Raw genomic sequence first — 72,089 nt, forward strand, 5'->3', positions numbered from 1 at the left:
GCCTACTCCAATCAGAAACCGGAGTGCCTCCATGAAATGCCCATGCAATAATGGCTATCCAGTGGCAGGTACCTTTGCTATTAATTTTGGTGTATGTCTATGTCCACTTCTAGGTTTAAGAGATAGTTTCATCATTATTTTAGTTCTCTTTCCACAGCCACAGTGAAAAGGGGAAATAAAGTATGATGAGTAGAAGCAAGTGATGCAGTTTAGAGATTATAAGTCACATACGGGAGTTCTGGTGGTTTAGTGGGTTATGCTTTGGGCAGTTAATCTCAGGGTCAGCAGTTCAAAACCACCAGCTGCGCCTCAGGTGAAAGATAAAGCTTTCTAATCCTGTAAAACCCACAGAGGCAGTCCCACCCTGTCCTAGTAGTTGGCAATGAGCCAAAATGGACCTGATGGCCGTGAATGAGTTCAAATAAAAGTCTTATTAGAGCTCGACGGATGGAGCTTGGTAAATTGGTATTCTAATTAGATATATTAATATATCATGTTTTCACTTAAAGTTTATCTAGGTAACACAGTATTGAGATAATGTTCCAAAGATATTAGATGGTCTATATTTGAAAACTATGGACCAAATAATGCATTTCCAGATGTCCCCTCAAAGACAGAAATGTCCCTTGATTTCGAGGCTGTATGAACACCATTGATTATATTGGGAAATCTGATGGCTTCTCTTTGTGTCTTCAGGGTTATATCTCGTCTGGAGGAAACCTAAACAAAACATGTTAATCATTAGTTGCATAAAATATAAAACAAAAGTTTTTATGTATGGAGAGACACAATCCACTTTGTAGTGCTGCATTCTTGTCCAACCAGCTGCTGAAAAATAAATTGCGACCGTGACTTAGTCACAGATTCAAATTCTGATTCTAGCCCCATGCTTGAAACATGCGAGTAGGGCTGGCTTTCTAGTCGGCCGTCCTTCTTGTTCTAGATTACTTTTCTGTTTTTGAATATTTCCTATAAACCAGTCCATTAATGTAATCAAAATTGCATTACATATAATAATCTTAGGATGGACAATTATGGGAATAAAATTTTTTTAAAAAACTAGGGAAAATGTGGCTTTCCAGAGAGAAGCTCTATACAAAATAATTTGGGTGATCTATTTAACAGAATCAAAGTGTTTTTCCTCTTACTGAAAGCCTCTCTTTTTTTGGACTCTTATAAATGCTTTTAAGACTTTCTTTGGAAAACCCGTCATTTTCAAAGTACCCTTAAGAGCACATAATCCCTATATAATTTGAAAAAATTGCACTTTTTGAAATAATGGCAATTTCCTAGATAACTAGTTTATACAATAAGGAAATGCCTCAGACTTGCTTTGAAAATGGGAGTGCATTACAGATGGACACCTTGTGCCATGCTTTGGATGGAGTATATCACCTATAAATACAGAAATACATTGATTAATGTGCATTAGGTTGTAATCAATACTTTTCTTAAGAGGAATATATGTAGCTCAGAACATCCCTGGACAATTTTGGGAGAAGAGGGTGGTGATATACAGCAGTAGTTCTTGAACCCTTGTGAGAAGAAAATGAGAGCTATTTGAAAGTTACATATGCATATTAGTACTTTTAAAGGTTACTTTACAGGGCATATGTGAGAAAGAGGGAAAGCAAGAGTGAAGATTGAACTTGACCTACCTCTGAAAATTACAGCTATCACATTTGTACTGTAATTTTGAGGTTATTTAGATGCTACAGGAAGTCGAAAAGAAAAAAGAGAGAAAGCAAGAGAAAAAAGAGGAAGAAGTTTTCTCACAAATTGGATTATGATCCACCTACCTAAAAGACAGAGGTTGTACACTGTTTTTCATTTTTCCAAGTCAGAATTCCTATATCATATGCATTGTTGTGGTATGACTACATCTAAATTGTTTACGATTATATTAGTCATCAAGCAATGACAACTCATCAGAGCTTACCTCTTCAGTCATTCTGAGAATATCTAGCCCCTAGGAGACTAAGAAAGCATTCTAGAGCAGAGACCTTATAAGAGTTCAAATCTTTAGTTTTATTATTGTTAACATTTTACTTACCTATGTGATTAAACATTTTTATATGTGTTGCCCTCAATTCCCTTGGAAACCAATCAATTCCTTAGGAATGAACAGTCAAATAACAGTTTACATAAAAAGCAGCCAGTGATATTAGTTAAACCTTGAAAATGTGCCATTGTCATTCACAGTCACACTCAGGTAAATATGGCAGGAGCCCTGAGAATAAACTCCCTTCCCTTGGGTTATAGATCACAATATGCTTTCGATTGTGAACATTTTCATTATACTGGGAAAAGGCTTTAAAATACCAACTCAATCACAATTCCTTGATGAAAATATGAGGCCCAACCTTGTATTTGGAAAAGTAAAATATAGCAGTCAGTTTGCAAGTAGTTCATATATTAATATAGATGAAAGAGCATATATAAGAGCTATTCAAAATGTCCAAGAGGTATTAGGATGCTAAAATAATCTACTATTCTCAATTCAATAACCAAATAATTGTTTTATAAAAAGAGCATCCTGTATACATTATAGAGATATAAGCAAAATTCAAAGTATCGCTGCTGAGTGTAATCTGCATTTAAAAAAGCCAGAAATTATTTACTCCAGGTAAATAATATTTTAGTAAGATAACCATCTAGATAGTAAGGCTATCTTAGACAATGCCTACAAAAAATAAAATGCTCATACAGTTTCTAGGCAGCCCTGGTGTGGTTAAAGGTTGGGCAGCTTAACTGCAAGATCTGCAGTTTGAAGGCACCGGTAGATCCTCAGGAGAAAGCTACGGTTTCCTCCAACGAGGTACAGTAGGGGAAACCCGACAGGGGCAGTTCTCCCCTAACCTACAGAGTCACTGTGAGCTGGAATCGACTGACGGCAGTGGGTTTGCGTTCTACTTTGGCAATGGGCTTAAAGCAGACACGAACAAAAATGTCGCAGGTTATACAACTGTAATAGAGGCAGTAATGGTTCAGTAGTCAGATCCTCCCCTTCCATGTAGCCACCCTTTATCAGTGCAGACTTCCGTGCTGCTGTTATTCTTGGCTAAGAGGTTTTATTTGTGCTTCCGAATTAAGATGTAGCAGGAAGACTGTCTTGGAAACATACATAACAAAAATACTTAATGAAAATAATCCAGTGAGGATTCTATGGGTCGCGATCGTCCCGCTGATCAGGGGATCATGGAAGACTGGGCAGTGTTTGTTGCCATTGCGTACAGGTTTGCCATGAGTTAGGTACAATCTCAGGGCAGCTAACAATGATGCAAGTGTAATGAAACTATGAGACTCGAGAATTGTTAAGAGGAAGGAAACATGAGGGCTTTTCAAGTTTATCACATTTTCCTACAAATAACAAGGTATACTTAATTTAGAAGCAGCTTATATTATTTTAGCACGAGGTGTAGTTTGTACACTTCTGACATCTTTGGCACTATGCCAAGTACCATAAATGCATCTCCATTCAAGTCTAATCATCACTCTATTAAATTGGTATAGTGAACACTGCGAAATTACATATTCTACTGGGATTAAGTGGGTGTCAAAGTGAAATTTTTGAAAAGTGATCATTTTTCTGCAAAATGCCTTACAGGAAGGTGCATCCCAAGGGATTCATGCAAATGCTCTCTACAAGTCGTACACAACTGACATTAGACACATTGAGCTCATTGGTGTTCTTGATATGAAGAAAGCTCACTGTTAACACAGGTAAAGCAATCCGAGAGATGTTACCATTTCATTATCATTCTGGCAAAAACCACCATTGAGAGGAAGAGAAAGGGGTGCAATATATTTAAGCTTTTCCTCCCACTTTCTCTCTCCGAAATCTGCTGGATGAATAATTTTGAGTAACCCATACCAGACCAAACTCACTACCATCAAGTCGAAGATGATTCAGAGTGACCCTATAAGACAGGGTAGGCCTGCCTCTAGGAGTTTCAGAGACTGTAACTCTTTTGGGGGGAGTCGAAAGACCTATGTTTGCAGCTGTACTTTAAGACTTCTTTGTTTTTGATAATACAAGCCATTAATAATGAATCTTGTAGACCGCACGTCCAGTGGGGTTTGACTGGTGTTTTTCTCACATTCAGACTGGAGCTCCATGTTCTTGAGAGGAAAACCACAGAGACAGAATGCCATTCCCATCACAGCCTGTAAGGGCACATAGTATCTATGTGGTTTACCAATGTTGATGTTAACCTAGATCACATGCCCAAGGTTAGTGCTTCTCAGATTTCTCTACTGAAAGAAATTCTCCATAGTAGAAAACTATGACTGGATAATCAAGGGTTGGCAAATTATGACCTGCACAACCTGTTGTCTTTTCCTGTAAATAACGATTTAAAGAAATACAGCCATATCATTTTGTTTACTTATTTTCATTACTACCTCATGACCTATGTGAGCAATTGTGAAAAAGAGCCTATAGCTAACAAAGCTTCAATTATTTGCTATTTTACCCTTTGAAAAAAATCACTGCTATTAAGAACATTCTGACTCAGGACAGGACATTCCAGGAGAGAGAAGGAGTGGCCTATGTGGTGTCCAAGGGTGGACATTTTCACATGTACACCATGTTTACAGACAGCCTCCTTGTTCTCCTGGAATGAGGCTAGTGAGTATGAACCACCAACCTTGGGTTTGGCAGCCCATCCCTTAGCAATCTTTTCCACCAGGTTTCCATATTTGACACTTTATAGAGGAAACAAAAGGTTGTCGCTTCTTGGATTAAAAAAAAATAAGATGAAGACTTCAACAGCACTGGTATATTGCTGTGTTATTTACAGTGGAAACTTTTCTCAGGGAAATGTTATGCATATCATAGTCAGCTTAGTGTAGAAAAGATGACTTTAAATCTATGCTTCAGGTTGTTGCAAAAAAGCATTTGAAAAGTTATACATCGAAATGAGACCAATTTCTTTTGGCACATTCATTTATATCCTCCGAATGGTATGCCCGTTATTGCAGGATTTAAATTTTGGAGGCTTTTTCAGGGCTAAGGTGACTGAGTAATGTGTTTGACAGCTGGTGGGACTGTTTTAGTTTAAAACATGTGGTCTTGGTTTGAAAATATGAAGCAATGGTACTTACTTTCTTCTTTGTGTAACCTGTAATCGGTCCTTGAAGGAAACAAAAAATAAAAGAAAGGTATTTTGAACAAAAGCAGTAGCATAAGTACATCATTTGTTCAAGTTAGAAGGCTGAAAGCTGTGACAAAGAATATTGAGTCACATCTGGTATAAATAAGACACACAAACATATAGTGTGGCGTGTCAGCTGTGACAGCAGCTCAAATCCTTTTTGCACCCCAAACTTCCTTCTGATTCTCTTTTTCTCTGAAGAACAGACTATTTGGATGAGACAGAACACAGTAACCTTAAGAAGAGAAACACACTGAGTCATCAAATAAATGAGTTAAATATTGAATGAGGTCCAAAGCGAATTGCAAAGTGAATTTGTCTATTTTGAGCCCGTTGCATCACTCGCAGTCCCCGTGCTCAGGAAAACAGATAACTGATTATCATTCTGTTTGGGCAGAGTGACATTACACATTTTAACGGCATCGGTTGTGAAAACATGTGTCAGCTTGAACATAATTCCTTTGGAATGTGAGGGTATTAAATATTCCCTTGCAGATGCTCACTAAATATGTACCCATTTTTGCCATATGGGAGAGACAAATGAAAGTCTTCAAGGATCAACAAGAGAAAAACAAACCACCCCATATGCAGATTGCACTGAGTGCCAACTTGGGATTGTCGTCTCTTCTGAGTGTCAGCAATGACAAGAGAGCTGTGAAAAGTAACCCATGGATACACAGTGGTACAAGCAACAGAAAACCAGCATCCTCTTTTTTCCTTTTGCAATGAACAGATCATCTATTTTTAGCTTTTAAAAGTGTTGAGCCATGATGCAAGGACTATCATGGTGATTACCTTTGACTCAGTTTTAAAAAGAACACAGAAAAAAATGTCCAAAAGTTCATGATAATATTTCAGTGTTTTCATTTTATTAAATATAAGAAACTGTTAACCATCTCCTGTTACAGGTGAATAAGTTTTGACCCAACGGGGCCCTATTTTGATCTTGTGTGATGCAGCAGAACTCTCTCATCAGGATTTCAGGACTGTAATTTCCATCAAAGTAGACTGCTGCTTCCTTCTCCCACGAAGCAGATGGTGGGTTTGAACTGCCCATCTCTATGTTAGCAGCCTAACACTTAGTGAGTGTGACACTGGGTTTTTATTAAGCACCTGGTCCTCTGCAAATGACTGTGGAGTACATAATAATATTTGATTTGTGATTGATGCCTGCCTATTTTATTCACATCAACATTACGTTTTCCCCTCGCTAGCTTGGCTTCTTTTTCTATATTTTCTATCTGAGTAATTGGCCTCACCATAAACTGATGAAGCCCTGGGACGATAGTGGCTTATTGTATGTTGCCAACCATTAGTTCAAAAGTTTGTATCCACTAGTTCTTCCATCATAGGAAGATGAAGCTGTCTGCTCCTATAAAGATTTACCATAAAAAATAAGGGTCTTGCTTCATTTTTCTGCAAATATGTATCCATTTTTCCAGCACCACTGAATACATTAGGCAAATAAACAATCCTAATGCTCCATTCTTCTTCATACAATCCCGTTTCTCTGAAAATTTGCTCAGCATGCAGATTGAATAACTATGGAGAGAAGATACAACTCTCTTTGACACCTTTCCTGTTTTAAACCATAAAATATTCCCTTGTATTGTTCACACAATACCCTCTTGATCCATGGACTAGTTCTTCATGAGCACAAGTAAGTGTTCTAGAATTCTTATTAGTCTTCTCAAGACTATCCATAGTTTGTTATGATACACACAGTCAAATGCTTTGGCATAGTGGATAAAATACAAATAAACATCTTTCTGGGGTTTGGGGTCTCCAGCCAAGATCCATCTGACATCAGCAATTGTTCCACATACTCTTCTGAAACTGGTGTGAACCTCTGGCAGCTCCCTGTCTCTATGTACTGCTGCAACCTTTGTTGACTGATCTTCTGCAAATCTTACTTGCATATATCAATGATATTTTTCTGTCATTTGAGCATTCTTTTGAGTCACCTTCCTTTGGAAGGGGCACAAATCTCTATCTCTTCTAGTCAGTTGGCCAAATAGCTGTCTTACAAAATTCCCAACATAGTTGAGTGAGTACTTCTACTGCTTCATCTAATAAAATATTTCAATTGGTATTCCACCAATTCCTGAAGCTTTGTTTTTGCATAATGCTTTCAGGGCAGCTTTTATTTTGTTCTTTCACTCTCATTGTTCTTGTTCGTATGCCACCTCTTAGAATATTTGAATGCTCGTTTTGGCACAGTGACCCTGTGTGTCCATTCCATCTTCATCATTCAGTATTTGTTCCATAAAATCTTCCAATAATGCAACTTGAGGCTTGATTTCTTTTTCTTTAATTCTTTCAGTTTCAGATAGAATTTTTTTTCAGTAGCAATACTTTTTGACTCACCCCCCTTGTTTTACTTGTATATTTGGATCTGTCTTATTACCTAATAAAAGAGATTATATAACCATGTGAAATTGTTCACCATGGACTTGTGTGCAAGCAAAATAAGTCTGTGTTTACTTCATTTATTAAATAATTGAATCTCAAGTGAAGTTCATCCTTTCTAACAAGATGATGTTCAGTACTGTAGGTTTGTGATCTATGTTTCGAACCGAAAATTTATGACACAAACTGCAAGATTCTAATGAAACAATGTTAGTTTTGTGTGCCACAGAATTTATTTCAATTTAGAGAGATACTATATGCCTGAGTATAATTGCCCCTTGAGGTTCCAATAAGGCATCGGTTTATTTAGAAAGCAAAGAGCTCAAGGCCTTTGTTTACTTAGTAGCAACTGGTGGGTTTGAACAGTCACCCTTTTGTTTCACAATCTAGGATTTCTTTCTTGTATTTCCAAGAACAGAGATCATGGGAAAGTGTTGCTGCCTCAGTGTTAAGGTTTAAGGCTTAGTAAAGTAACGAAAGGTTCAGAGCGGATGGCTCTCCCTTTTCCTTTTGGTCACCACACATCACTGCAGCTAATTGCTCATAGTGAGAACAAACATTCTTAGCAATGGGAATGCAAATTTCAAGAATCATGAGAAATGTCCAATAATGTGTGGCTAGAGCAGGACCTTTAAAAAATGCATGTGCTAAAATGACAGCTATTTTGACTGACCCAGAACACAAAATATTTAGAATTTCTGAGACTACCATATAGAAATGTACCTCAAAAATGAATTTCACCTCCTTCTGTTCCTTCACCCTCCAAGTTCAACAGCACTTGATTTGGATGCTGTTAATTGATAAGGACATACTCTTTTGAGGATATCCTTGAACATGGGGCTAAATGACGAAAAAAATCTCTGTCCCTAGTCCAGGAATTTGAGTTTTATTGTTTGGAAATGGTACTCAAAGATATTTTACTCTCCATTCCTATCAAAAAACTATTGCATCCCCCCATGTTTGTAACATTATTTTTAATATATTTAAGTATGATCATGGGTAGGTGTAAACTGTCAAACTATGTAGTATCCAGCTAACAGGTTGATGTTTGGAATTCACACAGCTGTACCTGCAGAAAACCTTGGGGACCTCCTTCTGGAAAACTGGCTAGTGACAATCCTGTGGAGCAAAATTCTCTCTGCTATTCATGGGGTTTCCGAGAGGCAGCACTGACTGCACAGCAACTGTATGTTCATTTGCCATGTGCATGTAGTAGTTTGTTTTAAATAACATTAAGAGGAAAAAATTTGGAAAGAATTAAGTAAAGATAAAATAAATTATACAGTCTCTGAAATATAATTTTAATTATGATAGTCATTCTATGATTAGCTAATATCGTAAGACATAATACATGATTAGGGTAAAGATTATTGTTAATCACAGTGACTATAAATGGATTTTTAAAATCATCTTTCTAATAAGGTTGATTTGAAAGCTTATTTATTATTAAAAATTATATCAATGTTTTCCTTGAACTAAAAGAGCACTTAAAATAAAATGGTCAGAATACTAAAGCTTATATGATTGATATCCATATTTTTTTTAATCTGTGATGGTTGTTTTGTATTGTGATTTAAGTCATTTCTTACTTAGTTGAGCTTTAGATGAGTTTAACCTAGGAAATTCAAGTTTTAAATCCCTATGACTGGGGATGTTGACGGTTCAAAACCATCTACAGTTGTCTTGGGAGACAGGCCTGATGTTTTGCTTCCAAAAGGTCATAAATGTAAAGACCCAATGAAAATCTGTTCTACTCTGCAATCCATTGGGATCAACATGAGTTAGAATCTTCTCAGCATTGGTTAATTTTTTTATTTGCAGCATTGGTTAATTTTTTTATTTGGTATGAAAGTAAGTTATAAAAAAATCTAGTGCATTCAAACCATCAGCATTTGGATTAATAGTTCATTGCTCACCTGTATGCACTGTCCAAAGACATATCTTCATTTCTAACCGCATAGAATGCAGAGAGTACATGAATTAGACAAACATCAACTTGCAGATAGCCCAGCAGAGACTCATTTGTAGTCTCTGGTTTTTTACTAATCTAAAAATACCTTCAATATTTTATGAATAAAGCATACATTTGATCATAAATCCTAATTATTGTGGAATTTAAATCAACATAAACCAAAATCCATAAAAGTCACCTTAAACAAGAATCAGTGTGTTCAGTAACTTGACCCCCCTCTCTTCTCCCATCTCAAGAACATTGCTGAAGTAAGAAAGAAGACAGAGAGCAGAGTTAAGCTTCTGGATTTAGCAAGACTCTCTGCTCATCCTCCTCAACTTGTTATTCGAGTGGGAAATGTTTATATCCCATTGGCTTATACAGTAGAATTATTGAGAGCTGCCACTGGTTGTCAGTTTTATGGTAATTTTAATGAAATGTTCTCCAGTCCCTACTAATATAAAGGATGCTTAAAGTGTAAGATAATGCTCAACAATTGAGGGGATATAATCAACAGGGGAGACGTGATGCAGTAATAACCAAGCTGAATTGTTGTAATGCGACTATTCTCTTCCAAAAGTCTTATTTGCTCCTTTTTATGCTCTGGAAAACTATCTTCCATAGTAGTGAATAAGTAATAATGGACCATATCCCAGCTGTGAGCAGTTTGGTGGTTAGTAAAATAAAGAGAAATGAGGGATTTTCAATATCAAATAACACTGTATGACAAGCAAAACTTTTGTAATTTGCAGTGATAAATCTGTACCAGAGGCACATAAGACTATGTCTGTGTGATTCAATTCTTTACATATAATCAGAGATGTGTTTAAAATTTAAGCCTTGGAAATTGAATAAAGTGGAAGATTCATCTTCACTACCACTCATGATATTCATCAAATTGTTTAACTCCCCCAAAGCATGACAACTTCTCCTTGTAAAATAGGGAATTGAATATGATTTTCACATGTAAATTATATAGAATATAGCACATAATAACATTTGACTTCAGCTTCCTTCACAAATACTCATTCCTTTTCTCCTTCTACTGGTCTTAACTTTGAAAAACCCCAGACCTCGGCTTCCAGCTCTCTTGTGTTTCTGCAGCCTGTCTTGGATGTAGCACCTGTAATTTCCGATCCAGCCCCATGGGTTTGACTCCGTTTTCTCCAGAGAGGACTGGGAATGTGTTTAACTGTCTTATTCGTAGGAAAAATAACCTAGACTATGAAGGCACAATAGTATCTCCGGTGAAGATGTCATTTGAACACACGGAAAGAGGCGAGAGAAAGGAAGAGAGCCACAGAAGAACTGAATGCAGAGTCAAACCATAATATTGTTTGTGTAAGGATGTTATTAGTTGATAGAATCAATTGCTTAATGCTTTTACCTATTTATTGCCACTAATATTTTCTGGATTCAGATTGAAGTTTTATTCTTTCCCATACAAAAATAGGTAAATTATATTAATGCAAAATCATCTTTATTCAATCATTCCCAAAAGAAAATTGACTCCATCACACATTTGTAATGAAGGGTTGAGTTCAACATAAATGATTTGGGGTTTATTAAAATTAAAAGAAGACACTCTACTCCTTGGGTAGAATGCTAAGAGATTAATATTTCATAAAGCAAACAATGTAAGATGTCTTGAGCTCCTGTCTCAAGTCTCAAAAATTGTGATGTTTCTCTCATTTCTTGTTTCAGGTAAGACAAAGTGCAGTGCTCTTAACTATCAAAGCAAAGGATGAAAAGTTAACTAGCTACCAAAATCACAGGGCCAACGGAAAAAATTAAGTCTCTATGCAATACTCAAAACTTTGTCATTGAAACATAAAATGGGTAGAAATTTAATAAATATGGTAGCAACTTTACACCTGATAAAAGGTGAAGAAATAGAGCAGCCCTATAATTAATATGGAACTTTGTCTTGAAAAAAAAATAGCTTGCTGTAAACTTGGGTGATGAACAAATTACAGATTATAAATTTTTGTGAAGTTCAAGAAGAAGGATCAAACACAATCAGAAGAATAGCAATGCCATGTGTACTTGGGGATGCCTGATTTCAGATGCAGTGTGTTCAATTCCTGGTAGATGTTTGAGATGTGTGGGAGTGTATAGTTTCTGTATACCTAGGAGATTGTTACATTGATACCTTTTTCCTCCTTAACCTAGTTTATGCTGTGGACAGAATCAACAGGAGAAAACACAGAATTTGTATTTCACTCAATGTATTCTATAATATAATAATTACACTTGAACTTGAACTGATCGTATTACAGCAGTAATCTCATCAGTAATTCTTAGATATTTCTCTTTATAACTAGCATGTCCTGCTAGGTAGCACAGAATTCTGTATAAACCTTCACTCTGAAGGAATTATTATTATTAGTTTTGGTTGATGAGTTTAAGACTAGTCTAGAATTTAAGCTTAAATATCTGAAATTAAAACTCAAAGAAAGAAAAATGAATACTGCCTGCCTTCTAAAAATAATCCACACATGTGAGACAACTTTATTTTATAACTTGGAAATCAGAGGACCCACTTTCATTATTTAATCATTAACAATAGGAGGTGGGGAGCTTTTATTGATAGTGATGACCAACAATGAAAAAGAACCTACAGCTCCAGGTGTCTTCCACATCCCAGCGTCCATGAAACTGACACGTGTTGAACATGAAGTCTTCAAACTGAGGTTGTATTCTGTACTAGATGGAATGGATCTGATTACCATCGTATTGTCCCTGTCTTTCATAGAAATAGGACATTTGGTATTGTACATTTGCCAAGCTTCTTTGTGGTAACTTAGTGGTAGTGATTTGACTAGTCTGATTATTTAAAGTCGAAATGTCACCTCGAAGATGCTGTTAACCTCCCTTAGGAAATAGGCTACGTGGGTCTTTTGCTTCATCTTCTTTGGACAATGAAATGTGATTCTTGATATATGAATGTAATGGTTACCACTTCACCTTTGATCTTGGGCACACTTCTCATGCCTTAGCAATCATGAAGTGGGAAGCTATTTGGAATTTGATTTTGTAATACTTTCAGGGAGCAGAAATACTATACCACCTCTTACAGGCTCTTATAATTTAAATTATTTACTTAAAATAAAGAAAAAATGAACAGTGATAATAGCATTCATACATCCTTGGGGATCAGCCAATATGCATTTTAAAAGAACATGTCCTAGTAAGCGCCAGCTACAAGGACTTTAGTTTCCTTATCTGCATAGCCTTCAACAGATAGCCTAATGCATTTTAAAAATGCATCGTGATTGGTGAATTAATAGCAACTTAGTCACCTAACTATGTGTTGGTAAGAGGCTTTTTGTGGTTAAAGATTTTCTAGATAATGTGCTCGCCGCAGGTGTTTTGGAGACATTCCACTATGACATGAATTGGTAGTAAGGCTCTAGTTTGGGCTGAGTTTCATACTAAAACGATGGGCCTAAGGCTTGGTTCTTAAAACATCCCACAGTCAGCCATTCATCTGGAGGTTTTCAATTGCCTGACATTGTTTATGAATGACTCGTCTCTAGACTATCCCATACAATCTTCATGTGTGGTAGGTAGTCAGTTCCTCTCAATGAAAAAACCTAGAATTAGTGGTTTACAGAACGAGTGGTATGAATTTCCCTCTGGTTATTAATAGTGGTTATTTAATTAATTTTTGCCTTTAGTTAGCTTGAGAATTATTAAAACCAAGTTGGGAGAGTAAACATGGAGTTAACCCTCACTACCTCTAACTGAAGAAAAACAAACAAAACCCAAACCTATATTCTGAATCTGATTGCAGAGTAACTAAAATGGCTCCTCTAATTGCATACCTCCAGTTGAAACCTCCAATTGCCTCTGGAGGCATTTGAAACCCTCCAGATTAACGGCTAACTGCGGGATGTTTTAAGAATTAAGCCTTAGGTCCTTCATTTGAGTGTGAAACTCAAAGCCCACACTGAAGCCTTACTCTCAATTCACGTCAACGTAGATTGTCTCGAAAACACCTGCGTTAAGCGCATTATCTAGAAAATCATTCATCATAAAAAGTCTCTTACCAACACATAGTTAGATGGCTAAATTGCTATTACCCTTAGAATATAATCTAGAAAGAAATACAGTTCTGTTGTTTGTTTGTGTGTGTCTGTGTTGTTAATGTTTCCATCAAGTCCATGGAGGCCCTAGGCGCAAAATAGAATTGTGCTTCCTAGGCCAGACCCTTCAAAGAGAATCACCAAGCCTGTCTTCCGAATCACATGGGTTTGGGCAACCAAGCTTTCATTGACTATTTGAGCTCTTAACCACTGCACCACCTAGGGAATCTTTGTCCTTCCTTAAAACATTTTATTATTGTGGGTTTAAGATTATTGAATGAAGAATCAGGGAAGAAAGGATAAGATTAGCAATTTTCAATGAATACTCAGTTCTGTTATCTTTCAAATGAAGCATCCTTTTTTATTGTGTTTTGGTTAGCCTAGCAATTTACTCCTGAAACACCATAGCCATTGACACACTTATAGAGCGCAGTTCTATTCTGAAACAAAAGAAGTTGTCATAAATTGGCTTAAACTTCACAGTAGCTTTTGCAACTTAACTGCAGTTTTTCTTGTTATCTTCCTTTTGCTTTGAAGCATTTATATTCACAATGTGATTATCACTATCATAAACTACTTCATGAACCTTAATGTGCACTTATGGTATCACCATGCATGAATTCGTTCTCATAACTCTTAAAAACACAGTGACTTTCTAGCAGAATCCCACAAAACATACACACAGATGTGCGTGTGTGTGTGTGTGTGTGTGTGTGTGTGTACACATGTACACATTTGGTATTTCACAATGCTGTTCTTGTTAGGTGCCTTTGAGTCCATTACAATTAACAGGGACTGGTCTCTCTTGATAACATGTCGAATATACATGGGACAAAATCTCACCATGGTTACTTGTAAGCATTATTCTGATTGTACTTCTCCAAGACAAATTTGTTTGTTCCTTTGTTAGTCCATGGTGCTTTCAATAGCATTTGTCAGCACCGTAATTCCAATGGATCCATGCTTCTTCTGTCTTCATTATTCAATGTCCAACTTTTACATGCCTATGATGCCTATGAAGTGGAAAATACCCCGAGGTCGAGTCAGGTGAACCCTAGTCCTCTAAGAAACATTCTTGCATTACAATACTTTAACGAGGTCTCAGGCAGCAGATTTACCCAATGCAAGACATTCTTTGACCTCCCGGCTGCAGCATCAATGAGCATTGCTTGTGGCTCTAAGTGAGATAAGATCCTGACAACTTCTACCTTGTCTTCATTTATTACGATGTCCCCTCTTGGTCCCGTGGTGGGAAGTTTTGCTCTCTTGCATTATATGATATGCTTTCTCTTTATATTAAGTTGTACTCCCTAGTGAAGGCTGCAGTCCTTGACCTTCATTAGCAAATGCCTCAAGTCCTTCTCACTGTCAGTAAGCAAGGTTGTGTCATCTCCAATCCTGATACCACATACTCTTCATAAAACCCAGTTTCTGTGATTGTTTGCTCAGCAGACAGATGAAACATGTATGGTGAGAGGATACAACCCTGACACGCCCCTTTCGTGATTTTAAACATGTGTTCTTCCTTGTTATGGCCGCACAGCTGCCTCTTGATCCATATGCAAGTTCAACATGAACCCGAGTGTGCTGGAATTCCCACCCTTCTCAAGGCTACCTATAGTTAGTTAGGGTCCACACACTCAAATGCCTTTGATAGTGAATCAAAGGCAAGTAAATCACTTCTAGTATTCTTTGCGTCAAGCAAGACCAATCTGACATGAGCAATAATATCTCGTATGCCTCTACTGACAGCTCCCTGTGAATGTAGTGCTTCAACTCTTGTTGGATGATCTTCAGATATTCAGTGGCTAATTCCTCAGAATAGGGCAGTCCACTCCTTCTTTGTAGCCGGTTCTTAGTCTGGAAGTGCTGCTAAAATCTGTTCATTTGAGTGACCCTTCTGGTATTTGATATACCAGTGACATAGCTTCCAGCATCACAGCAACATGCAAGTCACCACATTATGATAAACTGACAGACAAGTGGTGGTTTCATGATAAACATCCCATTTTTCTTAAAAAAATTATCAACAGTTTCTGCCTCACTAACAGTGTAATGCATGACAAACATTTCCCTCCTAAATCAGCAACACTTTTTTGTTTTAATAAGAATATTCTATATAATGGGAGTAGTGATACCAGGAGGGTGGGGGGAAGTGAAGGAAAGAGGGGAGAAGGGGATAACTGATTGCAATGATCGACATATAACACCCCCCTTTCCAGAGGAATGAGCAACAGGAACATAGGTAAAGGGAGAAAGTGGATGGGGTAACATGGGAAAATAATAATGATTTATAATTTATCAAGGATTCACGGGGGAGGGGGGGTAGGAGCTGAAACCCAGGTCTGGAGTAGAAAGAAAATGTTTTGAAAATAATGATGTCAAGATATGTACAAATGTGCTTCATACAATTGATGTATGGATTGTGATAAAACTGTAAGAGCCCCCAATAAAATATATTTTAAAATAACAGGATATACTATATAAAGAATATTATAAATGCTAGAAATGTAAAATTATGATTATTAAATCAAATCAATATCTAGGAAGCAATTTGTCAATATTTGATAAGAACCTGAAAAATATTAAGGCCTTTTGGTCCAACTATTTCTCTTGTGGAGTCTACAACTAACAATATAATTCAAAATAATTAAGCAGAATAAATAGCACAGAAAAGAGGTTATGTTTAAGAATAAAAGAAAACAAACCAAATTCACTGCAAGTTGATGCCTTCATGTTGTGACCCTACAAGACAGGGTAGAACTCCCCCGATGAGTTCCTGAGACTAACTCTGCACAGGAGTGGAAAGCCCCATCCTTCTCCCATGGAATGGCCGTGGTCCGGCAGTGTCTAACTGCTGAATTTGCAGTAAGAGCTAAAGTCTTAACCACTACACCACCTAGGCTCTTCCATTTATGAGAATGTATGCAAAATTATGTAAGGTAGAAATTTGAAAATAATCTATAAAATGGGATTGTTTAAAATGTTATTCATCAGGCTAAAGTTGATATGAATAGCAGTGAAAATAAATCTTCCGATAGAGTGCCCACCCAAAATAAGCCATTCTGGTTGTCAGACACTTAAAATGTGATTGGGAAAACTGTCTACTTACAGTAGAGTCAACCACTACTTGTGATGAGTAAAGCTTTTGGAAACTATTTTCTAATGGAGTACAATTGAAAATGAGAAGAAATAGCTACAAACATCTGCTCATATTGGACATAGAATGTACAAAGTGTAAATGTAGGAAATTTTAAAGTTGTCAAAGATTCAATTGAAAGTATAATGATAGCTTGCTTAGGCAGTGGTGGGGTAAAAAATGTATTGCCCATTTTGTTGAGAATTATTGTGTCTATATTCATAAGGGATGTTGGTCTCTGGTTTTCTATCATTGTGGTGTCTTGGCTTCGATTTTGTATTAGGCTTATGCTCATTTCATAAAATGAGTTTAGGAGTTTGCTGACTTCTTTCTATATTCTTTTATTGTACTTGTAGAATTGGTATCAGCTTCTCTAAATACTTGGTAGGATTCTCTAATGAAGCCATCGAATCCTGATTTTTTTAGGAAACTTTTTAATGACATAATCTATTTCTTCTTCTGTGATGGATCTGTGGAGGATTTTCTACACGAATCACCATTAATTTGAGTAGATGGTGTGTTTCTAGACAATTTTCTCTTTCACTAGATTTTCAGTTTTGTGGAATTGGACAACCATTTTGACTCAGACAACCATATGATTCATTAAGTTGGGGTGGACAAATTGAAGAGGAGTAGCATCACATTCATTATCAAAAGAAACATCCAAGATGCGTTTTGAAGCACACTGCTGTTTGTGATGTGATAATATTTAGTCACCTGAAAGGAAGGACAATTAATATGGCTATCGCATTTATGCACCCCCACTAAAGTCAATGGTGAAGAAATTGAATGGATCAACCAACTTTGTCAGTCTGAAATTGATTGAAGCATGCAGTGAAGATGTACAGTATAGATAATAATTGGCTATTAGACTGTGAAAATTTGGAACAAAGAGGAAGGGTAAGTGATATAAAAATACTGCTGGAGATCATATGATAGAATTTTGCAAGACCAACTACTACTATTTCATTACAATCATGTTTTCAGCAAAATAATTGTGCATCTGCATATGAACTTCACCTGATGGAATACAAAGAAATAATGCTGACTCATCTGTGGGAAGAATTGATGGAGAGGCACAAGATCATAAGTGAAAACAAGACCAGGGCCGAATTGTGGAATAGATCATCAACTTCTCTCAGACTAGTGAAGATTAAAGGTAAATAAAAATTAGAACAAGTCCACAAGAGTAGAAATGCAGCATTGAGTATATTCCATATGGTCTTAGAGATCACCTCAGCCTACTGGACATTAACGACCAAATGAATTGTGTGAAAGCATCAAGAACATAATAATGAAGCCAGCAAAAGATCATTAACAGGAAAAACAAACACCAAAAAAGACGACCCTGAAGCTTGCTAAAGGGACTGGAAGAAAAACTGAAGTAGAAGAATGAAATATGGTATATTCCACTGCAAGCTGGAGAATGAACACAACGTGAAGTATGAAAGGAATTGTGCAAACCACTGATTTGAAAGCCAAAAAGATCACACTTAGTATTTCTCAAGCTAAAAGAAGTGAGGAAAAATTTTAAATCTCAACATGCAATATTGAAGGATTCTGTGGACACATTCTTGAACAATTCAGGCAATATCAAAAGAAGATGGAAAGCATATGTTGTGCCAAAAATCGTTGGTCGATGTCCAACCATTTCCAATACTAGTGCATAAGCAAGAACCAATGATATTGAAGGCAAAACCCAAGTTGAACTGAACATTTTTGGCAATAAACAAGGCTCCAGAAATTGATGAAATGTCAACAAAAGTACTTCAGCTAATTGATACAGCACTAGAAGCAACCATTAGTTTATTCCAAGAAATTTGGAAGATAGCTACTTGGTCGACTGACTGGAAAATATCATATTATACCCATTCCTAAGAATATAGTTATAGCGACAGGGAATCCAGGACAGATGACCCCCTCAGGACCAGTGGTGAGAGTGGCGATACCGGGAGGGTGGAGGGAAGGTGGGGTAGAAAGGGGGAACCGATTACAAGGATTTACATATAACCTCTTCCCTGGGGGATGGACATCAGAAAAGTGGATGAAGGGAGACATCGGTCAGTGTAAGACATGAAAAAAACTTATACATTATCAAGAGTTCCTGAGGAAGGGAGGGTGAGGGAGGGAAGGGGGGAAATGAGGAGCTGATAACAAGGGTTCAAGTAGAAAGAAAATGTTTTGAGAATGATGATGGCAACAAATGAACAAATGTGCTTGACACAATGGATGGATGTATGGATTGCGATAATAGTTGTACAAGACCCCAATAAAATTTTTTTTTTAAAGAAATAAATAGCCTCATTTTTTTCCTTTAGAGGGGCTGGTAGGCTTGAACTACCTACCTTGTGGTTAACTGTCCATTTATTAACACACTGAGCCATCAAGACTCCTTATTTAGAAGAGATATTTATAATAAAAAGTGTATAGGTAATAATTGGAAGTGTAAATGGAGAGCATCAAATCCATTTGCACATAATAATATTACTTAAAATACATTTTACAAGGGTGTTGAAAATAAAAGTTCAGTATGTACTATGATGTTTTATTTTAAAAATTGAATGTTCAGAGTCAAAATATAATTTAATCTATTGACCTTATATTTGCTACAAAGTTGCAATGGCTCAGAGAGTAATATTGGATATAACAGGAGTGTTGCTTTGGGAGCAACAAATTGAGCAAAAAATAAAAATAAAAAAAAAATCTATCAGTTCGTACAGTTATTTCCCCAGTTGATAATACAGAAGGTAAATGAACTTTCCAACTTCAGAGTGGTTGACTACTGAATATCATGGAGCCTCAAGGCTGGAAAGGGCACTCAGCACATCACCCATTCATCTCCTGCTGGCTTCAAATGCCTCCAGAAAAGATCACAATTTATCTTAATTTTCATTGGCATTCCCAAGAGAAAGAATTGCTATGCGTCTCATTTCTTTTCAATATTCCAAAATTCTTTCAAGGGGAACTTTCCCCTTAACATCTAAGGCAAAAACATAAACCACTTTCTTCTAACAGATTTACATTTTTTAATCTTTTTCTGGAAAACTTACATTTATGACGATGAATATTAAGTGATTTTTCTAGTTTTTTAATTGCGGGAAAAACATGCATCCTTAAAAAAAGAAACCATGCTTATTGCTATGAACTCAGTGAGACTCATAATGACCCTAGAGGGCAGGGTAGAACCCCCTGTATGAGGTTCCAAGACCGAAACTCCACATGGGAGCAGAAAGAATCACCTTCCTCCAAAGGAGAGGCTGGTGGATGTGAACTGCTGAACTTGCAGCCCAAAGAGTACACACTATGCCAGCAGGGCTTCTTAGGATCTTTCTAATAGTGGCTTCTTTTTAGTTTATTCATTGCCCTGAAGTTCTTTTCTAATGTCAGTTAATTGATGAAACAAACTTTTGTGGTAAAAACGTGGTCAGTGTTGTCTATGTTTATTCACACAACTGTAGCTACTTTAATTTTAGTGCATTGCTTAAACTACCTTTTTTGAGGAGTTCATAACCATATCTAATCTTTTATTATTAAAAAATACAATTAAAGCAAGCAATAAGCATCATGATATATCTGCAAACAAAAAATTATTGATTTCTATATCTTAAAGAAGATCATAATTTCAGATTTTTTCTATTAGGTCTTCATATTTGATAGATTGCTTCAATAGCCTATTAATACTTTATGTTATAAAAAATTACTTATTTTGAATATTCCATTAAAAATAAAATTTATGAAGGTATATCTTCTCTTATAACTACCTCATTACCTGACATTTTGTACTTATGACAATAATAAAATTCTGCTGATTATTTTGTGTATTAATGATGTATATCTTGTAATAACAATCACTGAGGTGTGAATGAAAGTAGCACTGCTTAGGATTTAATAAGATTCTGTATCAGCTTGTCTGCGTCATGATTGTCAATGGTTTGGCAGTTATTTAATGATACAGCTCAGAAATTATGTAATGGTCTGATTTGGAAGTTACATCATGCTATAGAAATCCTCAATGTTAAGACTTGATGCAGTCATTCTCTATTTCACATAACACGAATTTTTGCATAACTATTTAGTATTTGGAATCTTATCATATCTGAGTCTTGGGTATAATATCCTTTAAAATTGAATGTAATTTTATCATATATTCACTAAAAGCTTTCAATGATGACCAACTGTTCATTAGTTTAATTCTTTGAACTTTTTTGCATGTCTCCTAGAGGATCAGCAAAATCAAGAGAAACCCTGAATGGAATGAATCTACAGAGTGGGCACAATAATCAACTCAAACATACCAATGATCAAGGTATGGCAGGGGGATGCACAATATCTTCTTCTGTTAAATGTAAAGTACAGGAGCCTGGAGGTACAGTGCTTAAAGTGCATGGCCACTAACTGAAAGGCCTGCATGAAACCCACAACCACCCCTTGGGAGAAAGAGATAGCAATCTGCTTATGTAAATATTACCGCCCTGGGGTCCCTAACAGGAAGTTCTACTCTGTCTTACAGGGTTTCGATGAATCCAAATAAACTAAGGAGCAATGGGCTGTGCATAGGGCTACCCTGAGTCAGAGCTGACAGATGGCAACTAGCCACAGTACAGTAGAATTTCTTCTGCACAGAAGATACGTGGTGAATCTTTGATACTCTCAAAACCTGAGGGAAAACAGACAAATAATTAAATTAGAAAGTGAGTAACACACATGAGCAGACATTTACTGAATAAAAAATGCATATAGATGGGAAATAAACATGTAAGAAAAGTCATCACTGGCCATTAAATAAATAAAAATTTAAACGAGAATACGAAACTAATAAAATAAAAAGCAAAATGCATGATGAGGTCCTAATAGGTAAGAATATGAATAAATTAGATGAATCATGCATTGTAGTAGAATTCAAATGAGTTTTTCTGTACAACAGTTGGTAGTTTCTTCAAAATTCAACATGCAGCCACCACACAGGGCACTGTTTCACTCCCAAGAACTTCACACAGAAAAAGGAGGACATTTGTACACTTGAAAACTTATATATGATTATTTATAGCAGCTTTATTTGTTTATAATTACCAAATACTGGAAATATTAATGGATGGATGTTTAAACAAACTATGTTCCATTTTATTAAATACTGAATACTATTTAACAATGTAAAGGTACTAAATACAGACCCACATGACAACTTAGATGAAACTTTAGGAAATGATACTTATTTACAAAGCCATTTCCACAAGCTACCTTCTGGATAGTTTCATTACATCATAGAAAATTTCCCATAACAGAGGTGAGATTAGTTCATTTATGTGTGGAGGTGAGAAGTAGGCAGAAAAGAGATGGGTGTAGCTATAAAAAGACGAGTGTCATCTATGTCATGAGACTCTAATGATGGATGTATGAACCCTCAGATATTTTCGATTTATGTGCATACAAACATGTGCATTGGGCTAATCTACTAAAGACCTTTAAAACTGTTTAAGATCAAATATGTCCCGTTGAGAATGAAGTGCATCTGACCCCTGTTATGGTAGTTTCTGTCTCCTCCCATTCATGCAAAAGCTGGACTGTGAATCAGGAAGACGAGAAAAATGGAAACTTTGAAACATGGTGTTGGCAAAGAATACCAACCACACAATGGGCTGTCAGGAAGACAAACAGATCTATACTGGACTGAATGCTCTTTAGAAAAGAAAGAGAGAGGGTGAGAGACATGTCTCATGTGCTCTGGACATGGTATCAGGAGGGTAAATTCTGGTAAGTGTAAGCTTAGTGCAAAAGAAAGATCCCGAATTGTGAGCTATGGCTGCCGTGGCTGACGTAATCCGCCCACAGACAGTGATTGTGGGCATGGCATAGGACCAAGGAATGCTTCATTCTTGTTGTAGCTGGGGGCTCTAGGAGTTGTCACTGACGCCTTGGCACCTAGAGACCATGGCAAGAAGGACGTGCTAACTGACTTAGCAAGGTGAAGTTTCCAGCATGGAATAGTATCAAGTTTAACTCAGTTAAAATCAAGCCTTTCTGTAGTTTACTGTGCATTGAAATGTGTTCGAAGTACATACCCCATGTGTCTGTTCCTCTTTACATTCCCATGACCCCTTCCTTGGTGAAGAATTTACTGATGCACGCTTTGCAACTAAATGATTTTAGCTGCTTGCAAATGGCGTTCCTTCCTTACATTCTGTACCTCCTCTTTAATCACTTCTGCTTTCAAAACCTATTTCCTACAGGCCATTATCTATTGGTCCTGACATTTGTAACTGCTCTCATTCCCCTAATTGTTGACTGATATCTTGCAAAGACATCAATCAAATTGTTATTCTCTTTGCCTTTATACTATTATACCCCCTTCTCACAGTTGCCCTTGTCAATTCTGATTTGGGGTTTATGCCTCTTCATACCTCTAGCTCCATCTTGAAGGCTGTACGATTTTAAAAGAGCAACTCAAGTGTCAACTTCTCGATGCAGCCTCTTAAAATGATTTCTTTAATCTCTGAACTCTTGCAAATATTCCATTTTGCTATGGACATCCTTCACTTAAACATCTATTTTCTGTTATTTGTAATATGTCTTTCCTCAAGTGCTATAAATTTCTTCATGGTAAACAATCTTAAGGTCCTTGAGGAATTTAAAGTTTTGCAAAAGGATACAAACCAAGTTTTTCAAACCGATATTGATGTCTTGAATACAGTGACTACATGCTTATGTGCTCAATGTTGTTGCGTGCATGATGTCCAGCCAACATTGACTCATAGCAATATTAAGGATTCATTCAAACTACTGACATTTTGTTTAGCAGCCAAGCATTTAACCACTGTATCACCAAGGGTTCTGTTGCTGCTGAATAATAATTAAATCCAACACTCATGTTTAAAAATTTATTATTAATTGGGAGTTAATCCGTATATCATATAATTCCATAGTTCAATCACATTAAGCAGTATTGTACAATTGCTACCATAATCAGTTTCCAAGCATTCTTTTTCTTTCTGGAATCATTGACAACATCTCCCTTTGAGCCCCTCCCCCAAAACACTTGCTGTCCCTATAGGTTCATCAGTCTTGAGTTGCATATACCAAAACACAGAACAACATATAACACAGCATCCAGAGTGTGACCTTCAATGACATAACATATATAAAATACACCCTAATATGGACGAACAAAGTCAAAACAAAAGTACAGAAAATATTGAAGAACAGATCTGGTCCAGCATGGTTCGGAGGGAGGATCAACTGACAAAGTTGGAACCTTTCAAGTCAGGTTTATGCCTTTGATCTTCTATCTTCATCTCTCCAATACCCTCTGTGTTGTAACTCCTTAACCCCGTCCCTCAAATGTGGATAAGAGTTCACCTGATACTTATTTCCCATGTAGTTCCCACAAATGAATCTTGGACTCTCACTGTCATCCACAGCCTTCTGCCAATCAGCAATGCTATCAGCTCCGTAAGCCCCCTTCCCACTCTCTCTCTTCCCAAACCCTCAGGGAAACATTACTCCTGTAAGTGTTTCTGAAGGGTTATCTTGATTTTCATGTACCGCACAATCTTAAATATACAAATGAACATACACAAATCTAACAGAATTAATGAGGTAAAACAAATGGAAACCATAATAATAAGGGGAAGAAATATTTAGGAACTAGTGGATAGTTATGTAGTTCATCAGTGCCATACTGCACCCTCAATTTGTCATCCATTCATGTGACCCTTCTGAGAGGGGCTGCCCAATTATCTTACAGGTGTGTTTGGGGTTTTCACTACATCCACGCCCATTCACAACAATTTGGCTGTGTGTTTTTGAACTTCTGATGCCTCATAATAGCACAGGGTGGTATGCTTCTTCCATGTGAGCTACATTACTTCTCAACTAGATGGTCACTTATTTAACTACAAGCTTTTAAGACCACAGATGCTATCTCTTTCAATAGCCAGGCACCATGAACTTTCTTCACCACATTTGCTTATGCACCCATTTTGTCTTCATGTCAAAAAGGTGAGTATTATGGAATGCCACACTATTAGTACAGACCATTTTTGTACTGAAGCAAGATTTAAGTAGAAGCCCAAAGTCCGTCTGCTTCCTTGTTGCATATGAATATACATACATATATTTATATATAAATATATGTTTTTTCCTCCTACCCAATTACTATGTTTACCTACACTTCACCTCTCAGATACAAATCGATTGAGCAAACGTGACCTCTCCATCAATTTTACAACACTTACTATTGCCCTGAACCTGTCATTGTTGGCTCCTTGCTCACCTCACCTTCCCTCCTCTCCTTTCACACCTCCCAAGACCCATCAGTCCATTCACTGTCTCCGTAAGATTGCCTACCCTTCATATCTTGTATAGGTAAACACCAAAGAAAAATTAAACAAAAAAATACTGATAATCATAGGGATTTTGACATAGAATAGATTAATTTCTCTGGGACATGTTGTAAACTATCTGTCCTAACCCTGATTCTCCAGGTTTAACTATCCCAGGTCTCACTTATCTATCAAAACATACACCCTTTCAGTCTTTGTGCACCGTGTTCAAAAGGTGAGCATCATATAAGACCACTTTGCTATTCCTGCAGTCAGCGTTCTAGTGCCTTCTTACCCCAGTTATACCTTTACACTTTCACTGTAGCCCCCTGGTGAGTAATTTTCAACCAGTTCTGATAGGGTGTGTGTTATTCCGGGTAGATGAGAGCAACAATTCCAGGGAAACACTCATATGTATTTAAGAGAGAGCTTTATATAAAAGAGCAATTGTGTGTTGAGAAAACATTCCAGCTCGATCCAGATCAAGTTCATAACTCTGATATTAGCCCATATGTCTGATACCAGTGTATACATTCCTCTTCAGACTCACAGAACACATGCAATGATATCGAATGCAGGAAGATCATAGGTTAGTGGGTTGAAAGTCTTATGGATCTAGTGGCAATGGAAGCATCTCAGTGCTGGTGTGGGTCTCCACATGACTCCCCAAAGCTCTAGGGCTCTGGATCCATCAGCTTAACTCCATGCGTCTTGTCAGCAGAAAAACGAAGCAGAGAGTATGAGTCTGGCCCCCAGTGAGCTATTTATCTCTGTAGCTCCTCCAAATGAAGTCATCAAGCTGCGACCTGGTTGACTGGCTAAACTCCACCCCTTCACTCTTAATAGTATCAAATCTACACCAGAGTATGTAACTACCACAGGGTGCCATTGCTGCCTCCCTGTCTATGATCAGGATTCTTCAGGGATTTCTTAACTCCACTCCCATCACTTGTCTATTGCACAGCTATTTGCTTTGCTCCCAGCTGGGCGGATCACGCTGGCGCCTTTTCTCTAACTGTATCTTCAGGGATGTCCTCTGCAGCACTGTCATCTAGAGAGTGGAAGTTATGTCTGGAGCTGAGGCCAGCCCTGCAGTCATCTCTTGGAGCAGGCTGCTCTAAGCAGGCACATCATGCTCAGGAATTGGCACACTTGAATAAGTCTACTCTAACTCTCCCTTCCCTGTGGAAATATAAACTAGACCCTCCCCTTGGGGTTGGTTAGTACCCCCCCACACACACACTCGCCCCATTGCCAATGTTATTCTTTCCCCATCACTCTGAGGACTTTAAAGGCATGTGAGGAAGGGAAAAGATGCCTTTCAGCACAAGTGATCGCTGTACACAGTGTAGATGACACATGAATCATTTGGTCTGGTTTGGCTCATGCCAGAGTATCTGGTCCTCAACCCGGGAATTGTGTATGGGATGCTTTTTCCCTTATCCCATTCTACTGTTTGAACTTACCTCAGTGTACTTATGTTGTACTTGACACTTTGTGTTGGGAAACTTCACTTTGCCTAGTACCCTTCAACTTTTCACACCAAATGGGGTATTTCATGACCATTTTTTAGGGGAGCATAGCATTGTATTGTATGTATCAGAGTTTTTTTTATCCATCTGTCTATTGATGGAAATTTAGGCTGTTTCCAATTTTTTGCAATTATGAATTGCTCAGGGATGAACATTGGAAAGCAGATGTCTACTTGCGGTCTGTTTCTTATTTCTTCTAGGTATATTCCCAGTACTAGAATTGCTGAGTGTTATGGTAGCTTTATTTCCACCTGTTTTAGGTATCACCAAATTGCTTTCCACAGTGGCTGTACATATCTACAAGACCACCAGCGATGAAAAAGAGTTCCTATCTTACCACACCCCTCCAACATTTGTTGCTTTCTGTTTTGTTTTTGTTTTTTAATTGGACTATATTCGTGGGTGTTAGGTGGTATCTCATAGTTGTTTTGATTCACATTTCCTGTATGGCTAATAATCCAGAACATTTTTCATATGTGTATCAGTCATTTGGATTTCCTCCTTCGTGAATCTTCTATTCAAGTCTTTTGCCCACCTCTTCAGTGGAGTCTTCATTGATTTCTTGTAAGCTTGCAAGATTCTGTAGATTTTAGTAATAAACCCCTTGTTTGTTATGTCTTTACTAAAAAACATTTTTTCCAGTCTGTGGGCTCTTTTATTACTTTCTTGATGAATTCTCTCAATGTGCACAAGTGTTTTATCTTAATAGGTCCCACTCATCTATTTTATCATCTTCTGGGTGTATATCCTTTCTTATTTCTGATAACCCATGTATTTCCTGTGCTGAGGTTCTTATCTTTGTCCCAATTTTCTAATCGATGATCCCAATAGTTTGGGGGTTTACCTCAAGGTCTTTGATTTATCTTGAATGTGTTCTTGTGCATGGAGTGAGGTAAGGGTCTTGTTTCATTCTTCTACAGAATGATATCCAGTTTTTCGAACACCATTTGTTGAAAAGGACATCTGCTTTTCATCTGATATTTTGGCGGCCTTGTCAAAGATCAATTGTCTATATGCCACTGTTTATATTTCTGGATTTTCGGTTCTTATCCATTGGTCCGAGTATCTATCATTATATTGGTGCCATGTTCTTTTCACAACTGTGGCTGTATAATAAGTTTTAAAGTCGAGTAATGAAAGCCTACCCACTCTGTTCTTCTTCTTGAGGATTTCTTTTCCAATCCTGGACTTCCGTTTCCATATGGAGTTGGTAGTCAGTTTCTCCATTTCTTTGAAAAACGATGTTGGAATTTTTATCCGGATTGCATTGAATTTATATAGTGCCTTGGGAAGGGTTGACATCTTTACAATATATTGAGTCTTCCAATCCATGAGCATGGGATATTCCTCCATTTGTGAAGGTCCCTTTTGTTTCTTATAATAATGGTCTATAGTTTTCCTCAAACAGATCTTTTGGTGTTTTGCTTAGCTATATCCCTAGAAATATCAATTTATACTTGGCTATTGTGAAGGTTACTACCTTCTTGATCTATTTTTCTGTAATCCCATCAGTAGTATATAGCAATCCAATTGACTTCTGTTTGCTGATCATATATATTACCACTCTACCATATTCCTCTATTGTTTCCAGCTATCCTATTGTGGAGCTTTTATATATTTTCTCAATGTATAAAAGCATATCTTCTGAAAATAATAATTTCACTTCTCCTTTCTCCCAACATATACCTTTGATATCCTTCCATTGCCTATATTAGCTAGTACCTCCAGAACCTTCAGGATGAAATTGAATAGAAGTGGGGACAAAAGATATCCTTGACAGGTCCCTCTTTTCAGGTATGTTTTCTTCTTTTCTCCATTAATTATAACACTGGCTGTTGGTTTTTTCATGTATAGATTATATTATATTGAGGTAATTGTGTGTCTTAATTTGGAAAATGTCTTGAATGTTGTCAAATTCTTTTTCTGTGTCTATTATCAAATGGTTCTTGTTACTTTGGTGGCTAATGTTGATGGCATTTTGTAGAACCATCCCTACAACCCTGATATGAGTCCCACTTGGTCATGATGAATTACTTTTTGACATACTTTTGTATTCTATTGGCAAAATTTATTTTTGAGGATTTTTGCATTTATGTTCATTAGAGATATCGGCCTGTAGTTTGATATTCTTGTGGAATCCTTTCCCAGCTTTGGGATCAATGTTACACTAGCTTTTGAGAATATGTTTGGGAGTTTACTGTCCTTGTCTATATTCTGGAAGAGTTTGTATAGAATTGGTGTCCCCTTCCTGAATGATTGGTTGAATTCTTGTGTAAAGCCATCTGGGCTGGGCCTTTTTTAACTTGGGAGTTCATTAATAACCTTATTTATTTCTTCTTTTGCTATGGATCTGTTCAAGTTCTTGATGTCCATAAGAGATAATATGGGGAGGGTTTGTTTTCCCTGGTATTTGTCCATGTCCTCCTAATTGTTGAATTTGTTGGAGTGCAATCTTTCATAGTACTGTGTAATTAGTCGTTTAATTTCATTGGGGCCCCTCATAATTTCCCTTGTTTCATCCCTCATCCTGGATGTTGACATCTATTCCTCCTTATCTTTTGTTAGGTTTTCTAGCGGTTTGTCAGAAAGATTCTGTTGATCCTTTAGGTACAGTGGTTCTCAACCTGAACTCGCCCAATTCATAACCATAGCAAATTTACAGTTATGAAGTAGCAATGAAAATAATTATGGTTTGGTGGGTCACCACACATGAAGAACTGTATTAAAGGATCATAGCATTAGGAAGGTTGAGAACCACTGCTTTAGAAGAACCAGCTTATTACTGAGTTGATTTTTTTTCCTTTTTTTGTGCTTTCCCACTCATTTATCTCTGCCCTAATTTTATAATTTCTTTTCTTTTGCTGTTAGATGGGTTATTCTGTTGACTCTGTTCCAATTGCTGAAGATTTTGTGATAGGGTATTGACCATAAGTCTCTCTTCCCTCTTCATATGTGCATTTATCAATACCAAACAAAATCTGATGACTGCCTTTGCTACATTTCATGTTTTGGTATGACATATTCTCATTCTTAGTAGATTCTAGAAACTTCATAGTTTTGTCTCTAATTTTTGCTAAACCCCAATCTTTTTTAAAAACTAAATTATTGGAGTCATGTGATGGCTGCTTGCAAAGAAGTCTGTCTAAGGCTGCCTCTGAAGTGACAGCAGAGTGAACCAGGTATCTCCAGGAGTGGAGATTGATCTGCATGAGAAAGGGGTTCATCATGGCGGATGACCTAAAGAGATTCCTATATAAAAAAATTTCCAAGTGTTGAAGGACTCCATGCTATTATTGTGTCCGATAGAGATGGGGGACCTGATATTAAAGTGGCCAATGACAATACTCCAGATCATGTTTTAAGACCTGGCTTCTTGTCTATGTTTGCTATCAAAACTGACCAAGGATAAAAACATGGTCTCTCAAAACACAAAAGTACCATCTGTTACTATAACTACCAGGTGGTTCAATTTAATCGTTTGCCTTTGATGGTGAGTTTCATAGCCAGCAGCAATGCCAATACAGGACTTGTAATTGTCAGCCTGGAACAGGAACTTGCCCCTTTATTTCAAGAACTGAGACATGAGTGGAAGTGTCTTAAGCAGGCAGCGGTCTGGACGCCTACCTTGTCTTCATTATACAGACACAGTATGAATTCAGCAATCTCTAGACCAAAAGAATACTTGGATCTGTGCACCCAAGAAAGGGTCCTCTTTCCTATCTTATCCTAAAATAAAGAGCCTATAGATGTAATTTCTGGACAGATTGATTGTTATATTTCTTTGTTTGGAGTATATTCTTATTTTGTGTGATCTGGGAAAATCACAGAAATGGTTCCGTCTGCCTCAGCTTCCATGGAGTTAAGTTCTGTCACTGAAGAAGATGATTCTTTTCAGTGGATCAGCATCAAAATGATACAATGATCCACAAGCACCATCAAGTGCTCCCTTTTATAAAATATGCCCAGGCCTGCTGAAAGAAGCAGACCCTTTGTGTGTGTGAGTGTGAATAAGGAGGAGAACCTATTTTTCTTCCTATTATCTGTTATTTCTTTGCATTGAATGTGAGGAAAATACAATGGCTTAGCAAAAGTAATAAACTCAGCACAATCACTAACTTTTCTTATGTGCCTATTGTTTTACAGTGTAGATGACTTACTAATTGATGGGGTTTCTCTCAGAGGGTGCTGCTCCATCAAATCATGGCAACTTCTTCCCCTACTTTGCTATCCATACATAACCAATCAGTGTTATACTGTTGGTGTGATTCATTATCAAACTGTTTCATATAGTGTTATCTATGTCCACATGATAATGCAGACTTTTTTTCATACATGAGTATAAATAAAATAGTAGTTTTAAAAGTAAAAAAGAAATAAATTATTCAATTTTCATGTATTTGCCCTTGTTTTCTTGTTCTTTCTTTCATTAATTTTCAGCTTCATGCCATAATGGTCAGAGAAGGAAGTCTGTGTGACCTCTAAATATTTGAATTTTACTCATACTTGACATTTGTCCCAGCTTATGGTCTACATACACATACGTTTCATGTGCACTTGAAAAGAATATGTATTTTTATTTATTTATTTATTTATTTTTGCAGTAAGTTGGAGAGCTCTGAATATATCGATCAGGTCTAGTCATCTGATTGTAGAGTTTAGTTCAGTAGCTTCTTTACCTGCTTGCCTGTCTATTTTGTAGAATGGTGTATTGAAAGTTTCTGACTATGATTGTCAATGCTGTGATATATTTTTTTAATCTTTTGAAGGATTTGGTTGTCAAATTTCACAGGTCTCTCATTAGGCGTGTATGTATTTATTACACTCATGGGCTCTTGGTCTACTGCTCCCTTAAGCAATTTATAGTTCCCATACTTATCTCTTGCTATGTCCTGCACCTTGAGATCATTTTTTTCAGAGACTAAAATTGCAATTCCTGTTTCTTTTTCTTTTTAGATTGCCATTTACTTGATATAATTTTTGCCACCCTTTACTCCTCAAACTGTATTTGTCTGTGAGCTTGAGACAACTGTTTGATGGGTTTCGGTTTTAACCCAGACCACTGACGTTCTGGGGAATTACATCTATTGTGGATTCCTTGCTGTTATTTTGAACCTTTTGTGTTAGGTATTTTCCTGTCGAACATGTGGAGAATTTATTCTTGCCTTCTTTTTTCAGTTGGGTAAAAGGAGTCTTGGGTGTTTGTTTCATTGCTATGACTTCTAGATAGTGTTATGCTGTTCGGTGGTCTCATGTTTGTAATCTGTGGATGTTGGTCTTCTGTCCAAAAGGAGTTGGAAAGTAATTTTTGTAGTGCTATTTTTCTTTGTTTGTTTGTTTTGGTTTATCTTCTTTTATGTAATCTCTAAATTTTTCTTATCTGAGAAAACTATTTTTTCACCTTCTACTTTGATGGACAGTTTGCCAGGATAGAGGATTCTTTGGCTACAATTTTTTTTTTCCTTCAACTTTCAGAAGATCCTACTACGTTTTCTCCTCTTTTTCATGGTTTCTGTTGATAAGTCTGAGCATATTCTTATCTGATTACCCTTATAGGTTACTGTATCTTTTTCTCTAGCTGCTCTTATGATTTTCCAAAGTTGGATAATTTGACTGCAATAGGCCTTGGTGTGTTCTTCCTGGGATTCAGTTTTATTGGTGTCCTCTCTGCTTCCTGGATGATTATCGAATCATCTTTTATTATGCTGGGGAAATTCTCTTCCAGGGATTCCCACACTATTTTGGTTGTTGATGTTCTTTTTTTTGTTGTTGCATCCTGCTCTGGTATCCCAATTATTCAGATACTGTTTCTCTTCATACCATTGCTCATTTTTCTAAGGTTTTCTTCAGCTTCTTTAATTATCTCATTTGATTGTCTTTCACCTCAGCTTCTTTAATTATCTTATTTGATTGTCTTTCCCGTTTTTTGAATTCTGCTTTGATATCTTAGTGGTCCCTATGGGGTTCTCTGCTTCTTCTAATTTATTGGTGAGGTCTATTACTGTTTTCTTTGATTCTGTTGCATAGTCCCTTAACTCTTGTATTTCCCTGTGGTATGTGAACTATATCCTCTTTATTTTTCCTTTTTTTTCCCCCTGTATTGATTCCCTCATATTTGTATAATCCTAAGCAGTCTTCTGAATATTTGTTTTGGTGGCAGTTCAAGTCTGCTTCTTCTAAGTATATAGCTAGTTTCAGACATTTGCTTTCTTGCTTTATTTGTTTCTCTTGCTTTCTTGTACTGGCTGCTGCTGTGGGTACTTGTTTGCATGGCATTTTGGTGGAGCGGGAGGTGGTATGTACAAGATAAACCCTTTGTTTTCTATCTTAGATGCTAACAGGAATAAGTCTAAGAACTACCTGCAGCCAGCTACACTGCAGTTTTGAGCTTTGTCTACTGTCTGAAGGGGATGGGTGGCTCCCTAGAAAGCTGGGGTTATCTATCTGTAAGGTCTTGCTGCACCTTGCTATTAGGGGCTATTCAGGAGCCCCAGCATCCAGCACCTCCAGAAAGCCACACGGACATCCTTGTGATACCCTAAGGGGACAATCTATCATGGGCCTTCTCCCAGTATGGGGGCAAGCCTCCATGCGGATGGCCTACCATGGGGAGAACAGGCTTGTAGCACCTGGGCTCAGGTGAGTTGCTGGGTAGACAAAGAGGGAACACACATGAACAGCTGGTGCGAGACCACTTGACTGCCAATAGTGGCAGTGTGGGGACACACAGGCAGCTGGTAGCATGGGAGTGCATTGCTAGCTAATGACATGGGCCACATGATCATCGGATGCCATGAGCAGACTTCTGGCTGTTCAGGAAGAGTGGGCTGCCAGCACATAGACTAGCTTTCCACTGGGGCAGGGCGGGGTGAGGGAGCACATTCGGAGGGTCTGGCAATACAGGAAACATGGGAGCAGTGTGAGTCAGCAGGGGAGGGAGAGCGAGCAGCACAAAGGATCATGTCATGCTAGTCTGTTGGGCAGGAAATGCAGGTGGACAGTGGCATCTGTGTGTATGGGGATTATCACAAGGAAACAAGGCAGGCAGGGGTCCTTGGGGCCTGTGAGAGCAGGGGAGTGCCAGAGAGCCCTGGCTGTGTATTTCTGGTGTTGGGGGACAATAGGGACCACAATGCTTGGCTGTCTGGCATGGGGGAACCAAGGGGAACCCATGTGGCAAGTACAGCTGAGCCGTCTGTGGGGAAACCACCAAAAGGTCCCCAAGATCCTTTAACAGCATTGGATTACACTGGGTCCCCCCACTTGGTGCCCTCACCCACAGATCTGGTGACTAATCACAGGAAACTACAAACAGGTGTCCCTACATCAGCTCCATTGATCATTTTTAAGAGTTTATTTTTCCCATGAATTGAGTGAGGCAAGAAATATGATGTTAATAGGTCATATGCAAGAATTCTCGAGAGTTCCGCATGATGGTGATTCAAAACGAAATTAATAATACTATCAAAATAAGATGCAATTTTACATTGGAGAATTGCATATGCTATTAGAATATGGAATGAGCTCTGATGACATCTTGGATTATTTGCTAGCCTGCTAACTGCAAGGTCAGCAGTTCGAATCAACTAGGCTCTCAAAGGAGAAAGATGAATCTTTCTGCTCCTGTAAAGATTTGCATCCTCAGAAACTGTACATTGCTAATTATGAGTAATAATCAATTAGATAAAAATTATGGAAGTATGAGAACATACAGAAAGGATCATAGTGTTAATGCTTAATTATGAATCGAACATAATCAGGGAAATGTGGGGTAAGTAACATTCCAGGTAGAGAGTAGGCATAGGTGATTATCAGCAGTGTGAAGTGTATGCACACGAAGAGCTGGAAATGAGTCACCTGGTGAGTGATAAGGGTTCTCCACATTATTTGTGTAGGTCACTGGCTGGAGAGTGCCTCAGGTGAGCTTGGATCAAATGATGGGAGGGGGGAATGCTGTCTACTGAGTAGTTCTGGAGTAAGTTCCCCCAGAGAAGAAGGCAGCCCTTTCATGGGTATGAGGCTTACTGATGGAAGGAGCAGTGCAGGAGAGGGGAGATGGAATGGTCATACTTAGGGGAGTATGTCTGTGGGTGAGATGGAAGGGAGGGCTGACCTCCAGGTGTGGGGGAGTCAGTGAGAATGCTTTTGGGGTCATGAGGTGGGGTTTGTCTTTGGTGGCAAGTAGCAGGTGGACAATATTGAACTCAGGCATCTTGGGGTATCCTGGGGACCCAGGCTGGGTGCCGTTGAATCCTGGGACACTGAATCCTGGATCTCTGGGGCACATAGCATGTTCCAGAGGCTGCATCATTGAGATCACATGTGGGAACTCCACTGAGTGAGCTTAACTCTGTTTCAGACACACTTGAGCCCATTTTTTGCAACCACTGTGTTCATTCATAATATCAAGGTCATTATTTCCTCCAAATATTTTCTCTACTTTCTCATTCTTCATATGTATTTAAATTTCACCTACTCAGTACTAAAACAAATTTCTTATCAAGTTTATTATTTCCAAAAGTAAATAAATATTTGTCCTCAAATTCTATTCTATTTTTTTTGAAAAATCGTATTTATAGTGACTTTGAGGATAAGAAAAGCACTTTATTGTATATAACATTTCTTTCTGAATAGATGTTCAACAATAAAATATGAACCTTCAAATTCTTGATGTCTTTAAGGTTTGAAAAATGTAATTCATGATTAATTGAAATATTATTGCATTATTTAGCTTCAGAAAACACAAATATTTAATAACCCGGCGAGAACTATTTGAAGGCCTTAAACACAAAGTGGTAGCTTTTTGTGGTTTTTCTTTTCATGTGCATAATCACTGTGGTAGTTTTATTTATTTGCATACTAACAAGAGGAACACAGGAAGGTAAACATGTTAATCATGCACATGATAGGAATTCGATTTTTTTAAAACTAATGAAAAGACTCCCTCACATTTCTAATACTCTGGATCCTGGACCTACCAATGCTTAAATTGAACTTTGTTAATTTTTTCTTATCACCCCCTATTTTTTTTAATGTTTAGCAGAGATAAGTGAGGGATGGATTGAGGCAATTAAAATAATTGGAAATTTGTGGGTAAGCAGCCTATATTCCCCCAAATAAATATACTCTCTATGCTAAGTAGATTAAGTTATCTTTCTGGAGAGCTGCATGATTTTAGCATAGTTTAGTTAAAATTTTTATGCCTCTTGTAGCACTGAATATTCATTCAGAATATGAATGTCCAGCAGACAAAAGCAGTGTATGGCAGCCAATCAATCTATCAAAATAGAAACCAGATGAACAAAAATATGACGTGGCAAGTGGCACCACAATTTATTAATAATAAAGAAATATAAAAAGACGAATGGAAATTGAGAATATAATCCTCTCAAACATCTAAAGTTATGTTCATTATGCAAATAAATTAACCACAATGCATTTTAAATTTTTATTATGAATTTTTGTATTTGGATGATGGAAGTTACTAGCAGATTTCCATTTCACATATCACACAAGGTGTTAATAAGAGACTAGAATGACGGTCAATGAAAAATTGAATATTTGAGGAAGATTCAGAGATCTAAGTAGATTTATGTCCTGCAAAAATACAGGATAATACTATAATTTACATACCTTTTAAAGTTTTTGTGTCTTAATTAGCTAGTGCCAGTGTAACTGATATATCATAAGCAGATAGCTGTAACAAAGAGATTTAGTTTCAATGGAGGAAGCTGGAAGTCCAAACTTAGGTGGACAGGCCTAGGGGAAAATTTCTCTCTTGGCTTTGGGAGAAGATTCCTGCCTCCTTTTGACCTCCGTGGACCTGCCTTTCCTTGGAGAGCTCCCTGACTCTTGGTATCACTCTTCCCTCGCTCTAAGGGTTTCTCAGTGTAGAAACCCTGGGTCCAAAGAATGTGTGCCACTACCAGCTATTCTTTCTTGTTGGTTGTGCAGTTCCATTTCTTTCTCCTTTAATATATTTTAAGCAAAAAAAGTGATGCAGGCCATACCCTAAATAAACTCCCTTTAGATTGAATCAGGGCTCTAATCTGAATGAGTATGTTCAATCCTTCCTCAAATGCTTGCCACTGATTGGCTGATAAAATAAGCTCCCAACACGGAGAATGATGTGATGATTACACACTGCACTGTCATATGTGTGGTTGGCAGTTCAAAACCAAGAGCAACTATGTGAGAGAAAGACGCCATTCTACTCCTATAAACAGTCTCAGAAACCCACAATAGGTCGCTATGAGTCAGTATTAACTCAATGGCACTTTTTTTTTAATGAGGTAAGATTACTTAAATGCCAAATTTCAGCACTACATAATAACTGCTAAACCACTGAGAATCATAGCCCAAACAAGCCACCACATATTTGGGGTGGGATACAATACAATCCATGACAGCAGGAAGGGCAATATATTGCTGAATATCATAACATCAAAGTCAAATCAAATGTTCACCGCACTTTGCTCTACCCATAAATTTCATCATGGAATTTTGAGAATGAAGTGATTGGTTCTAGTTCTGATTGGGGGAGCCAAAACCAAAATAGGTGAATCCAAGTATCAGACATTTGAGTGTAAAGAGCTATCTTATCCTGGGTTCTCTAGGGAGGTAAAACCATTGACAAGAAAGCAGCTTACGTACATAGCTATACAGAGAGGTCTATATATGTGTACATATATATTAATGGCTTACAGTTATAGATGTGAACGAGTTCCAAGTGCATGAGTCAAAGTCAGGCTGGAAGCTTCTCCTGATTTACATAGCCTCAGAGGCCAATGAACTCAAAATCTGCAGGTCAGTTGGCTTCAGAGCTCAGTAAATCCATGGTCCGCAAGTGACATGGCAGCTGCTGAAGACTCCAAGATCACCAGGCAATACAGATGTCCAAAGCGGGATCCAAAGAAAGCAAGCAAGCTTTCCCATAGCGTCCACTTCTATTAGAAGCAGGCCATCCCGATAGAGATTATATGATGCTAGGTCTCATCTTCCCAATCTTCTGAAAGTCTTGGCCCACTCAAGTTTACACAAAAGCCGAACTAGCACACAAAAAATATGCTGAATTTGTTAAAACCATGGAATATGTTTCTCCAACTATTAGTTCTATAATGAGAATTTGATGTGTTTTGAGACTGAAAAGTTTACATGATGGAATTCCTTTTCTGTTAATATTTTTTTTCCAATCATTCAGAAGGAAATGGACAGGCAAAGGTTTGGCTGAAGGTACGGTATTTGAGACACAAACATACACTCACATGCACAGACCAATTAAAGGCTCTCTTTCACCTCAGATACACACCTGCACACACAATCAAGGTATTTATGTCTCACTTAAGTAGAGAACTTGCCTGCCTGCAAGAATAAGCCTCACTTGCAAAGTGCTGTTATGTAGCCTTGGTCAACAAAGTCAAATCTGGATAGAACCTTCCTGGACCTTTCATCCATATGCAAAGAGATAGACTCATAGGTAAGACCAGTACAATAAAGCCCTCGTGGTGCAAAGATTAAGCATTTAGCTTATTTCAGAGAAGTTAGTGGCTCAATCCACTCAGCAGCTCCAAGAAAGACATACCTGGTCATCTGTTTATGTAAAGGTCACAGTTGATAACATTTTATGGGACAGATCCCCCTTTCAGTTAGAATGGACTTTATAGCACCCAGCCACAATGATGCAAGCACAAAATCAAATTGCAGTAGCAGCCATGAAGCAGTTACTTGCATCTATTTCATTAAGTAATGAATATATTGTTGAAAAATTGTATCACTCATATCAATAGTACAAAAGCAGTCATGGATTTTAGGAGCTTTGATGGCATAGTAGTTAATTGTTGGGTGACCAATTGTAAGGTTAGCAGTTTGAAACCACAAGGTACTCTGCAGAATAAAACAGGAGGCCTCCCACTCCCCCAAAGAGTTACAGGCTCAGAAACCACAGGGGAATTCTATGCTGTTCTGTAGGGTAATTAAGAGTCAGAATGCACCCATGGCAGTGGGTTTTTTTTGTTGTTGTTTTTATTTTGAGGGTTCAGTGTCCTCGTAGCTTTGTGGTAAAGAGTTATGTGTTGGGCTGTAAACTGCAAGGTCAGAAGTTTGAAACCACCTACCACTCAGGGTGAGAAAGACAGGGCTTTCTATTCCCATAAAGAATTACAGTCTTGGAAACCCACAGGGACACCTCTCCCCTGTCCTATAAGGTTGCTAAGAATCAGGATTGACTTGATGATGGTGGATTTTTTTTTTTTAGTGCCGTGTGTTTAAATCTGATTGGAATGGTTAAATCAAATGGTGATATTAAATTTATAAAAGTGATTTCTTATATTTATATGAATTGCCTAAATTCTTAGAGATATTTTTCCTTTAAGTGTATAAATCTCCATTAGTAGATGTTAGAAGTGATTAAGAAAATCACATAAATTACATTTTTGATTGGAGTTTGAAATCTAAATAATATTTTAAATTAAGTATGTTGGTAAAGGTGCATGTTTAAGTAGATTTTAATCTCTTAAATGTATAAATTAGTTGAACGTAAAATAAAGTCAAGTAGAAGCAATTACCCTTATTTTAAAGATAATTATTAAAGTAAGCTTACAAGTAAAAGGAAAACCATGTTATTAACATTTCAGCTTTAACAGATGAAATATTAACTAAAATAAAAGTATCCTATCACATACTTATAAAAATGACTCAGTAGACTTAAATTACATGTATTTTTACTTTCTGAAATGCAAATTTCCACATTATAAGCATGTATAATTTTATTCATTTATTTTTATATGAATGGAGCCCATGGTTGTAGTTGTGGGAAACAGAGAACTGGGAAAAGTGTGTATGCAGACAAATTCTCTGTGCTCCCATTTCAGGAGTCTGGGAGGCAGACTCTGGTGAGGAAAGCCTTCATATCTGAGTTGGAGATGAATCCCAGTCACCTTCTCCTGACTCAAAGTTATCCCTCACAAATCCCCTCCCCCAGCCCCCTGTAATAACGCCAATTTTAAGATGCTGCTTGCAACCACATGGTTGTTACTATATGCTTGAAGGTTAACTGCCTGAAGGTTGTCTGCCAACACCACGTGTAATCAGACCCCCCCACCCTAATATGGCCCACTCCCTTCTGATAATTGCTCAGCTGGAGAAGAGGCCAGGGACACCTAAGGTCAAGCCTTCTCAGGGTCGACCACGGTTAAGCGGCCATCTTAACTCTAGAACTCCACCATCTTGTTACGTGTGTGCCTTCCTGTCACGTGTAGGCCCCTAGCACATCCCCTTCCTGTTACATATGTGTATGATGTGGCTCGCATGCCCCAAGATTATATAAGCCTGTTAACGAATACATTAGCTCTCTCTCTCTTGTTCCTGCCATTGGAAGAGGTGAGCTCTTGCATGCCTTGTCTGATGTTTCTGTAATTTAACCTCCAATTACATAACTGTCCCTTAGGACCCATTTGGTTGTGGAGGCTGGTCTCCCACATTTAGGCAATTGGAAAAAAAAAGTCAAACTATAAGCCTAAGTTTCACCTAAATCTTCCTATTTATATTCTATGACTGAGCATGTATTGAGTAGCCTTTCCTCTGAACCAAATTAAGTTGAAAAGATCCAGGAAAGTTAGATAATTCATGAGGTTGCACATATCCAACTTTATTAATATAGCTCTGCTTAGAATGCACACACTCGGACAGACACACACACATTATATTCTATTATGATCTGTTTTTTAAATAGGCTATAGTAAAACAATATGACATAGCTACTTTCAGAAGGAAACATTTATATTTTATATTTAAAAGTGTATTACCTCTTTTTTAGATGCATTGACTATGTTATGAGCAATATGTCCAAGTAATATGAAGAATTTATATAAGTTTATTTAGGAAATGTCTAAGGAATTTCATGTCTTCTTTCATGGTCCCTGATCGCTTCTTGCAACACTCTCTTCTTTTTCTCCATTTATTGCTCTTCATTCCTTCCCTTCATTTTTTCTCTCTCACACTTATCCAATCTATTTTTTCCTTTTATTGTAAAAATAAATATTTTCTACTAATGTCAATTTTACTATTTTTAGTATTATATTTATAATGATTCTGAAATTGAAAAGTAAATGTAAATTAAATGAATAAGTTCATGCATGATGAAAATTAATACATACATGGTGTTACATAAAACTGTGAAGAAATAAGTGAAATGATTTTTCTATATTACCCCCATATAAATACATGCAATTTTAAATACCTCTGTCTTAGCTATATATATGAATATTAAAAAATCCACTTATGAAAATATTCTCAAAATGGATTATTGCTGTGAATTTAAAATTTTTTAAAATATAAAAATATTTATAACTTTAAGTTATCACTGAACTGGAAAGATAGAAACTAAATTAAAATAATGAGATCGTAAACATGAAGTAATTGTTTATTGTGTGAAATATTAAGTCTTAAAAATTAGGCTGAAAATTGACAAGTATACTGGTTACAGAAGTTGTCTTATTGACCTTATAAGTGCCTAGTAACTTATAAAACTTAATTCCTTTATTAGTTTGATATATAGAGCCCATTTCTTTCCAGTTACAACTACTCTCAATTACTTTAATTAAATGATGGAATCCATTTCATTTTTTACATGCCTGCCATCTGATAGCATTCATGTTTATGATTCCTGTTTTACCATCTTTGACAACTTAATATAAAAAAGAGAAGCTTTATGGATACTTACAGTTGGATTTAATCATCTGACTAATGTCTTCTCTAACTCCATATTTTTAAACTATAAATGTTTTTCCAATAAGACTAGCAATACAACAAAATACAGCGGTTTTCTGCTGTATCTGGCCTTAGAAAAGGCCATTTGCTAAATAAATTATTCATTTGTTAAAAGTTTCTCTTCAGAACAAAACTTTTCAGAAACAAATACTTCTGCGTGTTGTACAATATAAAAAAATTCTATTTTAAATGTCTTCTCATGATGTCAACTTGTTTGTCATAATTATTCATGCAAATTGATTCTATATTGATTGAAATGTAACCATATGACAATACATGAACTACACTTTAGTGATGTAAATTAGTATATGAAATTATCATGGCCCTCTCAGAACTTACTGAGCACTTTTTTGAGATCTTGAATGCTACCAGTCTAAGTACAAAACACAATAAACGGGACTGAGTAGTAAGGGATAGCTCTAGTCATACAGCGGTTCTCACCCTGTGGGTCGTGACCCCTTTGGCGATCTAACAACCCTTTCACAGCGGTCACCCGATTCATAACCGTAGCAAAATTACAGTGATGAAGTAACAACGAAAATAAGTTTATGGCTGGGGGTCACCACAACAGGAGGAACTGGACTAAAGGATTGCGGCATTAGGAAGTTTGAGAGCCACTACAGTGGATTCTGCTGGGTATACCAATTGTCCAAGGAGATTAAGACTACTCACTTCTGTGGACAAATTATGTGGTGGCCAACACATTTAATTCTATATATAATAAAAAAGGATACAATTAAAGAAATACACAGGATGAAGTCTGAGAGAGATAACAGCATGAAACTTCTGTGTCCTAAACTGGACATGCTGCTGTCTTCTCCCAGGAGTGGGCACCAACCAGGATGATCCCTGACCCTGCAGATCCACAGGTCTTTATGAACCTTACCACAGGGCTATGGTAAAGTCGATAATGTCTTGTTCAGGGTAAGGACTGCCAGGGAAGCCTTTGCCTTTGAGACATTCTCTGGAAGAAAGATGAAAGGTCAACGTCTTTTTGTAAGGTGAGTCTGTGCCAATCATTTTAAAATGACATTATGGAGTTTGGTACCTTATTATAAAATTCTACTTTATTTCTTATAATATTTATTTTCTTATAAAATGCCTCCCTTTAGCTCATGTTCTCCTACAGCTAATTTATATTTCTCAGTTTTGAGGGTTTTTTGTTTTTTTATTCATTTTTATGATCATTTTATTGGGGTTTCTTACAGCTCTTATAACAATCCATACATCAATTATATCAAGCATATTTGCTCATGTTTTCATCATCATTTTCTAAACATTTACTTTCTATTTGAGCCCTTGGAAAATTCTACTTTATTATAGAACAGTTTAGATCACCAATTGAAAATTATATTTTTTGTCACCTCAAAATAATTTCATAGGAAGATCTACATTCTCAATCCAAAGAAAAAATATTATTCACTGCTTAAGAATTTGTTGAAATGATTTGTTTCACAACTACAAGTGTTTATTTTATCTCTCTTGCTTTCTTTCTTTCTTAGTGAGAGAGAAAAGTGATGTGGTAATTAGGTAGCCACTTAGAAATTATGTAGCCATATATCAAGTTGCTTTAATCATGAAAATCATCTTCAGATTAGATATAAAGATAAGTACTCAATTGGAAATGCAAGAACATTGAAAGAAAAAAGGGGGAGGGTGGCTCAGGCATTTCTTTCAGGCTCCATGATTAGCAGAGGGTTAACTCTAGGTAGGCTGCATCCTGCTTTTTCTGTCTCCCTGTAAATGCAGAAATCTTTGAGTCGTCAGTTGAAAGATTTCATGAGCTAAATTAGCGCTCCTTGGAGATGAGTCACTTAGGGTTCAGTATAACAATAATGAAACCCACAACCTTCCTCTAGTTCTTAAACGCTTCCTCCCCCCAACTACCAGGACCCCAATTCTGCCTTGCAGATCTGGCTAGACCAGATGATGCACAGTGGTACAGATGGGAATTGGAAACGCAGGGAATCTAGGACAGATGAACCCCTCAGGACCAGGGGTGACAGTGGCGATACCAGGAGGGAAGGGGGGTGTAGAAAGGGGGAATTGATCACAGGGAGCTACATATAACCTCCTCTCTTGGGGATGGGCAACAGAGGGGTAGGTGAAGGGAGATGCCGGGCAGTGTAATATAAGATATAATAATAATTTATAAATTATCAAGGGTGCATGGGGGAGGGGGAAGAGAAAGGGGGGTCGAGGAAAATGAGCTGATTCCGGGAACCTAAGAGGCAAGCGAATTTTGGGAATGATGAGGGCAACAAATGTATAGATGTGCTCTACACAATTGATCTATGTATTGTGATGAATTGTATGAGCCCCAATAAATTGATTTTTTTAAAATTACCATTTTTAGGTAGGAAAAGCAGGAAAGTTCAGCCTGGTTTGAACTAGGTCTCTTGCCCTTTTTTAAAATTTTTCTGATACTGATAGTTTGGGTTTGTAATCAGTGTAGCTGCTATCTGAAGATATTGGTAAAGGAAAAGGAACTGTTTATTATCTTTTCAATGTTGTCTGTTGAGTTGCAAGTCTTCTGCTCCATGTAATGATTATGTCAACTTTATGAGGCATGGAACTCTTATCCCATATTTACAGGGGAAGAGACAAAGATTCAATTTCATAAAGATTTTTACTAAACTCCCAAGGCACAAACTACATATTAGAGTTGGAACAAACTAATGTTGACTTGGAAGGTCTACCGATATTTTTCCCACTCCCATTTTCCCAGCTTTACAATAAAGGGGAAAATTTTATGTTCTTCCAGCTTAAAATGATCATGATTTTATTTATATAATATTTCAGATGAGTAGTCAAAATAGTAAGCTGCTTTACTGTGTTTATATCAAGTTGAGTTAGCCATAACTTCCAAGAGCAGACTTAGGAGAACAGACTTTAAATTGATATCTCACAACATTATTTCTTGAACACTTTTCCCAATGACCTTGCATATCGTTTTACATTTGTAGTGACCATGAAAAAATATATTGCACAAAACTTTACCATAGATCAACTCTACAATCTCTTTAAATGGGATCTTCTAGATTAACAGTCTAGACAGTCATCTCCCCACTGGCCTGCCAGTTTGTCATATTTTGATAGCTTGCCTATTGCTCAAAGCAATACTTCTGGGGTTACAAATGTCAGCATGGTCACCCATAGCAAACAAGTTCTGCAGAACGTTTATACTAAGAACACAATAAAAATGAAGTATCAGTCTATTTATGAAAAATCAGTCACTAAAACCCTTATGAATACCAGTAAAAGATTGTTTGATATGATGCTGGAATATGAACTTCTGAGGTTGGAAAGCATTCAAAATATGCATATAACTAGGAAAAAGTGATCTCCTTAAAATAAACCCTATCACCTGAAAAAGGCCATCGTGCTTGGTAGAGTAGAGGAAGATTCTGGAGGACAAGGATTGACACAATGAATTCAACAATGGGGTCTATCATAGCAGTTATAAGGGTGGCCCAGGCCCGAGCCACCTGTTGTACATAGCAACAGAATGCAACATATACTTGCTTGGAGTGCCAGACAGAAAAGAAACTATTCAATATGCTAGGGTCTCTGACATATTATCCCTTTGTTGTTGTTGTTGTTGTTGTTTTAAATACAATTTTTTAAATCAATTTATTGGGGCTCATACAATTCATCACAATACATAGATGTTGTTGTTGTTGTTAGGAGCTGTGCCAACTCACAGCAACCTGATGTACAACAGAATGAAACAGCACTCAATCTTGTGCTATTCTTATAACTGTTATGTTTTGAGACCATTGTTGCAGCCCCTGTGTCAATCCATCACTTTAAATGCCTCCCCCCTTTGCACTGACCCTCTACTTTAAAAAGCATAATGTCTTTCTCCGGGGACTTGTCTCATCTGACACCATGTCTAAAGTACGTAAGACAAAGTCTCACCATTCTTGCCTCTAAGAAGCATTCTGGTTGTACTTCTTCCCGGAGAGATTTGTTTGTTCTTTTGGCAGTCCATGGTAATTTAAATATTCTTCACCAACACCGTGTTTCAAATGCACCCATTCTTCTCTTGTCTTCTTTATTCAATGTCCAATTATCACATGCATATGAGACAATTGGAAATTTTATGGCTTGGGTCAGGCAGTTCTTAATCTTCAACGTAACAATCATAATTCAGAGCACTTTGAAGAGGTCTTGTAAGAAAAATTTATCCATACAGTACATTGTTTAATCTATTTACTGCTGTTTCCATGAGCATTAATTATGGATAAAAATAAGACAAAATCCTTGACAACTTCCAATTTTTTCCTCCATTTATGATGCTATTACCTGTTGGTCCAGTTTTGAGAATTTAGGCCTTCTTGTAATCCATACGACTCTTCAATCTTTTATCTTCATCAACAAGTGCTTTGAGTCCTCTTCTTTTTCAGCAAGCAAGATTGTGTCATCTGCATATTTCAGGTTGCTAATAAGCCTTCCTCCAGTCCTGATGCTGCATTCTTCTTCATAAAACCAGATTCTCTCACAATTTTCTCAGCATGAATGTTAAGTGAGTTTGGTGAGAGGATACAACCCTAACACACACCTTTCCTGTTTTTAAACCATCAATTATTCTCTTGCTCTATCCTGTCTCCAGATTCATGTGCAAGTTCTATCTGAGCACAAATAAGAATCCACAGAGTTGAATGCCTTTGCATAGTCAATGAAACACAAGAAAATTTCTTTTTGGTTTCCTCTGTTTTGAGCCAAGATCCATCAGATGTCGGTCATGAAAGCTGTAGTTGCAGGACCACTTCTGACTCTGGAAGATCCCTTTTAATGGACTGCTGCACCCATCCTTGGATTATCTTCAGCTAAATTTTACTTGCATGTGATACTAATGATATTGTTCTGTACTTTGAGCATGGGTACAAATATGGATCTTTTCCATTAGTTGACCAAATAACTGTCTTCCAAATTTCTTGACAAAGCTGAGGAAGAACATCCAGTGCATCAGCAGATTGCTGAAACCTTTCCATCAGTATTCCACCAATTCTGGAAGTCTTATTTTATTCTGATACCAGTGCAGCTTGGACTTTTTTCTTCAGTATCATTAGTTCTTGTTAATATGCTGCCTTCTGAAATGGTGGAACATCAATGAGTTATTTTTGATACAATTACTCGGTGTGTGTTTTCATCTTCTTTTGATGTTTCCTGCATCATTCAATGTTTTCCCCAGATAATCTTCCAGTATTGGCCCTCAAGGCTTGATTTTTTTTCTCTTTAAGTCTTTCAGTTTCAGGTATAACTGAACAAGTTCTTTTTTTTGGTTTTCCAACTCTAGGTTCTTGCCTATTTCATGACAGTATTAAAATTGTCCTTTCAATCTGCCCTTTGAAATTTTCTGTTCAGTTCTTTGACTTCATTGTTTCTTCTATTTGCTTTAGCTACTTTGTGATTAATTGCAGGTTTTAGAGTCTTTTTTTTACATCTCCTTCAATCTTTTCTTTCTTTCCAATTCTTCATTTACTTAGTGCATACTGTAAATCTTCATTTACAAAGAAGCTGGAGAATTCTTAGGAAAGCTATTGCCTTCTACCTCTGTCTTATATTCCTCCCATTTCTTTTTACTTGTAGTTTATAAAAAGGCTTCATGTTGAGTATGTCAGTATATTATTATAATAATTAATATATATCTATAGTGTGTGTGGTACTATAATATCTTGGGGGGAGCATGGGAAACACACATACAGACACACATAAGTTTAGTCCCTGAAATTTTGGGTTGTTAGGTTGCTAATGTTCAAATAAAATGGAATAACATGTTAAAACAAGTGCATATTTCTGACTTTAATCTGCCTTAGCATCAACCATCTGTTAAGGTAAAATTTACACTGAAATTCACAGCAGTAATACAATTCCTTAGCTATTTCAAGTGATAACAGAAGGAAAATTAAATTTAGAAAGTTAGCAATGTTGGGTGAGAAAGCAGTGCATGTTCTTTGAACAGGTCATACCATAGCATCCTGACCTAAGAGTAGACATGCTCTTTTTTACTGTTCTATGAAAATATATCACTGAAAAAAGTTCTTTACTAATTTAGAATCCAAATGGTCATTTCTTTTTAGAATAGTAAGAACATTTCTTGATCTCTATTTATTCTTTATGGTCTTGCAGTATGTTTCTCTTCCTTTAACTGCTCTGCAGAGTTATGTTGGATTAAAAAAAATAGAGAAAGATTTTCACGGCTTCTAATACCACCCTTGGGGGTAGGAAAACATTAATTTTATCCATCTAACTTTTTATTCTTTTAATAATTTTCATAGACCCAAACCCTGTTAATAATGATCTTCCTATTTCTTCAACAACTCCAGAGCTAAGTTGAATTATAGCACTGCCAGGTCCTCTGTAGAATAAGGCCTTTATCTTCACTGCGCATTCCCCATATTAACTGTCTTTTTAGGGAGTAGCTGCAATAATTACATATGGTATTGCGCAGTGTTAAATGGGGAATCAAATCTACCTGCCAGGTTTTCTTAGAGGTAAAGAAACTTGTCTAGTCCAGCCCAAAGCCTACCCTCCAGGATATTTTCTTTCCTTTATCTCTGACCATAAAATTCAGTAATGACCTTTTAAAGTCAATTATGAATAGGGGACACATAAAACAATTATTTATTTAAATTATTTATCTGGGGTTGAATGGATATTGGAAAGGCCAATAATAGTATCCCCCCCCTATCCCAGGTGTCAGCTTTCACCCTTATTTCAAAACATATGCCTTTGTGGCATCTTTCTTTCCATAAATAAATAATCTTCCATGTCCTTTTCCCCTTAAAAGCCATATCATACCTACCATGAACTGACTTGCAGGCCAGAATACTGTACATCTTGTAAAAAGCCACCAATTTTCTTCAAGTAGGTTTCAGGTGGTGGCAACACCATTTGAGTCATAGGATGGGAAGACAAGTGGTTATACTTGATCGCTGGGATGGGAAACCCATGAAACAGTCTTATACTCTGGCTGTTGGTTCAGCTTCCTGTTCCTGGCTGGAGGAGGTCCAGGACAGAAGATCTGGGGGTACAAAGTATGTACTCCATGCTTGGCTCTTCGTTCGTCCCTCTGCTACTAAATAGGCTCACCTTGAAACCAGGGGATAGCAAAATGACTTATCCCTTAGTTAACATTTCAAGTTTTTACAACTACAATGAATCCTTTTAACAATCACTCACAATGGAAACATAATCAATCAGCATCTTCCCCCATTTTCTCTTACCCATATGTATTAGTAAAGAGGAAATAAACCTAATCTGCATGGTATCATTCAGTTGATTAGCGGAGTTACAAAGATTATTGTTTTGGGGGTGCCATGAGTCAATTCTGACTCATAGTGATCCTATGCACAACAGAATGAAACACTACCTGGGCCTGCACCGTCCTCATAATCGTTCTTGTTGGAGCCCATTGTGCAGCCACGGTGACACTCGATCTTGTCGTGGCCTTCCTCTGTGTCACTGCCCCGCCACCTTAACAAGCATCACGTCCTTCTCTGGGAACTGGCTGCTCTAGAATCATAGCAACCAACTCATTGAGCCACAATGACATAAAGTCAGTATTTTTCATACATGAATAACCTGGAGTTCACTTTATGATAACCTTTTGTAAGACTCTCTGGCAAATGTACACATTTACCCAATGCAGATGGAAATTAAATATCTGTCAGAATGTCAGTTATAGAGACACAGGGGCAAAACAAATAAAGTTTCCCTGTGCCTAGTTGCACGTGTTGCTTGTTTCCTGATGATAATGCAAGTGCTTCTAGAATATTTATCTGTTTGGAATCATAGGCATTTTTGAACTCTTAAAATTTTCTATGAGGAAAATGATAAGGTAAAGAACTCATAATCCATTCAAATTTGCTATGTTATTGATGTAAATGCTGAGCATGCTATCTATGAACATCAGTGATACTCCAACTACTCACAACATTTTCAGCATAATAAATATTTGATAGCTAAAGCAGAATACACTGCAGATATTTATGTTGGTGTTGTAAGGTGCCATAGAGTGCGATCTGACTCATAGTAGCCCCATACCGATGGCATGAGTCATTGCCAAGTTCAATATCACACCATTCTTTCTGCTGTTGTTATATGTGAGCTCACCTTTGCAGCCACTCTGCCAAACCATCTTGTTCAGTGTCTTCCTCTTTTTTGCCTGCAGGATGATTTAGCAAGCATGATGTCCTTCTTCTCTAGACTCTAAAGTATATTTGCAAGATTTGTGAGAGGAATTTCCCTGTCTTTACTTGTTTGGAGCATTCTGCCTGTATTTCCACCATAACAGATCTGATTGCTCTTATGGAAGTCCATGGAGCTTTTAATACTGATTGCCAATACCACAATCAGATGCATCATTTCTTCCCTGAGTTTTTCCGTTCACTTTCCAGCGTTCACATGCGTGGTCCTCCAATGCAATGGAAACATAATTGATCAGCACCTTTGCCCATCTTCTCTTACCCACATCTATTAGTAAAATGGAATCACTGATCATTTCAATCTTTTCTCAGAGGTGTATGTCTCTATCTATCATCTATTACATATATATGTATACAGATGTATATATATATATAATGTTGTCAACGAGCCTCCTCTAATCCAGATGCTGCATTTTTCTTCTTTTAATGCAGTTTCTCAGATTATTTGCTCACTCTACATACTGAATAAATATTATTGAAGAATACAAAATAGATGCACACTTTCTCTGATTTTAAACCATGCTGTATCTCCTTATTCGGTTTGAATAACTGACTCATGTTCTCTGTACAGATTCTCCCTGAACATAATTAAGTGTTCTGGAATTCTAAGTTTTAAAATGTTATTCACCGTTGACTGTGACCACACAGCCCTTTAAATGCTTTCAAATGATCAAATATAAGTAAATATCTTTCTGATATTCTCTCTTTTCAGTCAACAACCTCAGACATTGCCCATGATAACCAGCATCCCATACACTCTTCTGAATATAGCTTGAATTCTGTCAGCTCCCTGTTGAAATATTGCTCTATCCATTTTAAAATTCTCCAACAACATTAATCACATGCTTCGTGGTATTGATGATATGGTGTTGGCTCACTTCTCTTTGCATTGGGCACCAATATGGATCGCATGCAGCCTGTTGGCAAGGCAAATATCCTTCAAATGTCTAGGAAAGACCAGTGATAATATGCAGTGCTACCTCTGTTTATGAAAACATTACAAATGCTTTTCCTCTATTCCTGGAGCCTGATTTTTCCCCACTGCCTTCAGAGCATCTTTATGTTTTCCTTCAATCCCCCTGGTCCTTGATCCCAATTGATATTGGATAATTAATTTTAACAAATGGGCTTTTCTAGTGCAGGGTATTAATAATGGGTTCAATTGGATGTGGCATATAAGAACTCATTTCATTATCTTGGCAATTTTTGTGTAAATACAACTCTTCTAGAATAAACATTTAAAAAATAGATATAAAAGGAGATAACATTTTAAATCAAGTCTAATTCATAAAATATTTTACTCTTGATTTAACAATCTGTAAGTATAGATATTTGCTGATATATTTCTTTATTATTTATGATAAATGCATGATGCTTTAAATTTGGATAACAAAATGAAGTAGAGATGAATAAACATACAAAAGGAAGATTGTTTCTATAATGCATGCAGTGGACTCTGACAATAATAGTCATAACATGGTTGATTCTAATGCACACATGTTCTTTGGCTAAACACTTTTAGAAAAATGCATCATAATGGAGTATTCTTTGAGTGCCCGCCGCTGTTAATGTGATAATTATCTGTGTTTATTTTTAACTTTCTGTCCTATCATATTCCCAAATAGTTGCTCCTTTTCATTTCTCTCTGCTTTCAATTCTTCAAGCAGAATGGACTTTCAACCTGAGTATGCATGTCATCATATGTTCTGAAAAACCATCTCTCATGTCCTTTTAAAGACTCCTTCAAAGGCCTTAAATACCTTTGGAACTTGGTAGAAGCATTCAGACTCTGTGGATAAATCTTTGTCTCATTTATCATACCTCTGTGATCTTTCCCCACCAACTCTTCAGCATTCCTTGAATGAGTTTGGTTAGTGCGTGCTAACCAGAGCTCTGCTATACGACCTACAGGCTGGTCCCTAATTGTTGACTTTACTCATTCTTCCTCATGAGACTACCAACTACCAAACAGAAGGAAGAGAGACTTTGTCTGAGTCATACTGAATTTAAAGTAATGGTCACATGCATGTGTTTATTACCTTTAAGTCAATACGTATTTATTTCTTTTCAAAGCTTGCCATAAATATTTCTCGCTTTACTATCGAATGCATGACATTCAATGCAAGGAGTTTTGAGTCTTTGTTTCCATTTAACTCATAGTATTTTCATTGCTTCTGCTTCTTCCTCTCATTTTTTATTCAAAGTTCCTATCATGTTAAGACATTATGACAGGAAATCTTTCCATAATGGTTTCTTTCCTATTCTTAATTATTCTTAAGATTGTCCTACTGTTTCATATGGCTCCAGACTATGTTCTAACTTGTAGAGATTTCAAAAGCTCCTCTATGCTTTAAAAGTAAAATGACATGAATCTGTGTCACCTACCAAACCAATATTTACTTAACTTGACATTTAAAATCAAACATCCTGTGCCCTTTTGATTCTATTTTATCCCATTCTTGCAAAGGATTATTGCCTGAAGTCACTATAGATGCTAAGGCAAAGAAGTCATCCTGGGTAGCAAGAAGAGAGAGAGAGAGAGAGAGAGAGAGAGAGAGAGAGAGAGAGAGAGAGAGACCAAATAAGGTAGTTTGTGGTTAACTATAAGCATGTGAGTTTATTAAAATGTCAATTTATTTTCTTATCTCTTTAACATTTATTATCTCCTAGAGAATGTGTGCTGGAAGAGCTAGAGAGAGTGTCTCAGAAATGCACTGAAAATATTCCTGAGATGCTTTGCCATCCCTCTCCTGTGTTTCATTTTGACAAGTTAATAGCTGTACTCATTGCGCATGTATATTTGAGTATATACCAACATACCACTTGTTCTGACTACCATCTGTTCACTTCAGTGCTTGTTTCAAATAATTTCTAGGAAGTTTAAGAACAGAAAAAGCCATACCTCAAAAGAAAATATCAAGTGATACTTTAATAGTTTGACTTTTGTCCCCACATTTAAGCATGGTTGGCACGCACAGCAAATACAAAACTATTGCAGAGAATTTATACATCCACACATGACTGAGTAACCAATAATTTATCACAAAAACAGATAGGCCAATATCTACTGCCAAACTTCAATGTAGTATCAAAAGTTTGATCTCACAGGAAACTAAACATGTGTCAGAAATATTGGTCTAACCTTCAGTTTCAGGTGTGTGTGAGTGTTTAAAAAGAGGCTAGATTTCATGAATGCATACCAGAACAGTGCTCTGGGAAAAATTGAGTTAGAAGGCCATGGATAAAAAAGTGGAACAAAACTCAAAATAATGAAAGGTTTACTAATCAAATAGAGACTGGTGGAACCTCTGAGACTATAGCTGTTCAGGTCTGGAATTAAACTCAAGCCCTCCACTCAAGTTTCACTAAACAATAGGCAGGTCTACAAGAGAAACAATAAAGCTAAAGATTTACAGTCTTTGAAACCAGATAACTAGTTACTGTGGCTCAGAATCAACTGGATTGTAGTGGATTTTTTTGGTGTCTGACACATAGAGCTGTATATGCATAAAGATATAGATATAAATGCACCACTCATCTGTCAGTTTGCCTTACCCTGGTGGCTTATGTGTTGCTGTGATGCTGGAAGGTATTATGGCCCTGGTATTTCAAATATATGTATATGAAAGATGAGCCCCTCAGTTGGAAGGCACTGAAAATATAATTGGGGAAGAACGACTTCTTCGAAGTAGAGAAGACCTTCATGATGTGGACCGACAAAAGCATGGGGGTCCCTGGGAGCTCAACTCAAACAAAGTGAGCGGAAACAGCTGCAAACAACCATGGAAACAAGGACATGGAATGCACGAAGTTTGAATCTAGGCAAATTGTAAGCCATCAAAAATTAATTGAAATACATAGCTAGCACCTACCAACAACACTACTGCTAGTCCTTCCAGCCTTGCCCACTAAACTACGTTGCCTCTGATGTAATTTATCCTTTTGTATCACATGGAATTTTATTTCATGTATTAAAACAACAGCAACTGAACTCTAAATTGATATTTTAAAGGTGCCCCAAAACACATTTTCTTTGATTTTCTCAGCCACATACCATTGAAGAGGGTCTTCGTAGCACAGTAATCAAGCTCTTGTTGCTAAAGGAAACGTCTGTTAGTTCAAACTCATTAGCTGCTCAGTGGAGGAAAGATGTGGCAGTCGGCTACCAAAAAGATTCAAGGTTTGCAAACTCTAGGGAACCAATCAGGTTGCTGCTTTGATTTGGACTTGACTAGGTGGCAAAGGGTTTTACTCTGTTCTGAGTTCTGAAGACAGCTTGTCATTGAAGTTCGTTGTGACAAACACAACCATGTTGACATATGGTTGTGAAAATAGCATGCTCCCTTTTAATAAACATGTTTATCAAGTCAAAATCCAAAGACCATACAATTCAATAGTTCAATCATATCAAAAATTATACAGTCATTACCACAAATTATAGAACATTTTATTATTTTGTCATTAATTTCCTATTTCCCCCACAGGACCGTAAGGAGCCCTTAATCCACACATTGTCCCTGGAAACTCACCTTTCCTGGATTTCATATCCCAACAAACATTCACAACAAAGACTCAAAAAAGCTAACAACATTAACAAAACAAAACACGGATAAACCTCAGTTAGAAGATATTATTTATGCTTAGAGCAAAAGTGAGAGGAAATAAAGTTTCCATTTTATGTGAGTTCATATTAACTCTATTTCAATATTTTATTTGTAGTCAAGTAGAATCCTACAATTCAGGTTGATGAGTTCAAAGATAGCTGAAGGTCATGTAGTTCACAGGCTGGGCATTCAAGAAGTTTTCAGGAGAATGAAGAACAACTTTTTTATTTTTTTCTCCAATTAAAAAATATATTAAAAGAGCTGCACTTCCTGATCTTGTAGAAGGCAGATGGTCATTTCGTTTGATACCCTAGCTGGCCAATAAAAGAAATACTTCATAATTATTGTTGTTCCAAATATTTTTTAAAATGTCCGTTCAATGTTTATATTACTTTTGTTTCAAATGTATTATACGATCTATCATAATTTAAAAACAATATTTGGGATTTTGTGTTGTGCCAATTTTTCACTTTACTTGAAATTTGCATGGATGTCTAAGTGCACCATGTGCAATAGAAAGCAAATATACTTAATTAGAAAATAAAATTTAGTTCTAAATGAATTCACAAGCTTCCTAATATTAGAAATGGATAATATACTTACAAATGTAATTTCATGATAAAATAAAGATTAATGTCATCTCCCCAGTATATATATATATTTAGTGTAGCAGTTGATTAAGTCCTAATAGAAGAGTTTAAAGAATCCAAATTTGGAACGCTTCTTGGAAGAGCATCAAATTATTCTTAAAAGAATAGTTCTTATAGAGAATAGTTTGCTTGGATATACTATAGTTTTAAGATATACTCTGAAGGGCAAAACGTAAACAGATGTAAGAAATGCTTACAAGGCCCCTGTCTGTCTCCGGCACTAGATACTTAGTCACTGGAAATGGGACTGCAGCTGCAGACACGTTTTCCCCTCCAAGATGGTTACAGCTTCCTCAATACCATCAGTTTCATTTGCCTTTTCTGGATCGTTTTGCCATGTTTTATATCTGATGGTATTCGTTTGTCTTTGTGATTAAAGCAAACAGATAAACAAATAAAACACATAGAAATCAAGCAGTATTCTTGATGTATAACACAAGCAACCAAAATATTTCAAAACACACTCCACATTTTGCATGAGGAGCAGATTTTTGAATGTTTTAAAGAAGTTTCTGGTTACATTGCAGTGTTCCAAATGATTTTTTAAAATGTTAGATATTCCTGTTTTAACAGCTGTTACAATTCTCTCTTACTGTTCAAGTAAAATGTTCCCACGCTCTCATCTTCTGATTCCTAAGGAAATGAAATAGCGTGCTGTTCCTTTCCTTTCTCTATGTCTTGATCTCCACGTACTCCCAAATTCATAGGCATATTTGCTAATGTTCTTGGAACATGTGGTTGAATTGGTTCCAACTCGTAGAGAGTGTATTCCACAAAAAGCACAGCTCGCCTGGCCTGCAGCATCATTCCAGTTGTTATCAAGATATATTAACCGTGAGGTCAATCTAGAGCCTTGAGGATCTTCCTAAATTTCACTGACTCTCCACATGAGGAAGCGTATGTCTTCCTGATAACATGTCCAATGTATGTGAGATGAAGTCTTGCCCTTGTCACTTTTAAGGAGCATTCTCGTGGGAACTTCTTCCAAGGTCAGTTTGTTCGTTCTTCTGGAAGTTCGTGGTGCTTTTAATATTTATCACAGCACCATCATTCAAAAATCATCTGCTCTTTTCCCGTCTTCCTTATTCGTTATGCAACTTTCACGAGCATTCGGAGGTGAATGAAAAGACCATGGCTTTGTCAGGCTCTTCTTCGTTCTCAAAGTGACACCTTCAATACTTTAAAGACTTCTTTGGTACCAGATCAACTTAATGCAATGCATCATTTGATTTCTGAGTTGCTGATTGCATGCGCACTGAGTGTGGATACAAGCAAAATGAAATCCTTGGGACCTTACATCTTGTCTGTTTATCGTTTTGTTGTTTATTGGACCAGTAAGGAGAATTTTGTAATTCTGAAGATTATTTTCATTGATCTTCATCACTAAGTGCTTCAAGTCCTCATTTCCATGAGAATGCAAGTTATGTCACCCGCCTATTAGATGTTATTAAGGAACTCTGATCCTGTTGCAAACTTCCCCCTCATGTGGTAAGAGCGCTCACCATCGAGATTGAGTATGGAGCAAAGAGAAAACACTGACTTACACTTTTCCTGATAGTAAAGGATTATGTATGTCCTTTTGTTTGAACCATTGCCTCTTGAACTATGTACAGGTTCTTCAAAAGCCCTATTCTTCACAATATTATCCACAGTTTGTTGTGGTCCACATTGTCGCATGCTTTGCAGAGTGACTGAATCAAAAATTCACATCTTTCTGGCCTTCTCTGCTTATTTCTGAATCCAGTTGAATTTCTGGCAATGGCCCGGAGGCTTAATACTGCAACAATTTTTAAACAATTTTCAGCAAAATATTACTTTCATGTAATATCAATAATATTTCTTCAATATTTTCAATGTTCTGTTTGGTCACCTATTTTTGGAATGTGCACAAAGCTAGATAATCTCTAATCAGTTGAGCAGGCACCTATCAATATTGGCCTAGACGACTGGGTATGTGTAGCTGTGCATCAACGTGGTGAAACATTTCAGGTTGTTGTTGTTGAATCTGGGGACGTTTCTTGTTCTGTGAATGTTGTACTTTTCCTTTCAATACCATGGGTTCTTGATTGTATGCCACCTCTTGAAATAATAAATGTAAACCAACTTGTTTTGATGCAGTGGCTTTGTATATTCATTACATCTTCTTTTGATGATTTTGCCACAGTTCATTATTTTGCCTGTTTGTGGCAGTTACATAATATCATGACAATTTGATATATTAAAGTGTAGGGGTGGAGTCTAGCCTGTCAATTAAGTCACAGCCTGAGGTGACTCCTTGTGGGTGTGGCCTTCTAAGGAGCATCCTGGCAATCTTCCTGCCCCCTCACCCCTTCTCCCTCTGCCTTCATCTTCCTGCTGGTAAACCACCCTGAACCCTGCCTAAGCACTGTGATGAAATGTGCCATTGGATCCACCCAAGCTTGCACTCACCAGTCTGGGATCTGCCGTGCATTCTGCACCATTGCCCGTGGCTATGTGAGTTTGCAAAGGGACTTAGGGACTAGTATCAGACTTAGGGACTTGAGTTGGACTGGGCTGGGATGCTGTGTTGATGCATAATTACTTCTTAATATAAAGCTCTTGCTTACATGTTTAGGAATGTCACTAGACTTGTTTCTCTAGCCAACTAGGCCTAACACACATTGAATCCTTCAATATAATCACTCCTGAGACTTAAGTTTTTTGTTGGGTTTTTCACCTTGAGAAATGCTGAGTGTGTTTTTCTCATTTGGATCTCTTTACACATTTTATTACAATACTATATTTTCTTTCTCCTTGAGAATCCCTTAATATTTTCAGTTGACCTATTTTACTTCATCATTTCTTAGATTCACAATAGCTACTATATCTTTAATAATAAATTTTAGACTCTCTTTTGACATCCGCTTTGGTCTTTCCTTTCTTGCCTTTTTTTAAAGCACCATTTGCTTTCTTCATTTATAATGTGCTTGATAATATTCCACAACTAGTCTGATCTTTGGTCATTACTGTTTATTGCATCAAATCTGGTCTTGAGATTTTCTCAAAGTTCAGTGGAAATATACTCATTTGTATATTGGCTCACTCAGACTTGTTTTAATTATCTTCCGTTTCCATCAGAACGTGCATATGAGCAATAAGTGGTCTGTCCCTGGCTGGTCCCTGATCTTGTGTGGGCTGGTATTATCGAGCTTCTCCATCTTCTTTGCTCACAAAGGCCGTTAGTTTGATTCCATTGCATTCCTTCTGGAGAGGTGCCTGTGTATAGTCACTGTTTATGTTTTTGAAAAATGGTGTTTACAATGAAATCATGAGTCTTGCAAACTTTTATGTAGTGCCCTCCATCTGGTTCTATCACTAATGCCATAATTTCCAACTACTCACTCTTCTTTGTTTCCAAATTTTGCATTCCAATATTAGTCACTATCAGTGCATCTTGATTGTATATTTGGTCAGTTTTAGACTGACGAAGTTGTAGAATTGTTCAATCAATTACTTCATCACTAGCTTTAGTGGTTGATGCATAACTTTAAATAATAATTGTATTAAATTATCTTCCTGATAGGCATATGGACAATATCCTATCATACAGGATTGTACTTCAAGATAGATGTGGGGAGGGGAGGTATTCTTTTTTTATATAAATGTGACTTCATTCTACAGCATTTTTTATGTCAAATCTAGTAAACTCTATTCCACATAGTTCCTTGGTCAATGCTAGTCTATTTTCAAACACTAATGCCTCAAATCAAGACTTTTATGAGTTCTAGTTATATTTGGGTAATTTCTAACCTTCTAAATTCATACTATATACCTTGCATGTTCCTATTATTAATAGGTGAGTCCAGGTGTTTATTCTTATTTGGAGCTGTGCCCAGTTAGCAAATGAAAATCTCCCAAGCTTTGCTCCATCCACAACTCTAAGTTAGACCCTATTTGAGTAGGCAGATCTTCCCCTGGGCTTACTTTTAGCGGCTTTGAATCGAGGGTTCCTTGGAGGACAGTATAGAAAACTGTGCTTAGCTGGTGCTCATAAGATTTTCAATGGCTGAACCCTCACAAGTGGGTTGTCTCCTTTTTCTTCCTACTTTGTGACTTACTCTGCCTTAGTCTGGAAGTTCATTGGAAACGTGTTCTCACAGGGAAACTCAGCTTATATCTGAAATATCGGCCGTAGGATAGCTTCTATTTTCACAGCAACCAACCGACCACCTAGTGTAAGAAATCATCAGAAACAAAGACCTTTAACTTAATAGTCAACAGTGTAACCACTATATCACCAGACCCTCTTAACTGGCCAATAAAATGAAAGGATTCATATTTCCTGATAACATTTTTATTAATATGCAGTGCTTGCCTTAAAAATACAGTGTACATGTCCGTGACGCATAAACAGATCATATTAAACTCCAGAGACCATTGTGCAGAGGGAAAAGTTGAAAGTAGTAAGCTGTTGTTTTTTGTTTTTTGAGGTGGTCGGGCTACAAAATATAGCACTGGTTCCTTCTTCACCTACTTAAATGTGCTGAAAATGTGTTACCTGTGAATTAGTGGCAACTAGTCTTGTGATTTCAGATATAGTAAATATAAAATTCCCCTGAGTGCATCTGAGCCAGGAAATTCTCTGGATCCCATGATTGTGGAGTATAAATTGATCCACACACTCAACCATTCAAGTAAAGTACCTACTTCCCGATGATCTAGCAATTGTTCTTATAAATATATAACCAAGAATAAGTCCATATGTTTATTAAGCGACGTGTAAAATACATAAAAAAATTATTAGTAATGGACGAAACCTGGAAGCAAAGCAAATTTCCATCAACATGAGACAAGACAGTGTTTGCAGCATATTCATACAAGAGAAATTACTTGGCAATAACAAGAGACCACCATTAATTCACAAAGATAACCCTTCAATTATAATGATAAATTAAATACTTCTGAAATAAAGGGAATATATGTGTAAAACCACACATGTAAAGTCATAAAAAGTAAAAGTAACAGATGGTGATAAGAAACCGAATATTGAATCTTTCTAGGTATGGGCACAAAAGAGTCTTCTGCTGTTACTGAGATCACGGTATGTCCTGCTGTAGGAGGCCTTCACACAGAAGCCCCTGGAGGTCTGCGTCTGAAGTCACGGCACTGCAACCCTTGAGAACGTAATTCTGCTTTGAATCGTAAGGGGTCTGAGTGTGTCAGCAGCGTGCTGAAGCGACATGCCAGAAATTGTTTCCTACTATTGCCTATATACATGAAAAATGTTCTGTATCCTAGAGAATTTTTGTATGATGCATAGTATCTTAATTTTCAAATTAAAAACACATTCCAATTATTGCTCCAATTTTACAGTTTTATAAAGGAGGGACTTGAATCTTAAAAGCTTATACAAATATATTTGTTCTGAATAGAACAGGGTTGAATTAACTATTCATATTAATAAATATATAACAATATCATTTTAAATATTTAGAAACTTCAGTGTTTCACAACAAATTACTTTTAATGTCCTAAAACAAATTTAAAATTGAATGTAAATCTTTATCTGAAGTTTTAAGTTTAGTAGTACTGTCACCTTGTAATACCAGCTTGTAAAAAAAAGTTGCTTCACTAAATTATATTTGGGAATTATTAAGTAAAATGTGTTTGATATCTATATATCATATATAAGTACATATATATATATAAATACACCTATATATATATATATATTGATAGAAAATTAGAAAGGTAGATAGAAAGACAGACAGACATAACTCCACTCAGGACCATTTGCTATTCACAGTAAATGTGATCTTCCCAATGCCCTCTCTCCCATAGCACTCTGCTTTATAGCTGGATTCTATAACTCACTGTAGTGGCCATACAGAACTCCCAGAGGATGCTCATGGTTGTGGGGCTTCCCAGAGAAATTAGCAGGGTACAATTCAGGTATACAATTCACATGAGAAATGCTCGGGATAAAGTTGATGAATCAAAATAGTTTCTTCTCTGCAGACCTCTCTCTGGCCTGCAACCTCTTGGACTGACCTCTACCCTGCTCTGAAATGTGCTAAGCTATTTTAGGGATGCCAATAAATATAAAAAGGGCATGCGACTCTGCCACAAGTTTCCACCTGCAGGCATTTAGCTTTAGTTCTGTGTGAGCAAATCTAAATCCCCTAATTAAGTGTCAAGAAGCACCCTATTTCACATATCAGCCTCCTGCCCCCATACACTCTGGTTACTTGCTCTTTGGACCGGGAAGTCCACTGCTCGGTCTCATGCTTTGGCTCCTGGTTCTGCTGCTGTGGCTCCTCTGCCACTCAGTCTATGTCACCGTCATCAAAGAGTTTCAGTGGGCAGGAATCTTGAGATTTAAAAGCCAGGCTCCACTCCTGGCCTTTCTGTCTGAATGGCAGTAAGATCTCCTCCCTCATTCCGAGATCGCTCACTTTATTCCAAGCAGCATGGCAATCACAATTAATTCTGTTAACATTTGTTCACACCTGAATTACATAATCTGTACTGCATCATCCCCCTACTTCTTACTCGTACTTATTAAGAAAAAGAAGGCCATTGGCTGGGAGTAGCAAAGGCTTTGCTTATAAGCGCCATATTAAAGTAATTTATTGCCTTATACCCAGTTACAACACTTAAAATATCTCTAAATCTTCTAAAATGTACAGATTTTTATCTCTTTGTTTATTTCACTTTATTTTTACAACACATGTACATATGCACTGCTCAAGGTTTTTTAGTTTTTTGTGTTTTGTCCAAAACCAACTTGTGTGTCACAAGAGCATTCCAGCCCTTTTCAGTTTTCCTCTTCCTCTTTTCACAGCCCCTTCGACCAAGGTGTGGATCTGGTAAGGAATCTGAAGTTATACTGTTGTGACTCTTCCCTTGCTCTCTCCTTTTTCATTTTCATTTTATTTATTTATATTTGTTTTTATTTACTTAGGCAATTTCCCTTTTTGTTTGTGAAATGTAGTACATGCATAGAAAAACACATTTTAATGTGGTGGCATAGTCCATATCGTCAAATTAATGTCAGTATCACAATAAACCTACCAGACATGTTCCTTTTTTTTTTTCCTTTTCCCAACCTCCCTCCTTCCTAATTTTCCAATCCATTCCTTCCCTCCATCCCCTCCCCACCCCAGCATATCTTAATCCTTAAAGTTTTATTCTTTGGAGTGAAAACCATTTATCTTTGTATTGTTTTACCATTTATAATAACATAACATAAAATATTTATCTTTACCATTTACCAGATGTGATAGGCTGGGTACATTAGAGAAACAACTCCACAGAAACTCATATGTATAAGACAGAGTTTTATATAAGGGGTAAGTGTACATTAAGAAAACATCCCAACCCAGTGCTGCCCAAGCCCACAAGTCCAACATTAACCCATATGTCTGGTACCAATCCACAAAGTCCTCCTACATCTCACAAAACAGAGGCAATGATGCCGACTGCAGGAGGAAAGCCGAATCAGTGAACATGTAAGCATCTCAGCGCTGGCAGGTGTCTCCACACGGCTTCTCTAGCACCCAGGGCTGCATCGGGGTAAGTCCATGTGGCTTCTCCTTGGGGATGTCTTGCAGGAAGTGAGCCTTGCCAGCTGAAGCAGAGAACTGGGTAAGGCAGCTGAACCCTGGTCCGGCCATCAGAGAGCAAGAGCCCTGAGAACTTGAAAGGCAAGGCTCACCAAGCCATTTATTCTTCTGCCCCTCAATTAACCCCACATGTGTTTATCGGCCATGTTGGCACAATAAACTAACTACCTCACCAGATTTGCATGCTGACCATAATGCTTTCTAATTTGGTGCATGTTGTAAGGTGTTGGGCAGATTCAACATTGTGTTTTAAGGTTGCAAAAAATTCCATTGTATGAATGTACCAAAGTTTGTTTATCCATTTCCCTGTAGTCAGGGTTTTTGGTTGTTTCTATCTTTTTGCTATTATAGAAATTGATGCAACAAACATAGGTGTGTATATGTTCATTGTGTTTTGTTCTTTATTTCTTTCAGGGATATACCAAGTAGAAAGATTGCAGGATCATGAGGTATTTGCATTTGTTTTATGAAGTGTCACACTTATTTGTACAATATTACAATCCTATCAACAATATATGAGCCTTCCAATCTCTTCACATACTCTCCAGCATTAATTAATTTCTTTTTAAAAATTTGCTAAAAATGTCAGCGTGAAGTGTTATCTCATTGTTGTTTTAATTTGGATTTCTGTATGACATATGAGCATGAACATTTCTTCTAATGATTATTGGCTGCCTCGATGTCTTTAGTAAATTGTCTATTGATGTTTTGTGCCTATTTTTAGATTGGGTTATTTGTATTTTTCTTATTAAAGTGTTGTAGTTTTCTATAGATTTTAAAAATTGACCCTTAATCTGATATATCCTCTGCATTGCTCAAGGTTTGTCTTTCCATGTAATGCAATCATATTAACCAATACATTTTTAACTTAATTTTTTTCAATCTGTTGGGTCCCACTTTTTTAATAACCTACATTGCTATCATTTCCTGTTCCTTCTGTATTAAGTGTTTCATCAAAAAAATTGTGTGTGTGTTTTAGATATGTAGTTGTGTCCTAAAAGTCACATTAGATGGAGGACACTGAGTTATAGTTAATTAATTCAGTCCTTCTGGCCTTCATTCCTTGTGACATATTCTAATTTTGCACTTTATATGCCTGTGGCTGTGAAGTGTTGAAAGGCATTTTAAAGGTAGATGTCTTATTAAAGATTTTAAAATAAAGCTTAATAGATGTTTACTCCTTTTCCAATATATCCAGTGTCATCACTTTCTTTGAATAATGCATTTGAGAGTCATTTTCCAATATTTTATCATAATTTTTTAAATTATCCATGATTCTAAAGGGAAAATGAAAACCACCAAATAAATGTTGAAATGGTTTCATGCCATTTTATCAATTTATCTGTTATGATTGCACTAGTGTACACAACTACTGATACGGTGTAACTTGTTTTTCAGTAAGTTAATCAGCAACGTGTTTATATAGCACTTACTATGAATATTAATTGTGTGCAGGGTCCTCAGCAGTGTTTATATTTTGAAATCATGCAAAGTTTAAATCGAATTGCAGTGATTAGCATTAAAAAAGCTAGAACTTCCAAAATGTACACTAAATTTTTAGATAATTATATAAAAAAATACAAACAGAATGTAAGTGGAATTGCTTTTCTTAAAAATGCTGATTTTACTTTCTTAGCTAGAGTGCAATTTAGTAAATTAATATTAATCTTTAGCATTTATTTAATAAATTAAATATGATCAACTCTTGTTCAGCATGAAAACAAGTGCATACGCATTTATATTCAAGGATTTTTAGGGAAATGCTATTTGATCGCTAAAGTCATTAATATAATAATGACATGAATTAAGGTAAAGTTTTGTGATTTTTTATATAGTATGATTTTCAATGTTCTCAGATTATTGCAAAAATCAGCAATAAGAGAGGGAACTATCTCCCTAAGATACTAGACTCTAAAGTGAAGAGTCAGGAAATGGCAGAATAAGAGCGTGTTATATGTCACAGTGGCCTTAAGCTAACCTTCAGCTATTCATATTTTAAAGGTACAATTTTGTGCTCTTTTTCTGTTAAGCATTATTACTTAAATATTGAAGAGTAGGCAAAAAAACATTTTTAATGATGGACTTTTCTTGAAAGTAAGGTCTAAAAAACATAAAAAATAAAATATTTTAACAATAAAATTTCTGTTTTTTTCTTTATATTTGTCAGATCTAGATATGTAAAATTTTGAATTCATTTAAATAGCCTTCCACTTAGAACTACAATTTATATTTAATGTTACTTCATAACTATCTTTGGGGTTGTTTTTGCAGTCGCCCAGATTCAACATGGCGATTTTTACCTGTGTTTTTTTGCACGTACCATTTGTGAAATATTTTTCTGCCCGTACCATTTGTGAAATATTTTTCTGCCCAGTCACTTCTATGACTTGCATTTTTCAAGAGAGAATTTTCTCTTTGATGAATTTGGAATAACAGTTAATCTTGTGCTTTAGAATTTTATTCTACTCATGCAAACTAGAATAACCTTCATTGTCTTCCATCTCATTCACCTCTTCTTTATCACTTTCTACAGTTCCAAAATTCTTTTCATTCACTCTTTTCTCCTGTGATGATTCTACATTTGCCAATAATTGATGTATGATAGGCCCCAGATAATAACTAACAAATACTGGTGGCTTGACATTTTCTCACATTATGCACGGGATTCTTAAGTCATTAATTAATTTCTCCAAGATTCTTGAGTTTGATACTTAAGATCCTACAAAACGCCAAGCAATGATAGCTTTAATTAATGTGACAACTTTGTTTATACTCTTATTCCAGAAAAACAGAGGTCACCTCTGGCCTATGCCACAAACTATAAATCTTGGTCTGTGCTTGAAGCTGGTCTTGTCCCTTTTAACCTGAAAGACATTGTTCCCTTGTCCAGTTATCCCATTATCTAAGTGTTTAAATCGTCTGTCCTCGACACTTATGTTGGCTATGGGTCTTTATGCCCTCCCTAAAATTTAGAGATGACTTGGTTTTGTTGGTTTTTAGAAAAGTCATATTTCTCTTTTTAAAGTTTTATTTTAATTAAGTGTATGCTTGCATATGATTTAAAGAGCCAGTGTTAAAAAATAATATTCTTTATAAAGTTAGGCATTGTACATCTGTTTCCCTGACTTTTCTCCTGTCTATTATTTTACACTTCACAGCATTACATTGTTTTGTTGATGATCAAATACTATGACATTGGTATGTACAATTTTAACTTATTAAATGCTTACATAGAGATTTCTTTATTATTTTGGAGTAGATATTTATTGATATATGAACAGGAAAGATGAATGTTATTTTATATTATTTACCATCCCCCTACAAAGACATACTTTCCTTACCTTATTGTCTCAATATAATTATATTGTAACTTTGATAATCTTATTATTCAATGATTTTAATTCTATACCAGTTGTCAGCAAACACTGCACAACAGAGACATGCACTATCACTTTGCTTACCTTGCTCAATGTTTTGTTTCACAGGAGCTGATTATTGTCCATTATGTTTCTCTCTTTGTTTGCATAGCTTTCTATGTACTTTTTAATTATTTCAAATGTAATCATTTTATCATCAGCCTTCATATGTTCTCAAGATAGTCCGAAGTAGTGGTAGTTCTTTAAAATATATCTTTGGAATTTATGAACTATTCCAAATCTGGATTGTGCATTTATTAAAATCTATCATCATATATCATTAGAATCACTGTGAAACAACTTTCTCTGCTGTGTTTGATCTTCTCATTTGATATTTGATAGCAACATTATAAGGCAGGGTAAACTGCCTCTGTGGATTTCCAAGACTGTACCTCTTTACAGGAGTAGAAAACTATGGTAGTGACTTGGTTTTGAGTTTATTCTACATTTGAAACCTTCCATCTAGCTTGGCTTACACTTTTATTTTTCTTTTATTTTTTTTTTTAGCATTTTATTAGGGGCTCACACAACTGTTATCCCAATCCATACACACATCAATTGTGTAAAGCGCATTTGTACATTGTTTCTCAAAACATTTTCTCTCCGTTTAAACCCCCGACATTAGGTCCTCATTTTTCCCCTCCCTCCCCGCTCCCCCCTCCCGCATGAGCCCTTGACACTTTTATTTTCTAGAGTATATAATCTTTCCAAAACTTTTTAAGAAATGGCCAATGGATGGTAAAGTTTACTGTCATTTTTTAAATGATTTTATTAGGTGCTCTTACAGGTATTATAACAATCCATACGTCAATTATATCAAGTGAAATGTACATATGTTGCCATCATCATTTTCAAAACATTATTGTTCTACTTTAGCCCTTTGATGTTAGCTCATCTATTTCTCTCCCTCCCCACCCCTACTCTTGTGAACGCTTAATAAAGTATATATATATATATTTTTTCTTTTCCATATCTTACACCATCTGCTGTATCCCTTCACCCACATTTCTGTTATTCATCCCCCTTGGGGGAGGGAGGTTATACATCCATCAAGGTATTGCAATCCCATTAGTGTTTCTGAGGGATTTCTCTGTCCTGGACCAATGTACCTAGTCTAGCAGGATTTGTGCGGTAGAACCGCAGTCATGATAGTGGGGGAGGATGCATTAAAACCTAGAGGAATGTTGTGTGTTTCATCAGTGCCATATTGCACCTTGGATGAATCATCCCTTTTGTGTGACCCTTTTGTGAGGGAAAATCCAATTGTCTACAGGGGGGCTCTGCGTCTCCACTCTGACCCCTTTCCTGCACATTGATATAATTTTTTGTTCTTTATCTTCTGATACGTGATCCCCTCAACACTTCGCTGCTGCGCTTCTTCCATGTGGGCTTTGTTGCGTCTCTGCTAGAAGGCCACATGTTTAACTTCAAGCCTTTAAGACCCCAGACACTATATCTTTTAATAGCCAGGAACCATCAGCTTTCTTCACCTCATTTGCTTATGTACCTGCTTTGTCTTCAGTGACCATGTCAGGAAATTGAGTATCACACAGAGCCAGGTTATTAGAACAAAGTGTTGAGGGAAGACTTAAGTAGAGACCCAGGGTCCATCTGCTACCTTAATACTCTTAATATATAAATATATGTACATAGACCAGTACCCCTCTCTTTAGATAGATAGATGATAGATAGATAGATAGATAGACAGACAGATAGAAAGATAGAGATATTTATACCTATCCTCCTACTTCTTTCCACTATTCCTTTTACTTTCCTCCTGCCCCACTATCATGTTCACCCTTCATTTGGCTCTCAGTAATTCCTTTCTGCTACATTACAATTGATCAAACACCACCAAGCATTCTACACCCTCCTCATCCTCAATATTATATCCATTATTGTTCTCATGTCCCTGGGTTTGTTGGTTTCCCCACTCCGTTCCCCACCTCCTCCTCCTCTCCCATGCCCTCCCTAAAGTGTTGGTCCCATTATTTTTTTCTTCATGTTTGTTTATCCTGCCTATCTTGTATAGATAGACATATATTTAAAGGGGAGGCATATAAATAGTTTCATGTCTACCTGCTGACTTTTATGAATGTCCACCAACCAGGTCTGGTGGGCTGCCATGTATTGCCCCTACAGTCAGAAGTCTAAGACCTCAGGGACTTAGCTACTTTGCTTTCCTTGCTACTCTGTTATGCTCCCTTTGAGATTCACCCACTGTATCTCCAGTGTTGCCCCCTGTAGCACTGTGGGCCATTGAGGGGACATCATAGCTCGTGCTGGGGCCAGCCCTTTGGTCCTCTCTGTGCTTTGGCTGCTCTGAAAAGAAATGTCATTGTTTAGACTTGGTGGGCCAGGATGAGTTTCTCTCCCTCTTCCTCTCCCTTCTAGTTTGCTCCCCCGTGGAAAGAGCAGACTGGCCTTTCTCCCCAGCCTGTTTCTTCTGTCCTTAGTAGTGCATTCTTCTTGGGAGGGGCACAATAGCTCAGCTTGGGGTTGGCCCGATAGTCCTCTCTGTTAATGAACTTCTCTATGCCATGCCAGTATGTTGCCCTCATGGCTTGGCTCACCAGAATGAGGTCTGGTCTATCTCTCACTTTCCTGTGGTGACATAAACAATATCCTCCCATGGGTGCATTAGTGCCCTGTTCATCATCCTTTTTTTCCCCCTTCCCTCCTCCCTCTGAACTCCTTAAAGACATGGGAGCGGTGGGAAAGATGTTTTCAACCCTTATGCTGTCTACATCGTCTTATTCTTATTGGGGGATTTGTTGTTGTTGTTGTTTATTTGTTCATTTTTCTCTTATTTAGCTGGATAACATACACATCCCTGGGTTGTGTCTGACCCCTGCCAGGGTGGCTGGACCTCACCCTGGAAGTGATGTGTTAGCTTTTCCTTTATGCCCCTGTGGTTTTGGGACTCACCCCAGTGGGCTCATGTTGTACTTGTCCTTTTGTGCTTCCCTACCTTTAGTTAGCACGATTTCCGCCAACTCTTCCCATGAGACAATATGCTTCATTAATTCATCATTGCTTTTAAAGGATATGTAATACTCCATTGTGTGTGTATATGAGCATTTTAAAATCCATTCATCAATTGATGGAAATAAAAGTTGTTTCGAATTCTTTGAGATTGTGAACTGTGCTGTAATGAACAGTAGAGTACAGATGTCTGGTTGTGATCTGTTTCTTACTTCTGGGTATATGCCCAGTAGGGGGATTGCTGGGTCATAAATTAGCTCTATTTCCATTTGTCTTAGGCATCACCAAATCACTTTCTATAGTGGCTGTACCTGGACTACAGGTCCACCAGCAATGGATAAGAGTTCCTATCTCACCACATCCCTTTTAACATTTGTTGCTTTCTGATTTTTTGAATTGTGCTATCTTTGAGGGTGTTTGGTGGTATCTCATAGTTGTTGTCATTTGAATTAATCTAATGGCTAATGATTTGGAACATTTTCTCATATGCTTATTGGCCATTCAGGTTTCTGCCCTTGTGAAACTTCTGTTCAGACATTTTGCTCGCTTTCTCAGTGGGTTATTTGTTTTTTTTCTTATTGTAGGTTAGCAGAGTATTGTAGATTTTAGTAAGCCTTTTGACTGATTAGTCATTGCTGAAGAGGTGTTCCCAATCTACAGGCTTTCTTATTACTCTTTTGATGAAGTCTTATGTTGTACACAGGTTTGCTAGTCCAGGTAGACAAGAGAAAATATCCATAGACACTCATGTGTATAAGAAAGCGTTTTATATACAAGAGCAATTGAATATTGAGAAAATATCAGAGCCCAGTCCAGATCAAGTCCATAATTCTGATATTAGCCCTTATGTCTGATACCAATTTACAAAGTCTTCTTCAGACTCACAAAACACATGCAATGATGCTGAATGCAGGACAATCACAGGCCAGTGGGTGGAAAGTCTTGTGGATTAGTGGCAGTGTAAGAATCTCAGTTTTGGCAGCAGTCTCCATTTGATTTCTCCAGTTCTGAGGCTCTGGCTACCATCAGCCTCTCTCCATGTGTCTTCTCCACAGAGATGTACCACAGAGAGTAAGCCAATAGAGAGGGAGAGACAGAGACAGAGACAGAGAGACAGAGAATCCCCTACCTCTAAGGAGGATTGCCAGAGTTTCCAGAATCCTCAGGAGAAGGCGATGCCCACATTGAGGCCTCATTGGCTATGATATGATTGATAGGGTGGACTCCACCCCTGCACTCTGAATCCTCAAATTGACACCAGATTATGTAACTACCACATCAGGTGTTTTATCTTTAGTATATCCCACTTATCAATGTGTGCTTCCTCTGTGTATGTGCCCTTCCCTATTTCCATTAGCTTATTCCATATTCCCTGTGCCAAGGTTCTGAAGTTTGTTCCAATTCCCTCATGATGTCTCAGATAGATTGGGGTTTTACTTCAAGGTAGATATCCAATGTTTCCAGCACCACTTGTTGAAGAGGATGGCCACTTCCCATTTGATATTTTTTGACCCTCATTGAAAATCAGTTGTCTGTTTGCTGATGATTTTATTTCTGAGTTTTCAGTTCTTCTCCACTGGTCTGAGTATCTGTTATTGTACCATTACCACGCTGTTCTGACCACAATGGCTGTAACATAGGTGTTGAAGTCAGGTAAAGCAAGCCCCCCGACTTTGTTCTTCCTCTTGAGGAACTCTACTAATTATGGGCTTCTAAGTGGGTAGTCAGTTTTTCCATGTCTTTGTAGAATAATGCTGGTATTTGTATTGGGATAGCATTGAACTTATGTAGTGCCTTGGGTAGGATTGACATCTTTACTATATTGAGTGTTCTGATCCATGAGCATGGGATAATCTTCCATTTGTGAAAGTAATTTTGGGTTTTTTGTAGTAGTGTCCTGTAGTTTTCCTCATACAAATCTTTTGTTTTCTTTGGTTAGGCATATCCCTAGATATTTCCATTTGTGCTTGGCTGTTGTGAACGGTACTACCTTCTTGAGCTCCTGTTCCATGATCTTGTCTGATGTATATAACAATCCAATAGACTTCTGTTTGTTGATCTTGTATCCTGACACTCTACCATATTCCTCTGTCGTTTCCAGCACTCCTATTGTGGAGCTTTTGGGGTTTTCAATATATAAAATCATCCCATCTGCAAATAGCGGTAGTTTCACATCTTCTTTCCCCAGACAAATACCTTTAATGTCTTTCCTTTGTCTAATGTTGTTAGCTAGGACCTCCAGTACAATGTTGAATACAAGTGGGCATAAGGGCATTCTTGTCTGGGCCCTTTTTCAGTGGAATTGTCTTTTCTGCATTGACTATAATGCTGGCTGTTGGTTTTTGTACATAACTTGTATTACATTGAGAAATTTTCCTTCCATTCCTATCTTCTTGAGAATCCTAAACATTAATGGATGTTGGATATTGTTGAATACTTTTCAGCATCTGTTGATATTATCATGTGATTTTATCCTTTTTCTTGTTAATGTGGTGAATAGTGTTGATGGACTTTTGGATGCTGAACCATCCCCGCATCCCTGGAATCAATCCCACTTGGTCATGATGAATTATCATATATACTCATGTATAAATCAAGTTTTTCAGCACAGTTTTTTTTTTAACATTTTATTAGGGGCTCATACAACTGTTATCCAATCCATACACACATCAATTGTTCAGCACAGTTTTTATGTAGTTTTTTTTGTGGTAAAATTAGGTGCCTCCGCTGATATTCAGGTCGGCTTATACTTGAGTATATGCGATATTCATTTTATATGCTTTTGTATTCTATTGGCCAGTATTTTGTTGAGGATTTTTTATGGATGTTCATTAGAGATATATATCAGTATTACACTAGCTTCATAGAAAGAGTTTGGGAGTTTTCTGTCATTTTCTATGTTCTGGAAGAGTTTGTATAAGATGAGTGTCTGCTCTTCCCTGAATACTTGGTAGAATTTTCCTGTGAAGCTGCCTGACCCAGGGTTGTTGGATTTTCATTTTGTTTGGTTTGGTTTTTTTTTTAGTTGGTAATCCCTTGATAACCTTATCTATTTCTTCTATTGCTGTGGGTCTGTTGGGATTCTTGACATCTATGTGGGATACTCTAAGCAGGGATGGTTTTTCTAAAAACTTGTCCATGTCTTCCAAGTTGTTGAATTAATAAGAGTACAGATATTTCTACTACTGTATAATTACTCATGTGATTTGATAAGGGTCTGTTGTGATCTCCTCTGCTTAACCCTCATCCAGACTACATGTGTTTGCTCCTTCCTTCCTT

At 37.0% G+C, this 72,089-nt stretch overlaps 1 pseudogene; it reads left to right on the forward strand.

The window, feature by feature from the left end:
• Positions 1-29,818: 29,818 nt before the first annotated feature.
• LOC101661343 lies at positions 29,819-30,323 on the forward strand (annotated as a pseudogene).
• The last annotated feature ends 41,766 nt before the right edge of the window (positions 30,324-72,089 follow it).

This window comes from Echinops telfairi, unplaced genomic scaffold, assembly GCF_000313985.2.
Source record: "Echinops telfairi isolate 266 unplaced genomic scaffold, ASM31398v2 ScPeMD7_25;HRSCAF=90, whole genome shotgun sequence".
In the NCBI taxonomy this organism is placed as follows: domain Eukaryota; kingdom Metazoa; phylum Chordata; class Mammalia; order Afrosoricida; family Tenrecidae; genus Echinops; species Echinops telfairi.